General features: G+C 40.7%; 4 protein-coding genes across 5 annotated transcripts; 1 reads left to right on the top strand and 3 right to left on the bottom strand.

The window, feature by feature from the left end:
* The first annotated feature begins 26,705 nt into the window (after nucleotides 1-26,705).
* Nucleotides 26,706-29,451, top strand: LOC128737148 (neurotactin). The gene is made up of 2 exons (XM_053831713.1): nucleotides 26,706-27,732; nucleotides 27,890-29,451. The coding sequence occupies exons 1-2, from the start codon at nucleotides 26,706-26,708 to the stop codon at nucleotides 29,449-29,451; spliced, it is 2,589 nt and encodes an 862-aa protein (XP_053687688.1).
* A 5,583-nt stretch (nucleotides 29,452-35,034) lies between these two features.
* LOC128734970 (E3 ubiquitin-protein ligase RFWD3) lies at nucleotides 35,035-41,664 on the bottom strand. 2 transcript variants are annotated; one of them, XM_053829391.1, is made up of 3 exons: nucleotides 41,597-41,664; nucleotides 40,792-41,522; nucleotides 35,035-37,054 (listed from the first exon to the last, which is right to left on the bottom strand). In XM_053829391.1, exons 2-3 carry the CDS (start codon nucleotides 41,333-41,335, stop codon nucleotides 35,523-35,525), a joined length of 2,076 nt encoding a protein of 691 aa, XP_053685366.1. In that variant the 5' UTR covers nucleotides 41,336-41,522; nucleotides 41,597-41,664; the 3' UTR covers nucleotides 35,035-35,522. The 2 variants fall into 2 exon arrangements, with proteins under 2 accessions (XP_053685366.1, XP_053685365.1); XM_053829390.1 differs by having other exon boundaries at nucleotides 40,792-41,641.
* A 3,388-nt stretch (nucleotides 41,665-45,052) lies between these two features.
* On the bottom strand, nucleotides 45,053-46,537 carry LOC128736084 (uncharacterized protein K02A2.6-like). The gene has a single exon (XM_053830567.1). It carries the CDS (start codon nucleotides 46,535-46,537, stop codon nucleotides 45,053-45,055), a length of 1,485 nt encoding a protein of 494 aa, XP_053686542.1.
* Nucleotides 46,538-47,790: 1,253 nt separating this feature from the next.
* Nucleotides 47,791-49,652, bottom strand: LOC128736083 (uncharacterized protein K02A2.6-like). Its single transcript, XM_053830566.1, has 2 exons — nucleotides 49,567-49,652; nucleotides 47,791-49,492 (listed from the first exon to the last, which is right to left on the bottom strand). Exons 1-2 carry the CDS (start codon nucleotides 49,650-49,652, stop codon nucleotides 47,791-47,793), a joined length of 1,788 nt encoding a protein of 595 aa, XP_053686541.1.
* Between the last annotated feature and the right edge of the window lie 22,437 nt (nucleotides 49,653-72,089).

The following is a 72,089-nucleotide window of genomic DNA, read 5'->3' as shown; positions in this document are numbered from 1 at the left end:
TGTGATTTTCCAGTTTTAGTAATTCCTTCTATATTTTTCCTTTTTTTCGCATAACATTGTTGCAAGTTGTGACTGTGCTACAAATATTGGTGCTCATTTCTTTTTTTACCGTATTATTTCGGCACATTAAAATTAAATTAAATAGTCTCACTAAATACATATATTTATTTTATTAGAACAACCAGTTTTCGAAAATTGTAAAATTTCAATGGCGCGTTGGTTTTACCCATCTATCATATCAATATGCACGATAAAAATTAAATCGCATATGCTACAAACCAACGGAAATTGCTCAAAATTTATTAAATATTTTATTTTATTATCGTTGCTTTCAATAAAATCGATCAGGATAATCTGACAGTAAATCTTTAACTTTCTGTCGGTAAACCTAAGAAAACAATTAAAGCTAAACAGGATGATTTTTGCGAAGGGCTGCCCCACCGCAGTTATCAGCGCTTCCAACGCGAAATTTATTAATTTTCATATTTCATTCCAAAACTAGATTTCATTTCCAGTCGATTGGTCGAAAAAGAACGGAAATCCGACGAGAAATAACCGAGATATGGCCATTTCAGTGAAATCAGTTCTGGAAATGTTGCCAGTAATGTCTCACTTTTATGACCGTTTTAAAACATGCCCAAAACCATTCCAATATGGATGTCAAACATCAAAAATTTACGAGGGTTGAAAATCCTGAAGTTTGACTCCATATTGACATGATTTAGAATATTCTCAAAAACGACCACTTCCGCCGGAGTACCTAGAACCTGTTACAGGGTTGCCATGGCACGCTGCGGACCTGGGAATGCTTCCAGTGTCAATGGCTCATAAAACCTTAACGTTTGATGCTCATATTGACATGGTTTGCGTCATGTCCTAAACTGGACAGAGCAATAAATGTTACTAGTACTGATTTTACGAAAATGGCCGTAACTTGGTTGTTTCTCGTCGGATTTCCGTTCTTTTTTCACCAATCGACTGGAAATGAAATATAGTTTAGAGATAAAATAAGAATATGAATTAATTTCCATGACAGAAACAAATACAAGCAATGAAAAAAATCAGTTTTTGACATACCCCCAGATAACCCGGAATATCTCCGGTGTCCGTTGACTATGGTGAATCTTAAAATATTTTATAAAAACTAGAAAGATTTCCCCGTCGATTGCAATTGGTTTCATCTACAAATGTCGAATTTCGTGGAAGTTATGGCCGTTTGAATTTCATCAAAATTTTGCCTGTCCCGATCATTTGTCTAACCCCTGTATGTATCAAAGTGGAGGCGATATACGTGCGAAAATTTTGACTACTATTTGTAATTCTATTTTGCGCAGTTTTTATAACACGCAACTAATTACTCCTGAATATATGATATAGATATAATCAAATATTGCAATTGTTTATCCTGCTTTATAATTCGCAGTCATGAATTGTATATGAAGACACGCACGACTGCAAAACAACTTATTGTTCACTTCGATTTGACATACTCTAATCATTATACAATTCCAATGTGAAATTGACATGAAAACGATTTAATGTGAACTTTCTATTACGATTTTGTGTTATCTGGGACTTCTTATTTCTGAGGCTATATGACATGAACCAGAACGTACTAAACATAACACACATTTGAGTTTATGAAATTTTTGACTGCATTTAATTATTAATGCTTTAAAATCGATGTTTTCAACAAGTGAGGGTCCATTATACGGTTAACAATGCAAAAAATGTCGCCATTAGCGGACCCTCTCCATGCAAAATACACTAGAATTCCTTTGCAGCTTTTTACAAGCCATAATGGCGGACAGTTCGTAATTTTTGACCAGTATTTTTGACATTTCCCTAATACATCGCACGCTTTCTTTCCGCGCGTTCACGGTAAAACTAAAGGAATGTACGGAAAGAAAACGTGCGACGTATTAGGGAAATGTCAAAAATGCTATTCAAATATTACGAACACGTCCGCCGTTATGGCTCGTAAAAAGCTGGATAAAGGACCTGGTCGTTATTCTATTGTAAATCAACATAAAAAATAGGTAAAATATAGAGATTTGCAGCATAAATTACTATATTTACGCTTATTCGAAAATTATTAATATTGTAAGTGCCATCTGCCATCGGTTGGGTGTTTAGCGTAACGAGTCAAAATAATTTATAGAAAGGTCCACAAATGGTTAATTTACCCTATACCAGAATAATAATAATAAATTACTCTTGATATACAGATTGTGATCATTTGTAGGATACTTTGGAGGTCGTGCGACTGCCAATTTCGACTATACACTGAAAAAAATGTGTTTGAGTATTTAAAATATTTATAACTTGATTCCCGTAAGTCCTACAATTTTGGTATGTTCAGTAACTTTACGTAACTTTACAGGATAAACAACTTTTCTGAAGACACAACATTTCTGAAGTCATTATTTAAAAAGTTAGACTTTTTAACTTAGACTTTTTAATTATTTAAAAAGTTAGACGCCATCTATAGGAATAAAAATACAACTACTTAAAATTTACGAAAAGTTGCGAAATTTTATAACAAACAATGTTGCTAAAAACAATAAAGCTCTGCAAAGCACATGAAAGAAGTTATGAGGTTTTGTCCGAGCGCCGGGTCAATCTGCCCCACTGTGCAACGGCGGGGCACCGGCGAACATTTGCGACCTACGGCCGTTTCGCCCTGAATCATATATGAAGCGTTGAATATATGAATCATGCCAAACATACATTATGGCTCCTGTCCATTATGGCATTATTCATTTTGGCATACGTACGTATTGCTACCATCTTTATGGCTCTCGTCTCAACACCATTGTATTTGGACTTTTGGGTACCATAAATGTTTTTTATTATTGGGTAACATCCCTAAAGTCAGAAAATTCTATTCTCTTGATTTTTTTTTCACTGATAATGATTTTGACGAAGAAATTTGAAGCGTAGGATGTTGTAATAATGATGATGGTTTTTATAATGAAGACATCATCAAGATGATGATAAGAGGCGAACCAGCCGCAGGCTGAAAACCTCTCAAATATAGAAAAAAAGATGACGACAATGGTTTTGATGATGATAATGATTTTCATGACGATGTTGATTATAATATGAGAAAATGAGATAAAATATGAAATAGGAATTTTGAAACTTTAGAGAGGTGAATCAATAATTCAGCGCCAAATTTACAAAAGTGCCCATCTGCAAAATGTAAACAAACAGAGTGAGGGTTTCTTTTGCTATGCTAGGCCAGCAGAAAATAATTCTCACTTGGTTTGATTACATTTTGCAGATAGTCCCTTTCGGCAAGTTGGTAAATACCCAGAACCATCCTGCAGCGTTAAAACTATGACTTACTAACTTACTTTTTTATCCTGGTGCGGTGTCCCTCAGGATTGGACCTGCAAAATAATGTTCCGCCAATAAACTCGGTCCAAAGCTGTCCGTCTCCAATTTCTCGACTGTCTCACACTTTCCAGGTTAGGCTGCACTTGGTCTAACCATCCAGCATGCTCCGCAACTCTGCACCTGGTACCAACCAGATTTGAGGCAAAAACCATTTTTGCTAGGTTGTTGTTCGGCATTCTCATAACACGTCCCGCCCGCATTGTACCTTTACCCAGCTTTAGTAACTTTTAGTATCCAGGGTTCGCCGAAGAGCTGCGCCAACTCGTGGTTCATTCTTCTCCTCCTTCACCGTTCTAACATACACCGCCAAAGATGGTCCTAAGCACAGAACGTTAAAAAACGGCCAGTGCTTTCAATTCCCCTTCGAGCATTGTCCATGTTTCGTGCCCGTACAGGACTACCGGTCTTATTAGCGTTTTGTATCATGGTACGTTTGGTACGGGAGTGAAGTTTACCAGACCTTAGGGTCTTGTGGAGTTCGTGGTAAGCACGACTTCCGGCAAGAATACGCCTGGGTATTTCTCTGCTGCAGTTGTTATTCGAGGTCATCAACGACCCGAGGTATACAAATTCGTCCACCACCTCTAACTCGTCCCCGTCGACTACAACACTATTGTCAGATAAGCAATCGCGCTCGGTTCCTTCCACTAATAGGTACTTGGTTTTAGACGTATTCACCACTAATCCAACCTTCACTGCTTCACGTTACGGTTTGGTATACTATTCAGCAACCGCCTGGAACATCCTTCCAACAATGCCCTCGTCGGCAGCGAAACAGATAAATTAACTAGATTTATTGAAGATCCTACCTCGCATGTTAAAACCCGCACGTTTCATAACACCTTCTAGCGCGATGTTGAACAGAAGACAGGAAATACCATCGCCCTGTCAAAGTCCCCTGCGTGTTTCAAACGGGCTTGATAACGTGCCCGAAATCCTAACACAGCACCGAACACCATCCATCATGGCCTTAATCACTCTTATCAGCTTCCCGGGAAAACCGTTTTCGTCCATGAATGAGTAGGTAAACTTGAAATCTATGAAAAGGTGGTGCGTAAGAACTTAGTATTCGCGACACTTTTGGAGGATCTGTCACAGCACAAAGATTTGGTCCGTTGTTCATAACCCGTCCACAAAACCGCCTCGATAACTTCCAACGAATCTACTTGCTAGCGCTGAAAGTTAGACGGTGAAAGATGATGTAAGAAAGCACTTTATAGTCGGCGTTGAGAATGTTCTCACATTCCAACTTGTCGCCCTTATTGTACATTGGGCATATTATACTCTCTCCTTCCACTGCTCCGGCAGCTGTTCTGTTTCCCAGATCCTGACTATCAGCCAGGTAGCCAATCTATCCGGGTCCATCTAGATAAACTCCGCTGCGATGTCATTTTTGTCTTATTGTTCTTGAGCTGCTTGATGGTTTCGATCACTTTACCTAAAGTGGTCGGCCTAGTGGGGCCGGCACATCAACATCATCCGCCGTACTGATGTAGTCATTCTCCCAGCAGCCTTGGTATTCTGTCTCCGCGTCATTCAGATGCTCATTGTAGTGCTTCTTCCTCCTTTTGATCACCTCACGTTCATCCGACAAGATCCGTCCGTCTTTATCTCTACATGTTTCGTCGTGCGGCACAAAGCTTTTGCAGGATACGTTCAGTTTCTAGTAGAATTTACGCGTTTTCTGAGAACGATACAGCTGTTTCATGTCATCGCACTCCATTTCTTCTCGGCGGGGTTTCTTATCCCGGAAATACTGGGTTTGCTGTCTTCGTTTCTGACTATATCGTTGCACGTTTCCTCATTTTGGGTCCTCTGCTGCGGCATCGACGCCCGCGCTGCGTTCTACTCATCTAACATCCTCTGGCATTCCTCGTCGAGGTGATGGCTACTTTTCGCTATCCCAGCAATCCTCGAGAGGGGCTTCGTTTAGCTCACCCACACCCGGCAGCGCAGCCTCAAGGCATTGCTCGTACTCAGTAGCGACCTCTTGTAACTTGAGTCGTTCCAGATTGTACCGTGGCGGGCGACGGTACCGAATGTTGGTAACAACGGAAAGTCTTTGGAGTACTTTAACCGTCAGAGTCGATGTTCGCACTATGATAGGTTCTAACGTCGTTGATATCCGAGAAGTGCCTTCCTTCAATCAAAACGTGGTCAATTTGCGAGTCCCCTGTTGTGGTGATCCCCGGCTGAACCGACACGGGAGGCTGTGTCGGAAGTAGGTACTTCGTATGGCCATATTTTTCATTCTTAAGCGGGTGTACGCTGAACTTTCCAATAACCGGTCTGAATTCTTCCTCCTGGTCAACCTGAGCGTTAAGGTCTCCGATCGAAACAACTGAAAACTTCAATATCAATTCAAAACGAAATTCAGTGAACAAAAAGAATTACCTAAATTATTCGACGCAATGTTTTACAATTTATCGTTTTTATTTTCGCAAATGGCAATAATTAATAACATGATTTATTTTCCCTATTTTCTATTTCAGGAAGCAGCGAACCGACGATTATTCTGCGTACATTCCTAGAACAACGTAGAAACATAAAAGGTATGTATGAACAGCAGCCGACGTTTAATATGATTTTAAATGGAAAAACAATTATTTCAACCATGCTTTGTTCAACCGCACTGTCCCCCAAAATTACGAGCAGCTCGGCGGTCTGGAACTATATAATAACAAGATGTTTCGAAAAACAAAATTCAATTTCTAGCATATTTATTTACGCTACGCTAGTTTTTATCACTCCGGCCGAATCGCACGTGTCTATACGACGCATTTCCCAAATAGAAATTCTTCAATGCATTCCTGCCGGTTACAACAAAGAGAAGCGAACGGTGCTTAGAGCTTCAAATTCGAGCAATAAAGTAAGAAAAACAGAATAGAAAACTACATTGCTGATGAGCATTTATCCAACTTCAATGGGCCGAATATAGTAACTATTTTTACAAACGGTACAACAGCAGCAATCCTACCACAAGTTTATGATGAACGAGAACTCCTCAGTCATCATAAAATTTCTCACCTTAATAAACTCAGTGAGGCAAATTCAGTAGCATTATCTTCCCGTTGTAACACTTTATATTCGTTGTATACATCTGTAACGTAATGTCCGTTGTATTGCAACGCCTGGTGTTTGACAGTTTTATATAACAACATAAGACAAGTTTATGGTTGTAGTTTGAAAAAATGCTAGCGTTTAAAAATGAGTTTTATAACTTAAAAAACTATTCCCTTATCGATCCGGCACTGCAGTGGAATAATGCCTGTGTCAAAGAAAGCGCTAACACGAAACACGATACACGTCCCCCAGGGGCTATTAAAGCATAATTACAATGATTTATTCGCGGCACAAGCGAGTCGGCGATGGTTTTTAAAAACGCACACGCAACGACCATGCCGAGGAAGTTCTTGCCGCCCCGTGTGCTGTTCTGTCTCTACAATTTGTCCGCGGTTATTGCTATTTCTGTGCTTTCTTCTCCCGTCATACCGTGGCGTTGCTCCACATATGGTCGTGCTTTGTTATTAGAGAAATCTCCGCATGTGTGGTTCCAAGAGTTCCAAGTACTGGAATTCAACTGTCAGTATAAGTTGATTCGTAATAACTGTTGCAAAATTTTTTCCGCCTTACCATGGTGTGGTTCCACACGATCCACGCAGTCGTCATCATCTGCATATACATAGGTACATATTTACATGAACATACATTCCTACATGCGTTGAAGCAGAAAATGCAACCGTGTCATGTTTATGTTTTCAGCGTTTGTGCATATTTAACGAAATATAATTCCACACTAAAATGACTCATCGGAACCAGTGACTTGCCTCTAATTGTTACATGAGAACAACCCACCTAACTAGCCAGGTTGCTAAACCGAGCTAAATGTGTGTACCCATGGTAAATTAAATGTCTATTGAAACCCCCTATTATTGTTTTATTGGATATTGCTTCAACATGCTGTGCTAATTCTCGGGTAATTTCACATCCAAAATCAGTGTCATCCCCATAAAACAATCAAATCTAACTTTGCTGTATTTATTTTTATGTTTATTCCAATTAGAGACTATGAATAGGTCATAATTATGAATAATCATTAACGAGTAAAACCATGATTTTTTATTACCATCGAGTCAGAGTTTCATTTCCTCCATTAGCGTTCATATAATTCCGCGTATAGAGGTCAACTTACATGAGTTGAACGTGCCTTAATTTATTCTTGCATCGAACGTCATCTCGAGCTCTCCGCTCAATGCACTCCATCACGGAGAAGATTCTGTAGCATTATGTTGTCCAAATATGCACGAGACATTTTGTTGATACATAATGCCGGTTCGATGGTTACAATCTCCCGCATTAATTTTACCACGGCCCATAGCACTGACTCGACGATGCCGTGAACCATGCCATTCATGCAATTATCGTTTCAATTGGCCCTCTTGAATAGTCCGAATGCAACCAGGCGGGAACCCTCCGGAGAAAAACTCTGCCCTGGTAACACTGTAGACTTCTTGTACTCAATCACATAGAGGTGCATAAGAGAAAACCAGAATGTGTTGACTTTGACACTCGCCTCCAGCCGTGAATAGTGGATCAATTTGTATCTGTTTGGCCAAAACTAGTTTATTGTATGCTCCAACCTTCGTATCGTACAAGTTAGTCAAACTCTGTTGACAACGACAGTTTACCCAAACTAAAAAAACATTTTTTGTATTTCGCAAACCCCGCCGTGTAGTTGTAATTTATTATGAATGAAACTCGTCCGCCACGTTCTCACCGAGTACTGAATTGCACGAAGGATGTCACAAGACTAATGACCTTTATGCGCAGACAAAGTGCACACACCACTCTGCTTCCTTCCAGCCCGGCTCCCATCGCATCCTTCCATGCTTCCGCTCAATCCCCAATGAGCTTGCGGGGCTCAATTGATTCTGATTACCCGGGTAGTCAGTATCGTCTTAACCCGTTTTCTTTGAACCTTCACTTCCTTCTTAACGTCGTGTTTTCTTTCTATGCTGGATCACTCTACAGACAGTAACTTGTAGTTGTGTTCCGTAATGTTCCACATATGAACCTAACTGGTTTACATACATATTACGAAAACCACACGTATAAACTTGGTGTGAGCAAAAACTTTTTAAAGCAATTTTTAATCTAACCTACATACGATTTCAGTATTCTCTTTTTTTTTTTGTTTTCCTTCCTACCACATAGAGAACAAGAACTTTAGATGCGTAGGATTGAAAATGTTCGGGATCACTCGTTCCGACCATCATCGTGACCCTGAAAATGTGCTCTTAAAATGTTTCCGCCACACAAATCAAATGCTCTGTCCCTGTCCAAAAATATATCCATCCAAAGCAAGCAAGCTGTGTTCCCAGTAGCGGTAATAAACAGAGAACTAATTAATTAGGAGGAACTGCCGAATTGAGAGGAAGTTAGAAGCTTCTGTTGCGTTGAATAGCGATTTTTTTCTGATGAACAGAAATGCATCCAGAAATAGACTTGATGTGACGGCAAAAAATAATTCGGAACTGACATACAAAAAGTTACTTTATATGTACAGCTAATGGCAAATGTTGAAAACATAACAAAAAATGCCCTCCAGCCCACTAATTTTGTACAAAAATTTCGTGAAATGGGAATGCTAGTGGACAATGATCAGGCAAGCCGAGAACGATGTAATCAAAAGTATGTTATTATTTTTCAGAATAATAACTATTATGAACGCAGACTTTAGATTATTCACTTAAAACGTCCAACATACCTAACTTTTACTCATCTCCGCCGGTCCGACAGAACACAGGGATAAAATTAGAAATCTCCCCTGCCGATGGTTACCAGCCAATGGCTTTCACCCGTCCCCAAGAAAGGTACTCGTCTACAGCCCGGATGCCATTGGCTAAGCTGCGTCGTCGTGAGCCTCTGGATCTACCTTTTATACGCTGTCCTTGCGGATTTCAATCGAGTGCTTCTCTGCAGATTTCGTTCACTTCTTTCCTCAAGGTGTGTCCGATCCACTTCCAGCTATGCTCACGAATTTCTATTGCTATAGGCCGCTGATGACATCAGCGTTGGGGATCCCCATTGGATATCCAGTTGTCAGTCCACTAGGCACGAATAATATATCGCAGGCCGATTAATAAATACCTGCAGTTTTTGCGTTGTCTCGGCAGAGACGCACCACGTTTCGTAGACATACAACAGTACGAACTTATCGTTTGTGTTGAAAATTCGGGTTTTCGAGTGTAGAGTTGCTTGGAACGCCAAAAGTTTCGCAGATCTCCGAAGGTCCCACTGGGCTTCCTGATCCGTGTGCTTATGTCAGTCTTGGTACTAACGCCAGCCTTTGTCTGGTTACTAAGATATTAAAAAGCGTCCACTTGCTTAACCCGTTGTCCCGCTACTGTGAAGTTGGTGGGATTGTCAGTGTTCACTACTACAGACTTAGTTTTTGCTACATTGACTGTGAAACCTTGGGAGCTCTCGGAGAGGTCTAGCTTGCTCTGCATATCGTTTCGGCGTTGTGCGAGCAAGACAATGTCGTCGGCTAGGTCGAGGTCATTTAACAGCTCCATCATTAGAGGATTCCAAGGCAATCCTCGACTTGCTCTATTGTCAATTGCTCCGACTAATATCTCACCATAACGATGAGAAATAGCAGCGGTGATAAAATACAGTCCTATGTCACGCCAGTAGTAACCCTCATAGGGTCGAACAAGATATCGTTGTGCACAACCTTACATGAAAACGCCTAAGTGCACCCCAGGTGTTTTCGTGGTTGAGTCGGTCAAACGCTTTTTCGAAGTCAACGAACATCATCAGAAGAGAGTGCTAAAACTCGTTGATCTGCTCCAATATAATGCGGAGCGGTCTACACATAGTCGGCTGGGTACGGAATTCAAATTGTTACCGCCGGAGAGTAGCGTCGATCTTCATCAGAATCCGTTTGAGTATTACCTTACAGAGTACTTTGAGAGTAATACATAGCAACGTGATGCCATGCCAGTTACCGCATTCTCCTTTTTTAGCTCTTCTTTTTTTGGGGACTTTAACAAAATATGCCATGCCTCCAGTCCATCGAAAAAGTTGCCGTTTCCCATTTATTGCTGAAAAACTGGTGCAACATCTGGGCTGACAAACATGGGTCAGCTTTGAGCATCTCGGCTGAAATACAGTGTATCCCTGGCATTCTATTGGATTTCATACTCTTGATGGCTGTTTCAATTTCATCCGCCTCCGAGTTGACGCGATTAATTCGACGAACTGTTGATGTCATACGCTGCTGGTTTCATTGGTCTCTGACAGTTAAAACTCAGGAGAGTTGTTCAAAAGGTTCAGTACATCGCTTAAGCTGTTCTGTACGGTTAGTCAGTACAGTAGCTGACCGGATCTGTCTTTTAGCGGCATCTTTGTTTTCATCCTGGCACTACTAAGATGTCGAGAAATACCGTTCAACCAACGGATATCACAATTGGCGGCAGTGGTTTGCCCTTGTTCGGCTAGGGAGTTAGTCCAGGCCCTCTTGTCCCACCTACAATCTCGTTTAACAGCCCTCTCAAGTTCGGCGTATTGTTGACGGGCAGCTGTCTTACCCGTGCAAGTTCGCCCGCGCTCAATGCCGCTTTTCGCCTCCCTCCACTCGTCGATCTTCCTCCAAGTTTCATCCAAGATCCACTCCCTTTATCGAGGGTTTCATCACTGGTCGTGATGAGGACGTTCTTGATGCCAGTCCATTGCTCTTCGACGGTTCCACCAAATGGCAACTCCGAGGCTCGGGATTGAAGTTGTTCGGCAAATGCCCTTTTCACCTCAGGATTCTCCAGTCGGCGGACGTCGTAACAACACCCTACCTTCTCCTCCCGTCGTTGAGCACGTGCGACGCGGAAACGTATCGTAGCAATAACAAGGAGATGGTCGGATGCAATATCAGCGCGGCGTTGGTGGCGTACATCAAGAAGGCTCCTTCGTCATTTTCCGCTGATGCAGATCTGGTTTTCTGTTCGGCCGTCGCGGGAAACGCACGTGACTTCAAGTCCTGGTCTATGGGGGAAGAGCGAGCCACTAATGACCATGTTGTTATTAGCACAAGATTCTGTAAACAACTCTCCGTTTTCGCTCAACTCTTCTAGGTCATGGCGTCCCATGACCAAGTCACTCAAGTGGATTTGGTTGTCCCCCTTCGGGATTCTTTTTTCAACCACGCTGTTCAGCTGGCTGCAGAAACTCTCTTTCACCTGCAGGTAACCTGATAAGTTTGCGGGTACAGTAGGTGGTTAAGGTTCCTGAACCGCTGATGAGACTGCCATCTTAGAGTGGGCGGAAGCCGCTGTTCCCCCATCCCTGTCGGCGTATGACAACTAAGGTTGTGCACCCCAGCCGGCATCACGAGTTAGGGATAGGAATTAGTAGACAGATGTGACAGATTTGCATATGTTATACATAGCAAAGCCTACGCGATATATTCCATTTCCGAAATTTGGTCTTCTGTTCTTATTCGATACACGTCGTAACCTGTACTGTTAAAGTACAGAAAAATTGCGGGTCTAATACTATGGTCCTATTGACTCTAAGAGCATCTTTAAAAAGTATGCGGTAGAAAGTTTGTGTCACTTTTATCCTGTAAATAGGGTGCTGGATGGGTTCGTCTACGGCGGGTCTTCGTCTACTTTCCAGACATATAAACAAGAAACCAGCATGATAACCAATGTTGACGCGAATTACATTCAAACTAACCTGGTAGTGATATTTATGGATTTTCTCTTCGCCATCAAGGAAAAGACTATGTTGGAAAATTGTTATTTTTCACTATTTGCTCAAAAAGTAGAAGTCCTCTTGGTTTTTCTACCAGTTTTGAATATGACGAAAAGAATCTGCTGATCGAAATTTTGAGCTGTAATTCAAACTATTTTCACTTTTTTATAGTAGTTGAGTAGCTCTTGCACACGGCTCAAAGAATTCATGCATATATTTTTGTAAATAATTGCTATATGTCCATGATAAACGAAAGAAATCTTGCTTATAACGAAGTGAATTTTCGTATGACAAATTCCCGCTGGAGCATGACAAATTGTTCCACTGAGGAATGTAAGTTCCAAAATATTTTTTCAGGCTAAATGGTTATACATGTACAGGCAAGATGTGTCAGATTAATCTGGTGTAAAAAACTCGAGTACTTGCGGATTATTTCTTATAAAAACTCGCAATAAAGTATGGATCGTCTTTACGTATGACGAACAAGGTCCATAACCCTATCTCAGTAAGCATCATAGACGTCTCAAGCGAACAAATGTCACTAAATATCTACTGATTTTATTTTAAAGTAAACAGGCAGGTATAAAATCGTAGAACGATAGAGAATCAATAAAAAATAAATTTCATCTAGGCACGATAGCAAACGTACTTCCATTCAAGTTAGATTAGGTCTACCTACCAGTTGCACCTTCTATTAGTCTCTCATTTCGTTTGTTAAATCCATAAACCGTCCGTTTGTGGTATCATCATCATCAGTGCGTGTCGCTTACATTGCTAGACTCAGTCTTCAAGTCCGCGAGTGTTGACCTATCCTTGAGTTCTGTAGTCGCTTTCATTTCCCTTTTGGAGCAGCACGAACTATGTACCTACACATTTTACCCGGTGACATCATCTCCCGTTGCGCAACCGGCCATTAAGAGTTATGTGTGGTAAAGCAGAAAGAGAATCTAACGGACGAAAAAAACCTTCAAATGAAAGGGTTACAATAAAGAAAGGAAACAATTTTCTGTAATTTAATGTCCAAATACAAGGCCAAGATGGGTTATAACAGTCTAGGTCCGGTGCGAGAGTTCAACCGTAGTGCCGTGGCGATGTGTTTAGGCCTATAATTTATTAACGTTTCTCTGTCACATTTCTTTGGATGATAATATTGTCGCTTTACACGGAAGTAGAAAAGGCAGGCGAAATCTGCTCAGGTGGGCCGAAGAATTCCCTGTACACAAATGTTCTAATGACAAAAAGTTGGATGTTAGAAATGACTTCCTGGAATAAGAAAGCACTAATAAGAAGTAATAGAAAACTTCAAATAGACACACATCATTAGATAGACTTAAAGTAATATCTGGTTGAGTTAGTATGAAATTCCATGGTTTCCAAATGGTTTCTTGAAATAGTCTAATGAAACAAAAAAACTGTTCAGCTTGTCACTTCAATGCGCGCCCACAATCAGTAACACATTTGTTTATGTAAAAATAAATCGGTCAAGCAGGAAGCAAAGGGAATAACTACCAGAAATCATTTTGCTGTGTAGCAGTGTAGATACCAAGAAAACAATAATCCTTCATAAGTTTCGAATTTCACTGCTTCGAAACAAAGCATAATGTTTTTACGAGTCTCCGACGTAGGAAATATCAACGAAGGCCACTGAAGGTGAAAACAGTGCCGCCACTCACATACAAATACATACAATTGAGTGTATAATATGTACTGCTTCCAATTCTTGAATATCAAGTATCAGTGGGTAACGATCCCTTGAACAAGAAAACTAACTAATCCCTATCGGGAACAATTTTCCGCTAATGCGTCACATTGAACACAAAACATTGCACCTGTCGTAGCGATCAACCTTGAAGAAGGATGGCATAACTAATACTTAATAATAAAGTGCCTCAAGACTCTGGGAAGATACTCGAGAAGACCTTGTTACACACGCGGCTTCAGCGGAAATTATCATTATGTTGTCATTAAGCTCTCGCTACGAGCAACGACTTATGTATATCATACTAGGACGCGTGCCACTGCTGCGCTGCTGTTCGGCGAAACACTAGGTTCAGCAATCGGCGAGATGCTGAACCAGCATATAGGTATGAAGTAACATGATAGCACTTAGCATAGCGAATGAGGCATTGCGGTTTCACACTAAACGCCAGCTATACAGGATGATAGGTGCACCCGCTACGGCAAATGTGCCAATGTTGTCACTATGTATCGGCTGTCAGACGCTTTACGTCGTATGGTATTGCTTTCTCCCCTAGAATTGTTATTACGGCAAGGGGATGCCATAGATTAACCACTGAGACGTGTAATTGATGAAGATGGTTTTCGAAAATTATAAGATTTGCTCTAGTTAAAATCAAATATACTATTTGTAATCAACTTTTATAGCAACTTTCACACTGATTGGACCTGTAGTTTCATAGTTATTAAACATTTCATACCGCAAAAATATAATCTAACAAATATTTGAATGATCGTTTATTGATTTTTTCTTTTAACAATAGATTAATTTGCAATTAAACTTTATATTTCATTTTTGTTAAATTAAACGATGTTATGTGAGAAAATTTGTTCGAAATGTTACATCTATTAGTCAGTGGTTTAACCACAGAGAACAGACATTCATCTTAATCTCACAACGTGTGTAAAAGCTCGGCCGCTATTTTGAAAGTATGTAGTAATGCTCCCGTTTGTGGCGCTCACATCACTAAGAGGATTGATTTTGATTTTTAATGTCTGTCAATGCATATCAAAGTATTCACGTTTTCGCCAAGGCGTCGCTACAGCAACTAGCATGTTGTTTATGAAATCTATCTAGCCAAAAATAAAAGTAAACAATATTTATCAAAAATAGTTGCTTGAGTTATTCGTTTTTAATCCTTCTGTGAACGTATGTTTGCGTAAATAAACCAAGTTTATTGCATTTTGGTTCAAAGTGATTCTGTGCGGCTTTCCGCAGCCGTTCGCCTATACGAAAATTTTCATAGCGGTAAGGATTTCTGGAAGGTGATCTAAGTTGAGAAGATGAGAATGGTACGTTAAATTATTGAAAAACTCCAAATATGATACCTACTTGCGGTAATTAGCAAATTAAATAAAATCTTGAGATGTCGTTTGCTTTCTATTCTCGATTTTTAGCCAGGTTCAATAAATAACATAAACAAAGTTACAGCCGTTGCTACAGTAACTTACATCAGAGTAGCCAGTATTCCGTATATGCAGAATATAACAAGACAATGTATTAAATTTGGCAACGAGGATATTGGACAACTGGTGCACCTCAAGAGAGATCTAACGACATCTCTTATTGAAAAGTTTACACACCATTTACATGATATTTTATATGAGCATGAATGTCTGTTCTCTGTGGTTTAACTCTTATGCTATCCGATTCTGCTCAGCAAACAGACGTCATAGTTCCTAGACAAGTAGTGGCGCTGGTATGCCTATTGTATTCAAGATGAATTATCTTGCACAAATGATACTACGCGACTAGATGCGAATTGTCGATAATTCTACTTAGATATCTATGCAGCTTCCATGATGATCAGCCTGTGCAGTATCTAGTGCAGTTATATATTGTATCGAAACAGCTGATGGTTGATTGCTGTCAAATCTCGGATTACTGTCAAATCCGGCCAAAACTGCACGGAACAGTCCTTTTTAACACACCGAGTCTGGTTCTATAAATAAGTAAAGCTTTCTGTACGAATAATCTTCTGCAGAATTCCTAAAAACAATTTCTATGCGAGGAACATTGGAAACTCTTTTTTTATTTGTTCGGGAAATATGATGCAACGTGTCCTTCACCACATATACGAACTTCATCAAGAGGGTCGTGTTTTGGCCATCTTGTTTTGTTTATTGCAGTGATTTGTAGTCACTATCTTCCTATAAGTCCGGATCGCTTTTTTGCTCAATATACATACGGTGGCCATTCCTGTAACTGATGCCACGTTATCAGTTGATTTGCATGAAACAGCCATGGCGAGAACAGTCAAATAACTGCGCTTGATGCTTTGTTCGTACTACGAGCTCACCCCGTAGCTAAGAAGTCGGACATAGTGAAGCACTTCGTTTCCGTTTAATAGAGCCAATCTGGTATTTACAACATCCTCTCCCGCGAGAAAGCCGAAAGCGTTAAACGGAAGCCTGGTTAAGGATGCGCGACAGTACTGCGCGACCGTAGCGTGCAACAGAACCTGAAAATGAAGACTGAGAGCAAGGTGGCCTCATCGTTCCGCGCCTAGGGCCGGAAGGTCGGAGCTACCGACTAAACGGTGAAGAAGTACTTGGCCAAAATGGACATTTTTATATGGATGCGCCAGTCGAGGCTGTCTGTATCTGAGTAGCAGGTAATCGCCCAGAAAACGGCTGAAGGTGCTGGTGAAAAATATCTTTCCAGCGAAGCACGATGACGCTGACGCTGGGTGGCAGAGGACCAAGTGCTTCACATCCCCCACCAAAAAGGCAAGTGATGACGCCAAGTATATCTTACGCCCCAAGTTCCCGAAGAAGATCATTCAGTGGCTGGCGATGAGTGAGAAAAGAATGTTCAAGCCACTGTTCTTTCGCTCGGATTTTACGGTGAACAAGAAGATACGAACATACAGTATGAAGTACCTAGCGGAGATTGTCGTCTTCACCAAGAAGTAGTTATCGCGTAAAGGATGTGGTCTTTCGGTCGGAACTGGCCTCTGTCCAATATGCTAAGAGATTACTTGAGAAGATGAACCGGCTAAAGATAAACGTTGTACCGACGATCACCAACTCTTTCAATGTCCCCCAATTGCAACCAACAGGAAATTTTTGGGTGAAGCTCAAACAGAGCGTTTACTTCAATAGTTTTGTTGCCAAAACAGAGATCGCCAGGGCCCCGAAAGAGTTGGATAATATACCGACGTAGTATCTTTTGATCGGCCATAGCGAAGGTGAACCGTTTTAACACCATTTGACAGGACATCGAAGCATTGTTATAAAAAGCTTAATGAACGTAGAAATTATGGATAATTTGTTTCAATGAATTATGTTTGTATTTATTTTTTATAGGCATCGGAAATTAGTCGATTTTTCCTATACATATGTTGAGTGCTGCGAAATATTGAATACGAAAAAATGATTAACCTGCAGAGAGCACTAATTTAGGAAACGAGGGGGCGTCAAATTGGGCTTTCGGCAAGGGTGCCACAATGTCACGTTACGGCTCAGTGTTTCATAAGGTATTAGACAATGCAATAGTAGGACCGACTTCCTGTGATACTTTTACCTACAGTTTGTTTAGAGCCAGCTTGTTCTCCAACACCTTGACTCAACACCAACAACCTGACTCAAAGCTACTCAATCGGACGAAGTTCCGGTACGTTTGGTACAAAAACAAACTTGTTATCGCTGCGCCAGAGTTATCTTTGTGTGCGTCGAAAATCAAATACATACCTCCCGCAGACAGTGACTATTGCCGGAGATGAATTGGAAGTAGTTGATGAGTTCGTATATTAGAGATCACTGGGAACCGCCGACAATAATATGAGTAAGGAGATTCAACGATACATTCAAGCTGAAAGTCGAACCTACATCTCCCTCCGCAAGGCGCTTCGATTAAGGCGCATACGCCACCGCACTAAGCAGACGTTGTACAAAACACTGATCAGACCGATAGTCCTCTACTGCCTTCAGACAGTAACTTTGTTTACGAAAGACAGTGCACTTGCTGTATTTGAACGAGAGGTGTTGTGGACTATTTTTGGTGGAATACAAAGGGATGGCGGAGAGTGGCGAACCACCAGCTGCAGACACTACTTGGAGAGATTTCCATCGTACACTTAGTGAAAGTTAAGAGACTAAGATGGGCCGGCCACGTCGCAAGTATACCGGACGATTGTGCAGGGAAATCCGTTCTCTTCAAGAATACTGGGCGGCACCAGGAATAAAGGGGCCCAACGTGCTAGATGGCTCGGCCAAGTTGAAACCGAGTTGCGTGTGTCGAGACGCTTAGTACCGAAACCGAGTACACCCCAGGTCTATGCTGTTACCCTGTTAGAAGACGAAGAAGAATCTCTGTGCCAGTCTAACACTAGCCGCGCATAGAGATGCTTTGCCAAAGGCGGCCGAAACACTGCCTTACCTCTGTGTGACCTCAGGAAGGACAGCAAGGGTTTCTGGAGGCACCCATCCCGGTAGATTTGCCCGTTGATGGTACCCATCCTGATGTACAGCTGGCTCATCGTACAGCACTCATAGATGCCAACCAAACCCAGAACTGTTTGACGAATTTGGCCACCTTCTTCTTCCTTACCACCTCAGGAACAGCCAACCGAGGTGTGGCTACGTAAAACTCCAGCCTCGGCAACGCTTCATGCCCGGCTTGATATAAATCTCGCCATCCATGACGAAAATTTCTTCAACCGCTCTCGGTACAGTTTCTTGGCACGGGTTTCAGCCTTTTTGTTTTTTTAGTGCCAGTTCCGGACCTTAAAAACGTAGAGACTGGCACGTTTTATCGTTTTTCGGATAAACCGGATGAAAATATCCATCTTGTTCGCTGCGTTCGCGAGACGGAAGTTTCGGCTTACCCTTGAACAGTCTCAACATCTTTCCTGACGTTCACCAAGTCATCTGTTTTCGGTGTTCTGATGCTACCTAGCCGCCGCTGGGTTACCTGAATGACTTAAATGACTTTACCAACCGAGACACCATCAAATGATGGGTTCCCGGATGTTTCTGAACCATCTCTGGCACGCAATCGAAGCATTTTCTACGACAGCGTACGTGACTTTTTGGCAGATCTGCTTTTACTCCGATGCCATCTCGATAACCTCTCAACAGTTTGCAATAAAATTCTGCCAACGTAAACATTACACTCTTAGCTAGGTTCAGTCAATTTTTTTTAATTTTTACCCAAACGTAAAAAGTTACAAACTAATCAATGTGCCTTATTGTTTGCGAGTATATACAGGCTTCAATTTCTCTAATATTGAATGAAAACAACCGGATTTAGGGTGACACTAAAAACCTAAGAAACTATCGAGTTTCAGGACTTAAGGGTTGTTGGATTTAGGTAGGTTTTTTAAGTACCTAAATTACTCAGCTCGTTTAAAAATCCAAAATCCTCATGTCCTCTCCGCGGTACCTTTCTCTCGACTTAGCCTAATGGCAGATACGCTACAATAATGGTATCCTTTAAAATAGCTAACAATTAAAGAGCCAAGCTTGAATCATCAATATAACGCAAATGCAAAATGAACCCATGTTTAACCTCAAATATGTGTAGCTAAAGATGCTGGGACATAATTTAAATAAACTATTCTGTACTTTGTCATGCCCACGCGACTCGTACCGACGCTGCATATATAGCGCAGTATCATGAGTATGTGTAAGTTTCATCCCATCCCATCTCATCCCATCCCGTCACAGGAGGAGAACATTCTTTTCCTGCCAAGTGCGGGGGAGGAATTTCAAGGAGAACAACAAGAAAGTAGACGAAATTGCTGAGAAGAAACGCGCATAAATTACCGGCCCAGCGGTGGCGGCGGTACCTACCAACTAGGCCTGACTATCATCGGTCCACTTCCTTCTCAGGCCAAACCTCTTCTGGTCTAGTCTGGTTTGGCTCTAATCGATTGAGTTATGGTTGCTCCCCGGCGACAGTAATGTAGCGTGCTGTTGGGACATTCACGATGCCGGAACGGAATTCTCATTATACCGACGACTGTTTGATTTGTGATATGTAACGTTTCGTCTGGGCTGGAGGTTACACGAAAAGCATTGGGTTTGGTCGATAGCTGTAATGCTTTCGGGTGCAAAGAGGAAGTAAGGATTCTTTATACTTCTAATTGCTTTTGATGGTGTGCAAGCTAAGGAAATGTTGTAATTTCTCACATACTAGCGTGATAGTTTAACAAAGTGAACTTGAACTATCGAAAATTGTTTTACTTGTGAAAAATAAAGAGATAATTGGTTTTTATTTAAAGCTTAATATTAAAAGTTTGAAAACGATTGAACTTTGCTAACCGTAATTAATAGTTCTAAACATCATAACACAAGAAATAGTTTCATTTTTTTCTTATCAATGCTTCACTTTCTGCCTCCATTACCTGATTTGAATTCAACATGTTTTTATTTGAGTAGCATCCATCGCAACATCTGAGGAGTACACAAAGCTTTTTGTTCGTTTTTATAAAAAAATTAACATTATTATATCATAGCATCGTCAGACGCAAAAAAAACTCTTTAAGGCGACTATACAGTTTTGACGCAATCTTCACGATTCGAGCGTGCAGTCAAACGTTAGCTATTAGCTGATAGTCCCAACCCACTGAAGTGGAAAATGTGTTTAACGAATATAATTGCACAGCACGACGAGCAAACTACCACTTGTTATGAACTTCCACTTGAACTGTGTTTAAACTTTAAACAAAACTTTGCTAAGCAAAAAGCAGCGTTTAGTATTTCATAAATATTTATGCTGCACGACCTGTTGGCTGCGGTGCTTTCTCGTACTTATCGGCTCGAACAAGTCCGGCTTAGAATCGAGCAGGACAGCTTCCCACAAACAAATCTCCATTTTTGACCATTGCCACAGCAAAAGTTTCTCATGTATAACGATTAGTCAAGTCTCAAGCGGGACAGACGATTGTAATCTAATTGAATTTGCCCCCTCAACAAGCGCGACTATGGCGATGAAAGGAGAATCGTTTTTGGAGCCGAAATTGAATCATAATGGACCGCGTTGATGACGCTTGCTCCCTAGGGTGCAGACGCCTTGTAGCCTTGCGTTTGACCGGTCAACTGCTCCAGCGCTGTTATCGACACTCGGTCAGCTGGTTTTCATTGATTCATAAAAACGGTTCTAACTATGTATTTTTGATGACTAAGAGCTTTTGAATGATAAATCGGATTTTTATTCAATCAATGCTTGGCTGCATTCTCATGATATAAATATGCGGGCCTATCTAATAGAATTAGCTGCCTATCTCCTGACCCACAGTTTCGTACGTCGATAAAATCCAGAAGTAACGGCGAGTATTGATTATATCCAATATCAATGGTATTCATAATTATTGATTAACATTTTTCACCCAATTCAACTCTGTAGACATAGAATAATCCTAATGGGCTCTTCTTCGTTCTCCGCTGCTAATGAGTCTAAACATATTACAACAGTGTTTTAAAAATAAACTTCATACGAATGTCTCACGAGTCACGATGATACTATCATGTCATCACGTGGTAACCCGTCATCGCTTTTAACACTATGTTCTAAACTATTTGAACTATCTCCGGCAATCAGAACATACAACTCAAATTAGAAAGTGCAGACAAGGGCAGAGCACAGGGAAACCAAATGCACACGCGTTCACGGAGTGCATCTATGTGTCAAATTTAGAGCAGCCTTTTCCTTGTATCGCATTCCGAGGCAAGAAGAGCCATCATGTTCTGCTCGGTACCAATGGATGAAACAAGCACGAATCGCCCCAAACTTTTCCTGTAGCCCACATACTCCCACACAGTGCGCTAATAAGCGGTGTGAGGTGTGAATGGATCATCTTCCTAAATAGGAAAGGTAACTTTTTCCACACTTTCAATCTTGGTAGGTATGTCTGTTATATGGCTATTAGCTATGTTCCGTAGATATAGAAGAACGGATATGTCTATTCTACCCATCTGCGGCTGGTCTGGTAGTTATTTATTTATGGGAATAGAGGAACTATGACTGTGCGACTGAAAACTTCATGCGCCTCAAGTGGTTCCACGGGATGCACACTGAAATCCCGGGGTCTGCCTGCCATAACAAACCGAGTAAGCTCCGCCGAGTGCGGCATACATTGCATTTCACTGGATTCTGGCACGTTTCCCTTTGTGGTGCACTCAAACCTTTTGAGAAGCGGTTGGCTGATGTACATGCTGCTTTCACCCGATGACGCTGCGAACGGTCATGTTATGTTTAGTTCACACTTTTCCGAAAGGTGCGATATATGTATTTACAATAGGCAACGAAAATAAACAAACAGGAATGTAGCATTTACTTTATGGTGGAAAATGCAGTCGCAGGCCGAAGATATTGTGGACTGTCTGGGGCGGTGGGTGTAAGTTGACCAGTAATTTTTATTCGAAAGGATGTTACTATGTAATCTTTTTACTGATTAGCAGTTACATAGGATTCCATCTGCTGGAAGCTGGATTTTTTCATTTTCAAGGAATTAGAAATAGATTCTATATTATACAAGGATATGGCGCTTTCACCGCACCTTAAATGGTCTGTCTCACCTCATGTCAGTGGTTTTCATTTTGTCATCTCTTTTATTGCTATCATGAGAAGCACCTTCAATCACCTGCAGCAGCTATGAACGATAACGTTATCGAGCTCCGTCACAAATGCACGATTTTTTGCTCCAAAAGCATAGATTTCATTCAGTTGTAAATCAGAAGGGGAAACGTAAGAGCGACAAAAGCTTCATTTTCATAATTTTGTTGGCATTTATATGTGGGAAGCGTTTCTAGTTTGTGTCGATGTGCATTCTATGAGGCGTTTTTACCGATCTCTACAGGATTTTGATGCCCCGTGGTGAGCCGCAATCGTATATTACTTCCAATCACGCATAGAATGCATCTTTCTCACCACTAGGTCATCCTTGGTATGGACCGCACTTGTCGTTAAAATTGAAGAAATGACCTTTAATGCTCAATAAACACGTTCTCTCACCAGTTACTGAAATTTTTATTCTGACCAGCAATACTAATGTGCCACCCAGTTGACCTCAAGCTTTTTGGTTGAGTTTTCGTTAGGTATGATCGTTTTGATAACGGGAACTCAGCTAAAATAATTTACATGATCCAAATTAAATTGAATACACTCCATTCGATTCTACGGATATCTTTACACAAAATAATTGTTTAGTTTTCTCAAAGTCCATGTCTTCCAATATAGTTAGAATAAATATAGTTAAAAATAGGGGAAAATCAGCAAAATAGAACACTTTCCGATGACAAATAGGAAAGAGTTAGCCAACACGTAAATCGCGTGTTGCGATTAACATAAAACAACTTATATTTTATCAGTTGGCCGGCCGTCTCTGAATTGCGTCCATGTTTTGGCTCGTTTTTGCCCATAGTGCATTGGCTGCACAACTGCTCTAATAAAGCTTAGCCTTGCAACCGCTGATATGCTACACCTCACGTCACACCTCACCTTTCAGCCTCACGATGCATTTTCTACACCGCTACGATGCGTAATTTGCCGGGCTCAAACTTATCATGCAGTACTCTGCCTCCAAACCAGAGCTGCCATAAATACAGATAATTGTGCATGCATAAATTTGGAACCCTACCGTTTTCTCCAGTGTATTTTATTTTCTCGATATAATCTTTTAAATAACATAAATAGTTTATGGAGTACTTTAAAATTCAAAAACATTAGTAGGGCCAGAAATCACAGCAAATGAAATATTGCTGGGTTCCAAATTTATGCATGCACAAGTATCTGTATTTTTGGCAGCTCTGCTCCAAACACGAAATTTAACCTTTTGCGAATGTTTTCGTCAGCAGCCGGAGTGGTTCGTGCTGTTTCAGGCAGTCGTCTCCATTCAACTAGACCTACAATTTCCCAGTTGTCACAGAAGTCGCAAATCTCTTTCGGCCTGGTCGAGCCATTTTGCACTTTGAGACCCCCCCCCCCCTCCCCCCCCTGTTCCTGGAGCCGGTGACGCTATTGAAGAAAACTGTTTTCGTCGCACTGTCGTCCGCCATCCTTTCTATGTGTCTGGCTCACCGTTGCCTACCGACTTGATGACTCGCCAGATGTACGATCGGAATTTCTCCAAGCAGTAGCTCCTGTAGCTCGTGATTCATACGCCTCCGCCACTGTCTGCTCTCAGTTTGTACTCCGCTAAATATCGTCCGCACTACCTTCCGCTCAAACACGCCAAAAGCGCGTATGTCCTCCGTGAGCAGTGTCACAACTTCAAGTCTGTAAAGAACTACTTGTCTAAAGAGGGTTTTGTACATTGTCAGCTTTGTACGGCGGCTGGTCGTAGCATTTTGCGACAAGCAAAGTAGGCCCGATTCAAGCAGGAGAATGCGCCGCTGTATCTCCTTAGTAGTGTTGTTGTCCGTGGTCACCAGCCTTCCCAAATACACGACCTCATCTACTACTTCTAGTTCGTAGCCGTCATCGGTTACCGTCCGTGGGAGGCACGCGTTTAATTTCTTTGAGCCTCTTCCGTTTATGGATTTGGTCTTCCACGCATTTATTTTTAGTCCAATCCTCCTAGACTCCACTTTCAGTTTGGTGGGTTTTCCCTTGGGGAAAATCGTGCCTCTCGTTTCGATACCCGCTCGTCGGATCACCCCCTCAAGAGCGATGCTGTACAGCATGCAGGATAAGCCGTCCCCTTGTCACAATCTTCGCCGCGTCTCGAAGGGAGTTAAAAGTGTCTCCGCGATGCGCACGAAACACATCACTAAATGCAACGTAGCTCTGATCAGTAGCATCAGTCCGGAAAACCGTGTTCGTGCATTATCTGCCATAGCTGCTCTCGATCGCCCGTATCGTATGCTGCTTTTAAATCAATAAAGACGTAATGCGTGGACCTGTTGTACTCCTGACATTTCCTGACAAGATCTGTCGGATGGTAAAAATATGGTCCGCGTTATGTTGCGATTATTGTAGTAGTCGTGCTGATCAACCTTTTTGTAGATGAGACAAACTACTCCTTCCATCCATTTCTCCGGTAGCTTCTCCCTCTTCCAAATTGCAGTGTTGAGCCGTAGCCAGCGTTTCTCGGCCATTTTTACAAAGTTCTGCCGGTTGGCGGTTCTTACCACCGGTTTTGTTGGTCTTCACCAACCCGATTTCTCTACTCCATTTCTACCATCACGAGTCGCGTCGCTCATAACATGGAGTTCAAACGGTACTTGGTGATAAACCAGTCATTCAACCTTCAGCCTCCATGCTGTTTGTTCCGTAAAAGTAGGATACCATATCCGGCTAAGACATTACGACGCTATCGTGTTAGTTAGTAGGAAATCATCTACCCCTCTTACAGTTGTTTCAACGGCATTGAACGAGTTGTTCTTACGGCATTGAACGATCATCAGCTCATCAGCTTATGTTCGTCAACACGAATGGCACCATGGAGGATCCTCCACAGCTCACTTTATATTCTTCCGCCTGTTTCTGCTGTTCTGGCGACCAAGTTTACTTTCGTATTCCGCTGCCATGCCATCTGTCGTCAACCACTGGAAGATGAATTGCAAAATCTTACCGGTGCAAGCCTTCGCGTCGTTCTACAACACTGCGCGAATCTTACACACGGCGCGGTAGTGGTCAGAATCGATAATTGGTCACCGAAAAGACCGTACCATCAATGGCATCCGAAAAATCTCGTTCGTCAATCAAACCATGATCGATCTGAGAGCTACACTCTTACGTCAATTGACTGCCATGGCACTCGTAAATCAGCGTCGATCTGGTCGGACCATCTAGCACATTGAACCCGTTATTCTTGGTGTCGGTGCACTCCTTAAAGAGAACAGATTTCGTCGCACTATCCGGCATTCTCGCGACGTGGCCGGCCTATTGTAACCACCCATTTTTTTCCAAGTGTACAATGGATCTCTGTAAGAAGTCTATGAGCCTGCTATAGTTAGCACTTTGTGACGATCTACTCTTTGTGTGCGGCTGCCACAGTCTCTGTTTTTTCTACGATAGCAAAGCAAAGCAAAGTCATGGGTATTTTAAAAAAATTTAAAAATTTGGCTCTTCTTTATCGACAGACTTCGCAGTCGGTTATTAGACTACAAAACAATTACGAGGCTAGTGCAACGATCCTACTGACTCTGTAGCAGCACCGCCCAGTCGAGATTCGAATATACGACGACTGGTTTGTAGGGCCAGCATCGTACCCCGAAGCTAACTGGGCGGGCACAGTTTCTACAATAGCCTTGTTTTTAATTCATTGGACAGCCGGATACAGATTTTACATGCAGAGTCGTAACGGGGCATTGTGGTGCCCTTGGATGGTGCTGCTTACATGCCAAGAGGTTCACTATCTTTGGTGTTTGAAGTTTGGTGACAAGAAAATTGCACGTTTATTACGTTTGAAAAGTCATTTCATCAATCTTTTGAGTTCACTAACCAATGTTTTGAGAGGAATTTTTTGATATGCAGAGTATAAACTAAGTCCGAGCACGTGGACCTTAAAACTCTAATATTAACGTATATAGTCAATCCAACAGGTGCCCGGATATCTGGATTTAAATCTCTAAAACCTTCGTGACCGATTGATAATATACTTTTGCGACAATACTAGATTCTCTTGTCAACTAATGTAATGCGTCGCATAATATTTGACAAAATTAGTTTCATTGGGCAGTCTATAATTAATTTCATTCTTTGTTACTAGTTAGAGTAACTCAACCAAATGCATGATGAAAGAATCAAATACCTGACATTGTAGCTGAAATATGATAAACAAATCGTAGACATGAACTAACGATTGCTTTTTCTATTGTTTTAGATTTTGCGCAAAAATAACAGTTAGAGCATCACTCTAATCATGGGCGAAACAGACGAGAAAGATACAGCGCCACCTACGGCAACGGAGAAGCAAACTAACGATACAGCTGCCCCAGTAACCGACATCCAGGAACCGGAACCCGATCCAAAGGAAACGGAAAAACTGCTCGGCAACAGCGAGGAAAAAACCGACAACAAAGAAACGGAAAAACCGGCTGAAGAGAAAAAGAAGAGCAGTGAAAATGTCAACAGTGCCGGCGAAGAAATTATCAACATTCCCGAGGAAACCGGCAATGAAACTGCTAAGCCAGAGGACGATAAAGCGAAATCCGATAAACCGAACAAGGTGCAAGCTGAAGAACGAGAAGTTAAGCCGAAAAAAGTTCCCGCTGGTGCCTTCAAATTGCCAGGATTTTTCAATAAGAACAAAGGAAAGGAAACTGATGGAGCGGACAATGAACTGCTCGAGAAGCAAGATGCCGAAAAAGAAGTAAAACCAACGGAAGCGGAAGAGAAGCCAAAACGCGCCGGCTTTTTTGCCAATTTGCGTCTGAGGAATCCATTTGCCAAGAAGCCAGCAGAACCTGCAGAAAACGACGAAGCGAAAACCAAGCCAGAAGAAGAGGAAAATGATGAAGTCACGGCAGAAGCTACCGATAAAAAATCAGATGAGGAGGAAGCTGCAGTTGAGAAAAAGGAAGAAGAAGCAGCTGCACAAGCCCCCAAAAAGGGTCTCCTAGATGCGCTAAAAGTTCCTCTGGCCAGCATAATTCCGAAACGATTCAAATCAGGAACCGGTGAAGCTGAGGATGACCTGGAACTGGGCAAAAGACCAAAGAATCAAGCCGGTCTAGCATCGATGGAAACTTTAGATGATTCACTGAAAGATACAGAACAAAAGGATACAGTCGACAAAGCTGCTGTGGTTACCGCTGCAAACGGAACAGATTCGGAAGCGCTAGTTAAGCCTGAAGAGAAAAAGGATACCGAAAAGGAAGAAGCCGATGAACAGACGCCCTCGAAGTACCCCTGCTTGGAGCGAATTCGAAACTACAGGTGTTCCATCGGTAAGTGCATTATTGTTTCCCTATTTTTCAGTACATTCATTATCATTCCACGTAAACGTAAAGTTTTTAAGCGAAATTTGGAGTTAAATACTTGCACCTTTACTCCTTTACCTTTCACACAGTTAAGAATCTCTATCGTTTTTTCCCTTTCTTTCAGATGATATTGCCATAATCACCGGAATAGTGGTGTTTCTATTGCTACTAGGCTTGATTGTTAGTTTTACATTCATCGGTAAGGGTGAACCGATAACAGCCCCAGTCCGCGATGGAAAGTACATCGAAACGGTCACGTCGTGTGGAAAAGTAGAAGGAATTCTCGAAGATGGTGCTTTCGCATTCCGCGGGATACCGTACGCTGTACCACCAGTTGGACCTCTTCGTTGGAAGGCTGCTCAACCGATCGAAAACATCAACTACTGTTGGAACGGAACACTAAAGGCACATAACTCGACACCCGTCTGTTGGCAATTTTATGCCGATGGAAAAGTTGACGGTTCTGAAGATTGCCTAACCCTGGATGTAATCACACCGCATGTACGCTACGACAATCCGCTGCCAGTAGTGGTACTTGTTGGTGCTGAATCATTCACCGGAGACTCGCCTGGCAAACTGCGTCCTTCTACCCGATATGCTCGCGCTCGTGATGTTATATTTGTACGCCCGAACTTCCGACTTAATGTTTTTGGATTTCTCGCACTAGAACAATTGACCAAAACTGCTCACCCACCTACCTCAGGAAACTACGGCCTTTCAGATATAATCGCAGCATTAAAATGGGTTCAGTTAAATATCGCTCATTTTGGTGGTGATCCAAAATCGGTAACACTGTTCGGACATCGCGCTGGCGGAACAATCGTTGCAGCACTCGCCTCATCCAATAAAACTACTAAGCTCTTCGCACGATCGTGGATCTCTTCCGCTGCTGCAATCTTCCCTGGAAAACCCCTCTCTGACTCGGAGAAAGCTAATGCCGCCTATCTTGGGCGTATCAAATGTACAAATGCTACTTGTCTTCGAGAGAAGGAAGATGAGGATGTTCTTGATGCCGTTCCAGATACATGGAGAAGAGTGTTCCCAGATCTTCCTTCAAAGGACGAAAACACTACCGCAAACCACGAGTGGCTTTCTCTTGATGGACGAATACTTCAACAACATCCGGCCGATGTTTGGAGTTCGGAGACTGGCAAACTTAGATACGTGATCGGCACAACCTCTCACGAGAGCCATACAGATAAGTTACGTCTTAAATATACCGAATGGACACCAGAATTGGTTACCAAACACGTTAATGAAAGCAAAATAGGCGAGCTTAATCTTACCAAAGAAGCTCTTGAACGATACAATGCTACTTATCAAGGACTAGTAGCGATGATTTCCGACATTCGAACGGTGTGTCCTTTATTGACGATTGCCCAGAAATTGTTAACTTCTCAATTCTATGTTGTAACACAAACTGGAGGTGAACTAAATATCGCAGATGTTGACTCTGATGTACAGGCTATCCTGGGTCGCTACGAACCGAAAACGCCGGAACAGAGACGCTACGTCTCCGCTATTCAGCAACTATTCTATCACTACGTCTCGCATGGAGAAATCAAATCCGAGCTCCGACGAAAATTGCTCGATATTGGCCAAGATGCATTACCAACCTACAACACTGAAAACTGCGATTTCTGGATCAAGAATGACGTTGTCCCGCGATACGCCCGGCTAGATTAAAACTGAATGTGTTATACTGTGTAATCTTTAGGCAGAAACAAGTTAAGAAAGAACCAGTTATTTGTATTAGCTCGCTTTTTGAATAGTGACCAAACAAATTATCGCATGGAAAATTCAGCAAATCAGGCCAAATTGGACCGTTTTCTGCTTCCTTCACAAATGGTAGCTTTTGATACAAAATTTTTTTTTACATTCGCCTAATTTTTAAGGCGAACCTCTTTATCGTCGATTTTCCAGTATTATCTAAAGTTCGTTTCAGAACATTTTTGACCAAAAATATTGTGTAGATTTCATCCATCATCCTTTCGTGAATGAACTTAGAACAAGTTTATCCATTTTTGAACAAAAAAAAAATGACATTTACATTATTCCTTTGAAAGAAGGAAAGTAGCAGTTTATTACATTCAGCTAAAATATAAACTACCCACGCGTGTTTTAACGATAGTTAGCTCCCTTATTTGAAGTACATTCAATGCTAATCTAATGAAATGGCTGTAAAAAGTTATAGCTTTTATTAAAAAAAAACAAACAAACTATGAAAACGTTTCAAAATCGTAATATATTAAACTAATCTCATTAATTTATAGCAAAAATGACGATTATCTATGCAGTATAGATGATCTTTTAGGATTGAAAGAACAACTAGTATGAGAAAAAAGGGAAAAAAGAGAATAAAGTAAAACAATGGACAAAATAGAATGTATGAAAACGACAACACTAAAATAAGGAATCTAGTGTGTAATGCATATTGTTGTAATTTATACCTCTATGTAATATGTAATTATTATGTACTATTTTTGCTTTTTTAGTTCCATGACAATTTAGTGATCGTTTAAATAAGGCAACTTTAATTTGTCCCTCCTGATGACTAGTGGATCCTTTAAGACAATAGTGTTAAACGAGTGCGAGTTTAAATGATTCATCACAAGAGTAAGTTTTACACAAACATGTGAGTAATATGTTTTAGCAATCTAATCAATTGAATCTATGCAAAAAATAAGTTTTTATTTAAAGTACAACTGATCGCAGCTTTTTTAAGCTCAAATGCTTTTCATTTTGTAAAAAATACTCAGCTCAACAATACCCAATACATATATACCGAAACAGAAATAAACTCTTTCCAGCATAATCTGTACGGCAGTATACATATACATGACAAGCGTCAGATTCGCATTTAGCTATATACAGTAATACAATCGCAATGTGTAAAGAGCTCGAGAAAAAAGGCGAGAAATATACATTTGTCTTTTGGGATTGTAAAAAAAGTGTTGTCATTGCTATCCGAAAACAAACCCGGTAAAAATCCGTTAAAATAAAATAACATTTAGCATCTGACTAACTATGCTAATTTTAATTCAACAGGTGTACTTTTAGACGCCCCAAAATGGCACTACGTCGTGACACCCCGGGTTTACCCCTCAAACGATAGCCTGCACTCTTAAATTAAGGCCAAACAAAGACAAAAAATTAGACAAACTGAAACTCCGATGATTTGGTAGCCTCGTATAAGCCTTTAAAAATCCAGCAACGTTGCCAAAGATGCAAACAAAATGCTTGACTGCGTGATTATCAGAATATTAATAACTTATAGTATGTTTCGCTTTTATTTAATGTTAAGCGTTAATCGATTGTTAACATCTAAATTTAGGATAGACCAACATTGTGGTTTGTCTTGACCTTTACAATAGACCCCCTCCGTCGCTTAAAAAGTTATTCGAATCTCCCAGCTTGGGTAGAAAGAAACAGTACACAACTTCTTAAGCGTTACTTCAATTACCTTTCTACCCTTACCTAATTTTCCGTTCTTGCCCTATTCTGTTTGGACACCATCAACATCTTTGTTTTATTACTTTCTTCTACCATCCCCTCCGTCGATTGTAAAAACTACCGTTATAAAAAAAATATATTTAGGATGTTTTCTTCAAAAATAAGGTATTGTTTCTCGTTCTGCTCAATTTTAATAACAATGAGTTTAGCAAACATAATATTTAATGGATTTCAAATGCTGGAAAGCATGGCCGAAAACCGACCTGCGTGGACTTATTTAAGGTGAAATTAGTCGTAATCGATGACAGAAAGCCATCAAAAAGCAGTTTTTTAACAGGCCCGTCATGCGTCATACTTTCGTAGCAATGGATTCTATTCTCAGTCACCTCACTGGTCGACTACTGGACTGCTCGATTGCTAACTAGTCGACTGGACTGCCCGACTGAACTGGTGGACTAAACAACTCGATTTGATTGCTCGACTGTACTGCTAAATTGAGCTGCTCGACTGGACTGTTCGACTCAAGTGCTCGATTAGAAAGATCGCCTTCACTGCTCGACTGGACTACTCGACTCGACTGCTCGACTGGACTGTTCGATTCAACTACTCAACTCAACTGCTCGACTGGACACCTTGACTGGACAGCTCGGTTCAATTGCTCGACTGAACTAGTCGTTTGAACTGTTTGACTGAACTGTTCGATTCTACTGCTCGATTCAACTGCTTGACTGGACTGCTCGATTTAACTTCTCGATTAAACTACTTGACTGGACTACCAGACTCAACTGCTAGATTCAACTGTTCGACTTAGCTACTCGACCCGACTGCTCGACTTATTCGATCCAGCAGCTCGACTGGATTGTTCGGATTAACTGCTTGACTGGACTGCTCGACTACATTGTTTGACTGGACAGCTTGATCCAACTGCTCGATTTCACTGTTCGACTTAACTACTCAACTCAATTGCTCGACCTAACTACTCGACTCGACTGCTCGACTAGACTACTTCACTAAACTGTTCGATTTGATTGCTCGACTGGACTGCTCGATTCAACTGATCGACTCGACTGCTCGACTGAACTGCTTGACTGATCTACTCGATCTGACTCAACTGCTCGATTTGGCCATTGAAATCGGCCGCCCGACTTACTACTCGGCCCTACTGCTCGACTTGACAGCTCTGACAAGACTGCTTGACTGAGCAGCTTGATTCAACTGCTCGACTAGACTACTCGACCCGACTGCTCGACACGAATGCTGCACTGGACTGCTTGACTGAATAGCTTGATTCAACTGCTCGATTTCACTGCTCAACTCAACTGCTCGACTTTACCACTCGATCCAACTGTTCGACTCAACTGTTCGACTGCTTGATTAAACTTTTCGATTCGACGGCTCGACTCAACTCCTCGATTCGACTATTCAAATCGGCTGCTCGACTCTACTGCTTAACTTGACTCGACTCGATGCAACTGCTCGACTTGACTGCTCGATTGAACTGCTCGACTTGATTGCTTGACTGAACAGCTTGATTCAACTGCTCGAGTGGGCTACTCGAATTGACTGCTTACCCAAGAAACATTTATACACTGCATAAACATTTTAGCAGCCGTATTTGAATATGCATCGAATAAAATTTATGTAAACAACTGAACAATACTTATTCAGCCGAAATTGGAGAACTAATACAACCTATTTTGTTCGAGGCGGAAAAACACTTGTTAAGCCGTTATATCGCCTCTGTGCGCCTTGTTTCCAGCTTTGCGCAAATTGGCTATTAAAAAACGCGCAAAAGCCTTTATTAAGCTACATTACAGTTTCAAAGCAGCTATTAGCAAGCCCGAAGCTTGACTTAGATGTTTAAGAGCTGAAAAAAGGTTTTTATTTCTAATACTAAACCATAGTTCAGCCACAGGTTGAATAAATTCAGCTGAAAAACGTTTGATCAGCCTGGAATTGTTACTTGGGTAGCTGCTTTCAAAGCTGCAATGGAGCTTAATAGAGGCTTTTGCGTGTTTTTAAATAACCAATTTGCGCAATACTGTCAATTCTATTTTTAGAACGAGAAATAGTTTTGCAATGCTTTTTCAGTCGCTTATCTCCTTTATGCAGCCAAAAAATGATCTATTTTTAAATTTCAAAAATGGAACGCGTCATGTTTATTTTGCTTTGGCGTCATAACAGCATTTTAATTCAGCTTCGTTGTTTGTTGGGTAACTCGACTGTTCGACTCGACTGCTTGACCCAACTGTTTGATTTGACTGCTCGACTCGCTCAACTCGATTGCTTGTCGCGAAATCATATGGTGTTAAATGAGATCGGACCAAGTCGCAAAATTTTAAAAAATGAGTTAATGACAGCAAACGATCAAGAATTTTCTAAGCAACATTTTATTCTAATCGGACTGCATAAATGTTGCAAACAGCTAGAGTGATAAGATGATTTCGAACGCAGCAAACTTTGAATGTGTTTTTCTCGAAGTCAGAATTTTGTCACTCGGTTCTGTCTGACTTAGCACTGACCATATGAATCGGTTCGCGGCAGACAATGGACAGTTCAGAGCCGCTCGCACAAAAGAGCCATTTTGCCCACCACAGTGTAGATGTTTTTATTCAGTTAATGCCACTGTACACCCAATTCTATGACTGTTTCTTGTAGCATTTTTTCTCAGCTTTCCAATGGTGTCCTCAAAACGATTCGGTTAGGGGGCTCTTGGCGAAAACGGCGATTTATTGATAAAATCCAATATGGCTACCAAATCCAAGATGGCCGCCAAAAACTTTTTACTCCATTTGAAAGCCCTGTTCTTCTTTACAAAATCGGGCAATTTGTTAGCTATTACACTGTAAATATATGAAATATCACACGATATAGATCTGAAGGTATGCTGAAAATTCAACTTTTTTTGAAACTGTTAGGTCCCTTGGCAAATGAGGGGTCCACTATTTCGAAGTATTAAAAATGTAATTCAAATTTTTTAACCATTTTCAACCAATCAAGTGTAAAAGTTCCATTATTTGAAGACCTCGTGTCAGTAGTGGCCCCGTTTCAACGAGAATTACTTTAATGAATCTTTCAATGATAGATTTGGCACTATCCAAGTAAATATCATCTAAAGATAATAGGAAAGCTTAATGATAATAGATGGCGTTTCTGTGATAGTGATTGTCGATAGTGTGAAAGTGCTCATCAGTCATCATATAATGTGCGAATGCATGGCTTTATTCAACAAAAGGCGCAAACTTATTGATAAAGGACTTTTGGAGCCTTTCGAAAATATGTTCTCTTCATAAAATAGCACAATTTATTCGCAACATTCTACCATGTGGGGATAATGGCTTTAATCAAGATAACAATTTCTAAATTATAGGGTGTAGTTGTTTATAAACGCCCACAGCAAAAGAGGATAGGGTGATTTATGTATTTTGGACAAGCGTTACACCTCCTCTATTTTGGACATTTTCCATGTGATTTTGCCGTAAAGGTCCAAAATAGAGTACGCGTGACGCCTGTCCAAAATATATAAATCACCCTACAATGCAATAGATCAAAGAACTGGTTGCAGTGGTCCAATGTCACCAATATCGGAAGCCATGGACCACCTGTGCTACCATAGGACGGAGAGGGTTAACCGTTATAATCGATTTTTTTTTGTCTTTCGTTTAAAATTAGTGGAGTCAAATCAAATGATGTGATAATTTCAAAACGAAACATTCGCATACAACATAAAGCATAAAAGTTTAATTCAAGGAAACTACCATAAACAAAATTGCTTAAATGTAGATCAGGGAAATTTCTTATTTCTTTGCAGGGATGCTTATTATTACATTTTCGACTATTATGGTAAGGAACCCTACTCCTTTATCGCCTGAAATAGAGCTTTGTAACTATGAAACTGTAATGTTAATTACAGATGCTAGATTGTCAGATGCCTACAACGCAAAAAGATTCTAACGATAAGTGATTGTAACATTAATAGAAAAAATGAGCAAACAACTACGACATGATGTCGTATTGAAATTCAGAGTGTTACATTGTTCTGTTTTTTTCCTCAACCGGCAGTCATCTGTAATCAGTATACTTAAAATCATGTCCGTATGGCTTTATTTGTACGAAGGCTGTAGTTAAAAAAATACGTACTCACTCAACTAACCTAGTAACATGTCTTTTCGTTATGATACCTTTGGAAATTACATATTTGGACAAACGAAACGGAAAAGGTTTTAGAATCTACTTGCTAGCTCAAAATTTTGCATCGCGCACAAAAACGCAAAAGGAAAACATTCGAACACTTGTACTATGTGCTACTCGGAGTAAGCCCTGTAGATACGACACTTGCTATCGCTGAGTGCCGCTAGGAAGGTCTGGTTGCACGCATAGATTGGACACAGATCCCAAAGCACATCGGAAACGGGCAAAGTCTGAAGGCGATTTCCTTTGCCAGAGACTGTACTCCATGTAGCTAGTTGGCGGTCGTCCTGCAGATAGGCAGCTACAAGTGTGTTGTTTTCCTCCAAGCTCACCTGAGCACTGCGGATCATGTTCGGCTCTACAACCGATCCTGTAATAACTTGAACAATATGCAAAGCGCAAATGGATTCCAGTTTCACAAGGCTAGCGATAATGTAGCGAGCCCTCTGATGACGACTGCTAGGGCGTGTTGTTATCATTATGTAACCAGTCTTTTCACAGTAATTCATGGCGGTGAACGGACCGTCTACGTTCAAACGGACAGATTCAACCCGCTGAGCAGCTGTATATTCAAAGAACCAACAAGACGTCAATTTACATACAAGAAATCCTCCAAACGGAATTGAACTTGTTGGTGAAACAGGACAGATATTGATGATTGGGGAGCAGTCGCCTTCGGTGCGAAACTCTTCTACATATTGGTTATTGTTACGAATATCGTATACGTACACCATTCCTGATTGTGTGCCTAGGTACAGGAACTTACTCCGTTCACGATCGAAGGCACATGACCACACGTTCGCATCAGAAGGAGTGAAGGTAATTACAGATCGATTATTGAATGAAAACAGCTTCACCCACCGTTCGCTGGTAGCTGCTGTAAACAATTCGTCTTCAACGTCTATACTAATATCGCGGATCATTCTGCTAGAGACGTGCAATACCGACGAATACTGAAATGCTGGTATGTCGATAAATTTTATCGAGTATCCCGGGAAAAGGTTTTGAGTAGATTTTTGAGAAACTAATAGGTGCTGTCGTTTAGTACCGTAAACCATTACGCGACAACCAGGATCTCGACATAAATCTATGGTTTTATCCAACGCCATCTTATAGTTTCGAAACGACTTATTGATATTCGCAATTTCCCCCATCAAAGAAGCATCATTAGCGCGGTAGTCTCCGAAGCCTCGTTGTTCATAAAGCTTCAATTTAGCCCTTAGCTCACTAGCCACGGTTCGTTGAACCTCTAACTCCATCCGCGCTACCTGCAGTTCACCAGCCAACTTACTCACCTTGAGCTTTTCTTCGTCAACCTGCTGTTTCAACCGAAGTTCCTCTGAATTGTCGACTGCTTTTACTGCTTTTGCGTAGAGATGTCTAATATCGCGCAGATGGGCTTTAGTTTTACAAGTTGCGCAGCTACGACTTTGCATTGGGTTGTCGTGCAACCAACGCTTTATACACATATACCCGAACAGGTGTCCACACTTCAGCGACACCAGTCGATGCTCCCCGGTCAGGGTCCAACTGTCCAGGCAAATCGAGCAAATGGTTCCGTCGTCATCGTCATCATACTGCGCAGCAGGTACACTGGCTGGAGGTGGTGTTGCCTTCGAGGGAGTGTTAGTACGTCGTCGTTTTCCTGTGCAATAACAAAAGCAGAAACGATTAGAATGACACGATCGTAACTATAGTTAGGCGTTTCTACACCAGCTGACTTTTGAAGGATACGTGTTGGCCAAAAAGTAATTCTATATTCTATCGCAGATCGCAGTATTGATAAAAATGTCAAGACAATGCTTTTTGAAAGCACATCCCTTTTTTAATGCAATTTTTTAATGCTCTAACATCCCTTTTTTAATGCAATTTCTATGCCTAAATTACCTAAAATTTGAATAATGCAGCAATTGTGAAGTACATATATCTCATCCTGATACATATAAACATCGTGGGATATTAGGTTATCACTGCCTATTAGTTCGCAAATGTTTGGACACGTGTAACTCGTGTCTCCACTATGTATACTTTCACCCACCCCTTTTTCCAGTAATATCTCAAATTTATTGTTGTGCCGCTGTAAGAACTGTGATCGCATGGCGCATTTTCTGTACTAAAACCGTTGTTTTTATCCAATATGTGTTTTCTATTGACAAGCAAAACTTAACAACAATATCACACATTTAAGGCCAGGGGCTTGACATTTTGCAAATGTTTATCACGCAAATTTGTAATTTGTTAGAAGAAGACAAGTTTAAATATCCTAATTGCCCGCGCTCTGTTTACCAGTTTTATCCATTTCTTAGAATTTGTAGTTCCACTAAAAGTTTCATCAGGCCACAATCACACTTCTTCTGGTGATTGGCGACGATATCGGATTTTGAAAATTTTTGCGTGACTTGAGCACTAGTCAACTTTAAGTAACTGGTAAATGTTAGCTGGCTTGAGGATCTTGCTCAAAACATAACATATTTGTGACAACTTACGGTTGAACGGAAAAATACAATACAAAAACAATAACAATAAATAATCTGGGTACCTATTTACCACTGGTTTACATTCGTCAATTTGCTTGCGAATAGTTGATATATAGCACCGATTATTGTGACAGGTTGATGATTGCCCTTCAACTAACATACTACTAACGAGTTAAAATCACGACATTAAATTTTGACAGTTAAAATATCATCAATTAGTTAACGTTCTCTGCACATTAACAGTTCTTTTTGACTCACTGTTTATCAGTTTCATTGACATCACTACTTGCAAGCGTCAAATATTTTGTCGCGATCGCGATCTGTACAGATTATGACAAACCTCATGTCAGATCATGTTCATTGCATGATTGCGTTGAGAAATATAACAGATACTCACAGATTTGCTCAAAATCGCTTATTTTCAAATCCTGCCCAAACCCTATTTTCAGATCAGACAGTCGCTAATTCTTCCTCACTTTGAAATTTGCTGTATCACCTATCACGTCACATACACGTCAACGCTTTTTCATGCAATACATCAGTTTTGAATAAATTCTTGCAGTATTTGGATACAATCGGGTGAAAGATAGGGTTGGTCGCTCACTTTTTTTAAAACTGTTAACTTTAAGGACATCAAATTGGACTAAATTTATCGCGGTCCTAAGAAATCTTGTTGAAATGTGGAGACTTATCACCTTTTCTGGCGCACTTCGCTAACACAGACATCAAATTGGTCTAAGTTTATAGCGGTCTGCGGTTTTAAGAAATTTTGTTAGGATGAGAAGACTTTTTCTGACGTACTTCCCAAGCACAGATATCAAATTGGTATAAGTCTGAACGTCGTAAAACATCTTCGACCTGTTGGGACGAGGGTGATTTGTCAATTTTTGACGTAGGACTACGTCTTACGGCAAGTTTTGAGATAGAGTGACATTCCAAAAAATCGAAAAATGCGAGCGTCACGAAAAATGAAAGGTTTTGAGCGCTAATAGCTCAGCGGTTTTCCGATCGATTTTCAATATTCTTACACCAATCGATCGGAAAATCTTCTAAGAATTGACCCAAATGAGGAAAAGTATGGATTCTTGATGCTGAACTATTGAAAAATTGAAAATAATGAACCTATGTTTTACCAGAATTCTCGCTTCGTGATTGGTTGGAAGATTCTTTGCAATGATCTAAACCTATACCAATTTGATATCTGTGCTTGGGAAGCGAACCAAAACAAGTGACAAAGTTTCCTCATTTCAACAAGATTTCTTAACTCTGCGGGTAAACCTAGACCATTTTGATGTCCTTGCTTGGGAAGTACGCCAGAAAGAGTGACAAAGCCCCCTCGTGCTAACAGATTTCTTACGAACGCGATTAAACCTAGTCCAATTTGATGTCTGTGTTAGGGAAGTGTGCCAGAAAAAAATGACAAGTTCGTTGTCCCAATAGATCGCAAATTCTTTACTGCGAGACGATTAAACCTCGGCGAATTTGATATCTGTGTTGGAAAAATGTGCCACAGCTGTAGTGTTCGGTTATAATACGACTCTGTATGAATACGCATACTTGCCGTTTCATTAGAAGTGTAGTGAAAAGATGGCTGTTGATAAAATAGGATTGAATTGGTAAAATCCCTTCAACGATGGGTAATAAAAACAATCTTTAATTTCAGTAAGGTAGCAGGAAAGCAATAGTTTGTGTTCTGGATTTTGTTAAATTGTTTTCAAATGCATAATCTTTTGAGAATTGAACGTATGCAGTGTTACTACTTTGATAAATGTTACATATAACGCATGTAGCATGTATATATATATATTGCATATAGCATGTATACATGAAGAATCGAATGATTACAAACATGAATACATGCTACTATCACTACAAAGAGACTTACGTAGTCCTGCGTCACCTATATATGCGGTCGTGTCTTGTACACAACCCCTCTGATTTTTTTCTAAAAATAAAGTGATCGAAATCTGTCTGTGAAGCAAGGCGATTACGAAGATAATGTATGGGGATATTTAATCTTGAAACTTTCCGTTAATTTTCATTTATTCGTGATTGAAAAGGAAAAAAACATGATAAATTACATAATTGCTACATCTGTTATGAATCGATCGGTATTTAAACCATGAAAATCCATCTACAGTTGGCAAACCTATTAGCGTTAAAAATCTTCCATATTTTTGTGACGGTAACTAGAACCTAAATTAAGGAATGACACCCAGGGGTAAGACGTAGTCAAACGTCAAAAGAAAGTTAAATTTTGAAAGCAGATTGTTTCACCTAGGCATTGCTCTGCCTTGGTTTCAAGAGAAAACACGTTAAGACTCTAGCACTAGAGGCACTTATTCAAATATTTAAGTAAGTGATGATAAAAGCAAAGATAACGGCACGATTTTACCTTTTGCTTTGCCTCAGTTATGTAATCGTTGCCATATGTTTGACAGCAATTTTACTGAAATCTAACCTCTGATAAGCAAATGTTCACGAAACGCAGGACTATCTGTTGCTTAGGCAAACATATTACAACGATTGGTCTATTTGCCTTTTTGGTATTAAGCATGTATTTGGGGTTAAAGACGTGAAAACATGAGTTAATGGGACTATATTTACTCGATCATACCAATCTTGTTAAAATTTCATCGAAATATATAAAGCTAAATTGGTTGACCGAACATCATATGCCTTAATTTAATTTAAATTCGAACTTACGGACCACCCGCCTATTAAACGGATTCTGTAGCCTTTGAACTAAGCAATCCAATTTTTTTCGATTTTGATTGTACGAATTATGATACTGTTGCTTTCATTGATATTTATAGACCAATTGGACCATCAGACCTACCATTTTGTTGAGCTTCCGAATGCAATAGCTACTAACTGCAAATTTTGAAAAAAAAGTCATACTCACTGTTCCTCGGGGAGTCACCAACAATACGTCCTGCGGATGGTCCAGCTAAGCCATCCTGTCTGAGCTCTGCTCGCAGCGTATCCTCGATCAGAACTATCGGTCCTTCCATTGTGGCAGCCATCATTGCCGTTGGTGTGCTTACACGGTCACCTTCGTCCCTACCGTCACCTCCATCACTTCCGCCGCCATGATCTTCATCGACAACTTCAACAGTGGCCTGCGCTTCCGGAACTGGATCTACCAGTAAATTGTTATTCAGTATAATGACTGGAGAAAGAAACCCTGGTTGCTGAATCCGTCGCAGATCAATTTCCATATTAATTGTTGGCTGTTCAAATACTAAGGCAGCATCATCTTGATCTAAATCTACAGGTGGTTCGGAACCCGAATACGCTGGCTCATACACCGCACGTTGATCGCCTTCTTCAGTGTTTGAATCTAAATCTGGTGATTCCCGGATCGCAGCCAATACACGCCGCACATCTTCTTCGAATATATTCGATGATCCAGAGGTATTCTGGTCGGATTCTATTTCAACATCCATAGCTTTTACCAAACAGCAATTATCAACAAACAAACGCAAAGTTTATCCCGTACCAGATAATTACTTTCTCCATCCGTATAAAATCTCATTCAACTAATTATAACACTGTACCACATAAAGCTTTTGATGCGTTTCTTTATGTTTTGGAGTCACAACGCCAATCAGCTGCTAAGGCAGTATAAACACACTGTCAATCAAAAATTATACAGAAAACACTGCAGTTATTGCGAACACAAAGCAATACCTAAATGGAAAACTCACTCTCCTTGACTATAAAATTGTCAGGATTTACGTTTTAGAATCCTTGCTAAAAATACAACGCACATAAAACTCTACTGACTCCAACTCCGAGAAGCACTTCCAATTTAATTGATTTGGCTTTACGAACAGCTGAATGCTATGCTGTGTGTGATACGTAAACAAAGTTTGACTGCACGGTTTTTGCTGTTGAAAGATTACAGCAAAAGCAAAGTTTAGCCAAGCCTCTGCCAAGCGACCATATAAATTAGAGTGACTTATACAATATAGTCACTCTAATATAAATATTGCGGAGATTATTAAATAATGGAATGATGGAAAGGGCGAATGTCGCAAATGTAAACAAAACGAGTGAGAGTTGATTTTTGCTGGGCCAGCATAGGAAAATCAACTCTCACTCGGTTTGTTTACGCTTGCGACATTCGCCCTTTTGTTAGTTCTATCTTCAAATGGTAGAGAACACGCTTAAAAAATTTACCTCACGAATGAATAAGATTAACTCATAAATGAGTGAGTTTTAACTCAAAAGTGAGTAAAATCCGATTCACTTTAACAAAAAGAGGAACAGCCCAAAAATTTGAGTAATTTGGCAATTTCTCAATTCTGAGTAGTTTAGGCCGACCTCATAACTGAGTTATATTTAATCAAATTTGTGTAAGAACTACTCAGTTTTGGGTGACATGGCACTCATTTTTGAGTAAACATTGCATATTCTTGAAATTCTGCTTTGAACTCATAAAAGGAGTAAGAGTTACTCAAAATAGTGTTTAAAAGTTACGCATGTTTTGAGCTGTTTCACTTTTTGTGAAAGTGGGTCAAATTTTTTAAGCGTGAAAGGATGAATGTAAACAGTCACATTATTCAAAGATATTTCACAACGTATACGATATTGCAAACGTATCAGCTGTTTCGCAATATCTAATTTATTATTGAATAACAAGCTCAAATGACGTCCCAAAGGACAAACCAGTAGCACTTAAAAGAGTAGATGTGGAATAACTGCTGTGTTGCTAGTATCCGGTGCTGAATAAAGCTGATCAAAGCTGCATAAACCCAGTAAACCATTTGGTTTGTATATCTCGATTGCAACTGAGATATACGATATCATATCTGAACGAAAAAGTTATATTTCACGCCATATAAGAACATATACCGTGGACCCCCGTTCGTTTGACCATTTTTAATCTGAACACTTTTTAATTTGAACCCCGTTGGTTTGCACGACGTGCAAATTAAAAATGGTTCAAACGTCATTCTCAACATGACATCATTTGTTTATGCAGACAATGCACATAAACACGATTTGTTTGTACTGACCTAGCGTGTTTAATCGGTTTCACATGTCGTTTTCCTAACGATTAAGATAGAAATCCGATCAGAAAATACTATATTCGCACTTGCAACTGCCAACTAAAACAAACCACCAAAACAATAACAAAGAGCAGGGCGGCCAGTTCACACAGGTTTCAGCATATTTCGGGTTACCAGTTGTTCAAATTAAAAAGTAACCCCGTTAGTTTGCATGAGGAATCGTTCAAACGAACGAGGGTCCACTGTATGTACCAAAGTGTAGGCGATATGCGTGCGAAAATTTTGACAATTATTTGTAATTCTATTTTGGTAGTTTTTATAACACGCAACTAAATACTCCTCAATATATGATTAAGATTGTTGTAATGGATCGCCGATGGTTTTATACAACAAACAAATTAAAACTTTATTAACCGAATTAAAATTACAGAGATTGAATGCGGCGTGGTTTTCACTAAATGCGAGTCGTGTATCTTCTGGTATGCAATTCTAATGTTGCTATCGGCTGACAGCCGTAGACGTCATTCGCTCTGACAGGGTGTGTCAGACGATGAGTCGACAACATCCAGGTGGTGTGCAGTTGGTTCGTAGGGTGGTCCTCCCAACACCTCCCCCTCTTAGAAGAGATGGTACGGCTCATACCTCACGGGTGGTCTTCTTGCTCTCGAAGACTGGCGAAGCTGGCTCTGTTGCTGCTGAGTAGTAGCTCTTGGAGTTTGCACAGGTGCTTGGTGAGGAACCGTTGACTGTGGTTCATTATGCAAATCTAACTGCGACGGTTCGGCTGACTCTGGTTCTGCTGGTTCGGTTGTTGTAGATTCACGTAGACCGCAGGATTCCAGAAGTACGGTTAACGGAATTTGCGTAGACTGCTGTTGTACTCGTGTTGCCGGCTGTTCTGACTCATACCGCTTTTTCAGTTGATTCGCATGAGACCTCACAAGATCCCGCTTACCAGGTAGCCACACATTGTAGATAACTCGTCCAATCCGTTCTAGAATTTGACCGGGTTCCCATGACCAGGTATTGTTTCGGTAAACCTTCTTCCAAACCAGATCTTTGACATCGTAGTTTCGTGCTTTCGTGCCATGTTTCCGGTTGAATTGATCTTCCTGCTTGGATTCAGCTTGCTTGTGGTACGAAGTTACCCAAGTAACAACGGTAGCTGAATTGCAAGAGCAATGACTGTTTACGGGTTGGTTAAACGCGATCAAAGCTGCTTAAAGTAAGCACTTAAATGGTGTTTGAATAAGCGATGTTTAAGCTACCTTAAGGTTTTCAAACCAGTTCTCTCCCAAAAGCTGATAAACAAGCTTAATAGCAGATTTTTCTGCTAAACAATCTGCTTCCAAACAGCCATAAACGTCAAACCGTTTTACGGCTGCTTAAAGGTGTTAAAGTGTAGAGTGGAAGCTTTCATTGGGCTCACAGCTTTCAAACTACTTTAAGGCTGCTTAAGGGTGTTAAAGTGGCTTTACAAACTTCCACCAAGTTTTCTTTCGGCTCACAGCATACATAATGTCAGATCATAGAATTTCGCAATTCGGCTGACAGCAAAAGTTTGTCAGTTATCGACATTATCGACTGCTGCACGCTAGGCGGGCTAGGCTTCAGATGTAAAGATATTCTCACTGTCTGTTCTGTAGATACAAATGGGGCGGATCATATGGTGAGTGCTGATCGATCAAAAGATGGCGGGTTCAATTCCCGGAAAAAAGACATGCATTTTTAATTATTTAGCTCACTTATACGAATTAAAGTTATTCGAAACTAAAAATATCGCGTTGACGGGAGAAATAAAAATTACGCGTTCCATTTTTTTAAATTTAAAAATAGATTTTTTTTGGCTGCATAAAGGTTGATGAAGCGTTGATTAAGCGACTGGAAAAGTAGATTGCAAAACTATTTCTCGTTCTAAAAATAGAATTGACAGCATTGCGCAAATTGGCTATTTAAAAGTGCAAACAAGTTTCTATTAAGCTTCATCGCAGCTTCGAAAGCAGCTATTAATTAGCCTGAAGCTTGATAAAATCACCAGATTTAGATGTTTAAGAGCTGAAAAAAGGTTTTCATTTCTAAACGTAAACCATAGATCAGCCACAGGTTGAATAAAATCAGCTATAAAAGCGTTTGATCAGCGTGAAATTGTTACTTGGGTAGCGGTTTCAGTAGATCCATTCCTGTTCGTAGTTTCCTGTCCAGTAGTAGTTCCGCAGGTGACTTCCCTTCAGGTGCGCTACGACATGGAGTGGAACGGTAACACAGTAGGAAAGTATCGATTGCTTCGTCGAGGGCCTCTCCCCCCGCCGTGATTTTGCGAAGTCCTCGCTTGAATGTGTCGACGAATCTCTCGGCGAGTCCGTTCGACTGTGGATGGTATGGTGGCGTCTTCAGATGCAGGATGCCACGGTTGTTGCAGAAAACTTCGAATTGTTCACTGGTGAACTGCGTACCGTTGTCTGTCACCAATGTCTCCGGAAATCCGTTTCTGGCGAAGATCTTCCGAAACATGGCCACAGTTGCAGATGTTGTGATACGCTTGGTAGAGATGATTTCTGGCCATTTGCTGAAAGCATCAACAACAATCAAATAGTAATTGCCGTCAACAGGTCCAGCATAATCTGCATGTATCCGCTGCCAAGGCTTTTCTGGTGCTGGCCAAGATTCCAGGTTGGTTTTACTGTTGGTCTTGGCTGCTCTCGAACATTCCACGCACGAACGAACACGTTGACTGATCTGCTCGTCGATTCCAGGCCAATAGACGTAGTTACGTGCTACGGACCGCATCCTTTCTACTCCTGGGTGTCCCTTGTGTAGAAGGCGTAGAACTCGATCTTGGAATTTCGTTGGAATCACTAGTCGTTCCCCGTAGATGAGACAATCGGAAACAACTGAGAGACTGTCACGCCGCTGATAGAACTGCTGTAACTGTGGAACTTTCACTGACTGCTTGACGATGTCTTCCATGGTTTCTTCCAGTTCGATCGATGCGATGACGTAGTCTTCGTTTGGACGGACGTGGGTGTTGATCAGACGGGACAGGATATCTGCATAGCCGAAACTATCCGTACTGACATATTTGGTGCTGAAGTCGTACAGCAACAACGTTAACGCCCATCGCTGGAGTCTGTTGGCTGTATACACCGGGACGCCCTTTTTCGAACCAAAGATAGCTAGCAATGGCTTGTGGTCCGTTTCCAAAACGAAATGTCGTCCGAAGATCATCCGATGGAACCGTGTTACTGCGAAGATCAACGCCAACCCTTCCTTCTCGATTTGACTGTAGTTGGACTCGGCTGGTGTGAGGCTTCTTGACGCATACGATATCGGCTTCACTGATCCGTCTGGCAGCTTGTGGGCAATTCGCGCTCCAATTCCGTAGTTTGACGCATCCGCTGACACTATGAGTTCCATGGTTGGATTGTAGTGGGTGAGCGCTAACGGTGACTGTAGAATTTCACGGAATCGGTTGAATGATCGCTGACATGAATCCGACCAAATCCACTTTGCGCCAGATTTCAAGAGTTGATCCATCGGGAACCGTAACTTTCGCATTTCCGGAATGTACTTTGCGTAATAATTTACGGCACCAAGATATGAACGGAGTGACGGAACATCTTGAGGCGGCGGCATGGTAGCGATAGCTGAAGCAGTGGCGACTCGTGGTGGTTTAGCTTACCTGTTCAACCAGCGAAAAATACAAATTAATACGCAGTTTTTTTATTATCGAAATTCTATATTTTATTCATAAAACAAACATTAGGGGTATTTACGTAGCGCTTGCTATGTTGCGTAAACGGTGTACTTCGTGTATATGCTGCCGCAATTCGCATAGCAGTTCCGGTTTCTATGGAAGCGGTAGAGTAGCGGCAGCATAAATACGCAATACTCCGCATACGCAACATAACAAGCGCTACGTGAATACCCCTATTATTTAAATAACAACGGAATACGGCGGTTTACTTTACCAGCAAACTCGTTTCTGAATTTTAACTACGAACCTAAGACTTTCCGTTCAATAGGTAAATGAACCAAATTCAAGAATAACCACCACACGCACCACAAGCAATATGCGTAAGTTGTTCAATGCTAAAGATGAACGAGTTAATGAGCAAATTTTGCGAATAATGCATGCCATCCCCTTCGTACCAATACATTGTTCCTGGTGCTAATCTCTAAAGCAACGTTCAAGCGTTGTATTGAACGTTTTGCTTATTAGCTTCGTGACTAGATAAAATGGAATCAAAGCGCAGGCCATAGGGATATGTGGTAGTAAGTTGTTCAATGCTGAAGATGAACGAGTAATGAAACAATAATGCGCCCGCGCTTTCGAGTAAAAGCTGTTTCACATTCTCTCTTTATCTCCTTCGTACCCAGAATCAACACCAGGAATAATGTGTTGGTATATGCTTGTGCATTGAGATCAAAGCAACGTTCAAACGTCGTGTTGAACGGTTTGCTCAGCAGCTTCGTAAACTAAACTAATAATTTACCGAATTATTCGTATTGCATATGCGTCGGTTCAAACGAAATCATGAACTAGTGATGAAAAAAAATTTTGTCGGGTTGAATTTTGTTGCCTGTCCTATGAACAGGTTGAACATGCGGACGAGTCGCCACTGAGCTGAAGTTTTTCCCGGATCGGGTCTGATGCCATCACCATCCAAGATTTGCCCTAAATATTCCACTACTTCCATGTTGAACCTGCACTTTTCAATTCGCACTGTAAATCCGTATTCTTCGAGACGTTGAAGCACTTGTTTCAGATTCAGATCATGTTCTTGTTTCGTACGTCCTCCCACTAGCACATCATCCAAATAACCACAGGTTCTTCCGATGCCACTCACCACTGCGTCCATGATCTGCTGGAAAGCACCCGGAGCTGACTAGATTCCAGACGTGAGGCGAGTATAGCGAAATAGACCCTTGTGGGTGTTGACTGTCAGGAGAGGTTGATCTCGGGGGTCCACTTCCACTTGGAGATAGGAATCGGATAGGTCAATATGACTGAAGACCTTACATCCGGCCATCTTGGTAAAGATGTCTTCTGGTAGCGGAAGCGGACACTGGTTCGACTCCAACACATCGTTGAGACCTGTCGAAAAATCGGCACATATGCGGACTCTACCGTTCGGTTTCCGCACAACGACGATCGGTGCTGCCCAATCTGAGTGATCGACTGGTTGGAGGATTCCCAATGTTTGCAACCGTTGAAGTTCGTCTTCTACCGCACCTTGAACACTGTACGCAACTGGACGCTTTGCACGGTAGACTGGTTTGGGATCTCCCTTCAGCGTCAGTCGAACTTTTGTCTTCGTGCAGAGTCCCATTTCACTTGAGAAAACTTTCGGAAACTGGGCTTGCAGAAAATCATCCGTGCGGGGCTGTCGGTTGGTGACTTTGTTACAGAACGAACTGATAGGAACGTCCCATAATCCGAAAAGCTCAAGCCAGTCGGATCCCAGAATGTTCAGATCGAGATTGGGTGAAGCTACACGACACAAGCATCTTTTCGATTTGCCGCCGATGTTTACATCACACCAAAACTCCCGGGCCAGATCAATTGATCCTCCAGTAGCAGATTTGGCGTTGCAGGAGGGTGTTGTTCCTTGAGGTTGTCCGATTTGCCGCCAACATTCGTCGGAAATTATCGTAATATCCGACGCTGAGTCGATCTGCAACCGAACTGCAATCTTGTTGATTTCGATTTCGGAAAACTTCCTCTGCTGACTGATGTTCTTCACTGACACTATCTTCACATCTTTGTTCTTCCCGCCGTACTTCTTCTTTTTCTTCTTGCTACTGCCACTGTTGTTGACGGACGAAAAACAGGCACAATATCCTTCTTTATGACCTTTTTTCTTGCACTCGCGACACTGATGTTCCCGAAATGGGCAATCTGCAGAAAAATGCATTCCCCCACACGACCAACATGGGGTTTTGGGATGATTGTTATTTACTGTCCCCCCGCCACCTTGTTTATTGTATGGTTTTGGAGGCCGCTCTTTATGAACGGCATTCACAGCACTGAGCGATTGCTGCTTTTCCACAAGACTGTTGTCTTGCTTCAGGTTCAGTAACGTTTTACAATCTTCCACTACTTTTTCCAGAGAGATGTCTTCGGTCTCATTTAGTTTGTTTATCAACCTCATGCGAATATCTGAGTCACGGGGTGATTTCAAACCGCACACAAAAATGAGACATTTGAACTGTTCCTCTGATAGGTCTCGCAACTTAAAATCCACACACGCTTTATTTACTTTGCACGAATACGACACAAGATCATCGGCATCGTCCTTTGTCGTCTGAAGGCACAAATAACGGCGGGGAAACACCGAAACTGGAGATCCGAAAATCGTTCTTAATTTTGCAACTGTTTCACTGAACGTTAGCTCCTTCGACAGTTTAGGTAAGATAAAACTGGTAAACCGCTCATATGCTGGTGGATTCAGTTTTCTCATAAGTAACCGGACTTTTGCTGCATCATCCAGTTTTTCCGCGTCTTTGTCGAACAAATCCTCATATCGCGCATACCAAGAGTCGAATGTACAGCCCTGCTCCGGGTCGTAGACGAACTCGGTGATGTTACTATAGAAAGCGAATCCAAAATGGTTTCATCCTTTGACATCCTCTGAATGGCCAGCTGGGTAGCTGAAACCTGCTGAGTGAGTTGCGCCATCAACTGTTGCTGCTGCTGCAGAATTTGCATCAGCATCTGGTTAGCGTTCGCCTGTACTGGATCCTGCATTGAGCTAACCTCAACTTTTCACTTTTCCCACGCGGAATTTATTCGACCGACAAAACTGGTTGTATCGCGACGGAAAAACTAATTTTCGCGTAACCGACACTGAAACTCCTCGTCGCCACTTTGTTGTAATGGATCGCCGATGGTTTTATACAACAAACAAATTAAAACTTTATTAACCGAATTAAAATTACAGAGATTGAATGCGGCGTGGTTTTCACTAAATGCGAGTCGTGTATCTTCTGGTATGCAATTCTAATGTTGCTATCGGCTGACAGCGGTAGACGTCATTCGCTCTGACAGGGTGTGTCAGACGATGAGTCGACAACATCCAGGTGGTGTGCAGTTGGTTCGTAGGGTGGTCCTCCCAACAAAGATATAATCAAATAATGCAATCATCTATACTGCTTTATAATTCACTGGCATGAATTGTATATGAAGACACGCACGACTGCAAAACAACTTATTGTTCACTTCGATTTGACATACTCTAATCATTATACAATTCCAATGTGAAATTGGCATGAAAACGATTTAATGTGAACTTTCTATTACGATTTTGTGTTATCTGGGAAGTAAGCACTAAATGGTGTTTAAATAAGCGATTTTTAAGCTACTTTAAGTTTTTGAAACCAGTTCTCTCCCAAAAGCTAATAAACAAGTTTAATAGTGAATTTTTCTTCTAAAAAATCTGCTTCGAAACAGCCATAAACATCAAACCGTTTTACAGCTGCTTAAAGGTGTTGTTAAAGTGTAGAGTGGAAGCTTTCATTAGGCTCACAGCTTTCAAACTACTTTAAGGCTGCTTAAGGGTGTTAAAGTGGCTTTACAAACTTCTAGGGTAACCAACCTATTTTGGACCCCATCAGCAGTACATAATTTGGACACTTCCATTTGATTTTGCTGTAAGTGTCCAAATTATGTACAGCTGCTGATGGGGTCCAAAATACGTTGGTTACCCTACCAAGTTTTCTTTCGGCTCACAGCACACATACTGTCAGAGCATAGAATTTCGCAATTCGGCTGACAGCAAAAATTTGCAAGTTATCGACATTATCGACTGCTTCACGCTAGGCGGGCTAGACTTCAGGTGTAAAGATATTCTCACTGTCTGTTCTGCAGATGCAAATGGGGCGGATCACACGGTGAGTGCTTATGGATCAAAAGATGGCGGGTTCAATTCCCGGAAAAAAGACATGCATTTTTAAGTATAGCTAGCTTTAATCACAGACAAACAGACGAGACACTCGCTTTATTTCCATCGTCCAATCAAAAACCACTCATTTTTCAAAAAAGCATGTTTCGCAACATGGCCACATCGCGGCGCGCGAGTGGTGCTTTAAGTTTTCAGTATAAAACCATTCAAATGTAAAAATCCTACAGTATAAAACCCTGCAAATGCAAGCTACTCCGCAACATGCATAACAGAGCGTGCTATTGTGCAAGCAAAATGTATAGGACGATGGTTTAAAAAGGATTTTCTTCTATGTGTCTTGTCAGTTCGTCAGTGCTTTAATTATACGAATTAAAGTTATTCGAAATTAAAAATATCGCGTTCGAAACATTTCACAGGCTGCGCCCAATTTTTAAATTTAAAAATGGATTTTTTTTTTGGCTGCATAAAGGTTGATAAAGCGTTGATTAAGCTACCGGAAAAGCAGATTGCAAAACTATTTCTCGTTCTAAAAATAGAATTGATAGCATTGCGCAAATTGGCTGTTTAAGAGCGCAAAAAAGTTTCTCTTAAGCTTCATTGCAGCTTCGAAAGCAGCTATTAATTAATATTTTTTGAAACGATGGTTCTACAATTGATGAAGGGACGGTAGGGAAAGAAATGAAAATTTTTTTTTTTTTTTTTTTTGAGGGAGGGGAAGAGCGGAAAGGAAGGGGGTATTGGTAGCTATGCTTGACAAGTAGTCATTTTGACTCCTACCTTTTGTCCAATACTGGAAGGTGCATGAGTCGAACCAAGCTGTAATCTGAGATTACAACCGGATTCGAACCCACAACACCCGCCAGGGCATGTGGTTCGCTGGTACTTGTACCTTTGAACCATAGAGGCGCTGGACAAAAGGAGACCGCAAAATCCACTTCTCAAGGATAGCGACGCGTTAGGTTGGGTTATCGACACATATTGTGCCGCTTCCTACATCAATTGCAGATTACCACCGAGCGAGAAGTTTTAATCTAACTACTGTTTACTTTCAGGACGACGACACTATGCCGGCCCTTACGACTTGCAAGGTACTGCACGTGACGTTGTTCGTCTGTCAGCTTGTGTTAGCCGCGTTTCTCAGCGCGGGTTTTCGAGGGAAGGCCCCGTTCCTATGTAATAGACTAATCTCAAGTTTTTAGTCTTGACCTTGAAATGCGGTCATACATATATATTAATATTTTTTGAAACGATGGTTCTACAATTGATGAAGGGACGGTAGGGAAAGAAATGAAAATTTTTTTTTTGGTGAAGGAGGGGAAGAGCGGAAAGGAAGGGGGGGGGGGTATTGGTAGCTATGCTTGACAAGTAGTCATTTTGACTCCTACCTTTTGTCCAATACTGGAAGGTGCATGAGTCGAACCAAGCTGTAATCTGAGATTACAACCGGAAAGGTAGGAGTCAAAATGACTACTTGTCAAGCATAGCTACCAATACCCCCCCCCTTCCTTTCCGCTCTTCCCCTCCTTCACCAAAAAAAAAATTTTCATTTCTTTCCCTACCGTCCCTTCATCAATTGTAGAACCATCGTTTCAAAAAATATTAATATATATGTATGACCGAATTTCAAGGTCAAGACTAAAAACTTGAGATTAGTCTATTACATAGGAACGGGGCCTTCCCTCGAAAACCCGCGCTGAGAAACGCGGCTAACACAAGCTGACAGACGAACAACGTCACGTGCAGTACCTTGCAAGTCGTAAGGGCCGGCATAGTGTCGTCGTCCTGAAAGTAAACAGTAGTTAGATTAAAACTTCTCGCTCGGTGGTAATCTGCAATTGATGTAGGAAGCGGCACAATATATGTCGATAACCCAACCTAACGCGTCGCTATCCTTGAGAAGTGGATTTTGCGGTCTCCTTTTGTCCAGCGCCTCTATGGTTCAAAGGTACAAGTACCAGCGAACCACATGCACTGGCGGGTGTTGTGGGTTCGAATCCGGTTGTAATCTCAGATTACAGCTTGGTTCGACTCATGCACCTTCCAGTATTGGACAAAAGGTAGGAGTCAAAATCACTACTTGTCAAGCATAGCTACCAATACCCCCTTCCTTTCCGCTCTTCCCCTCCTTCAAAAAAAAAAAAAATTTCATTTCTTTCCCTACCGTCCCTTTATCAATTGTAGAACCATCGTTTCAAAAAATATTAATATATATGTATGACCGCATTTCAAGGTCAAGACTAAAGACTTGAGATTAGTCTAGCTATTAATTAGCCTGAAGCTTGATAAAATCACTAGATTTAGATGTTTAAGAGCTGAAAAAGGTTTTTATTTCTAAACCTAAACCATAGATCAGCCACAGGTCGAATAAAATCAGCTATAAAAGCGTTTGATCAGCCTGAAATTGTTACTTGGGAAAATTCGGGATATAAGTGCCGCAATACTTTGGCTGCATATTTTCCTCACCGTGATTCATTGGTCACACTGGCGTGCTATGAAATAGAACTGTCATTGCCACTCAATGTGATATATACAGGTGTGGCAATGTTGGTTTAGTGGTATTAGTGCAATGAAGCAATTTCATCATGGTGTGGGTGAAATCGTAAATCGACCAATCACGATGACGCGTGACGTCAAACTACAAAAACAAACCCCGTTGTCCGACGCGGTTTGTTTTTGTAGTTTGACGTCGTTTTCTGATTTTTCGCTACTAATACCATCAAAGGCCTTCATCTGCCACACCTTTTTAAACCTCATTGATTGCCACTGTGCTCGTGCTGTGACATTTAAATTTAACATCGCACAGGAGATAAACGAAATTCAACGAAACGTTCGACGCAATTTCGTCAGTATTCGTTAGACGTTGTCCGAGAGTAGGTTTTGTACAGAATTGGAGCGTTTTTATTGTAAGAATTTGTAAATAAGTGGTGATAAATTTGATCAGAAGACACATATAAAATCCACTTTGCAGAAAAATCAACTAAAGTGTATTATTAAAAATTCTGTTTTCTGCGTAAAAGTGATAAAATTAACTTGAAGGTGACGCCTGTTTAGTGCGTTTCTGTGTAATCCAAGTGAAAACAAGAATTGGTTACCGGCAAAAAAAATTCATAGCCATTGTGGCGCTTAGCTCATTGTAAGCATTTCAATAGCGTTACGTTAGTGTCGGGAAGGCCGGCCAACAGGAAGTTCTAATCAATTACAAAGCAACAGCGGTCAGTGCGGGTTTACCATGTCCAGCAACATCCAGATAAAGGCTGACGACAGGCCGTCGACCGGCGTTACGACGCCTCCGAGAGCGGCTATGAATGCTCCTTCAAGCCCGTCCCACTTGCAGCTTCCTTCACCCATAATTACGCGTCGTACTAGAACTGCTTCCACGTGAGTACTGCTGTCCTGTGTATTCGTTTTAAGAAATTAGGATGATCAAACAATGCCCTGTGAGCTTTTGTCTACCGTTTACAGCAATCATTTTTTGATAAAGAGAATGATGAAATATTTTTTTAATTTTCTTTACATCAAGGGGTCCATTAAATTTTTTAAATTGTTTGTACTAATAAAGAATTTATATGGATTTTTAAATTATATGAATGCAATAATTTCGGCCGTCATGGCTTTTTCATACAACAAGTTTTACCTAGTAATAAATAGACAATAGTAATAGTAATAGTAATAAATAGAGAATAGTTTTACATCTGTTTCTGCGTCTGAGCATATGAAATAAAAGTATAATGTTATGATGTTCTTGACTATTGCACCATTAGAATAATTAAAACCTCTAATTTGCGTTGTGAATTTGCACATCCATATTTTATTAGAAACTCTTTTATTAATCAAGATCATTGAAATTGAATATACAGATGAGCAATGCAAAGTGCAATGCATTATTCTATTTTGACTATTTTAATTCATACTATGTTATATGCACAGTTTGTTAGATATTTCTGTATGTCTCCAAAACAAGAGGATAGAAAAATAATTGAAGAAGATTTATATTTATTAAAAACTGCTACTCCGGTAATTAATAATTTTGAATCTGCCTTTTAACTGCACTGAACTATGACCAATGTGGTCAATGTTCAACGAGTGATCTAAGGTTCTTAACAGGGATGGTTCGATCACTTTGACTCAATTTTGATTCATTTGACAGTACCGTCTCAGCAGAGCCAGATATGACAATGTTATGTATGGGACATTTGTAGAACTAGTTCTAATCTACAACTTTTCTGAAAGAAGTTTTACTCTATCATTTGTAATTACGGTGCTACAATGCTAGTAACTCATCAGTGACAAAATGAACGTTCATTTAGTCACTAATAAGATACTAGCATTGTAGCGCCGTAACTACAAAAGGTACAGCAAAACTTTATTCAGCCAAATTATAGATAATAACCTGTTCTACAAATGTCTCATATATAACTTTGTCATATTTGACCCCGTTTAGACGGTACTGTCAAATGAATCAAAATTGAGTCAAAGTGATCGAACCATCCCTGGTTCTTAACAACAAATATATCGCCTAAATGTATAAATTTGTTTCCGTGCTTTTCGAACTCGTTTTTTACTGTGTCAATGTCGCCGAATGAGTCAAACACAATAAATTTCCCTCGTGCTCCGATATTCACGTTTAAAAGTGTCGCATTGGTAATAATAAAATATTTACACTGCTGTTGCTGCTGCTGCTGCCATTACGAAAGTCTTTGCAAGCTATCACATCGTTTGGAATTGTTTTATCTTGTTATTGCAGTTCGTACGCTCCAAAGAAGCGTTTAAATATACACAGATGTCTACTGTACCAAACAGTAAAAGATACATTCAATTTAAAGACGAGGCAGCTTGTATCAATTACTGCTGATTTTGCTTTTATTCAACAAATGGCTTTGGCAGACAGAGAACGCCACACTGGTCATCCGTACTTGTATTTCACAATTTATTTGAAAGAATGATCAATCCTTTAAGAGAAAACCAGTCTTTTCTGTTAAGAAAGGATATTATGTACATAATTTGAATAATTTTGAATCACATGCTTTCAAGTTTTTGTCAAATAGTGATTTTAATTTCAAACTTTAACAAATTAAAATTTTATTAAGTCACACAGATATATAATCCATCATTATGTTTTCTATCTTTTTATGCTGGAATTTTAGGGGTATGCGTGACGCATCTCAAAAGTAGCAGAAAAGAAAGAGTACTAAATATTATATATATACAAAAGAAACTCTAAATTTTAACACGAGTTTTTGTCAGTATGAACACATTTTCTTTCACGTTTCCTTCCAAGTAGATAAGGGTCTTCTCGGTAAAAATATAAAAGAAAATTCATCGACAAGCAGTCAAAACAGATTCGAGATAACAATGCATGCTTTCAGGTTCAGCCTGCTGTTGCTTTATGCATTGTTTACTTGATAAACATAAACGTAAATATAGGAATATCTTAGTGAATCGACATAGTTAAAATTTACGATAAAAGAAAAGATTTCATCGTAAAATTTATTGTGTGAAAAAGTCTAAGTAGAGTTAAAAGAATAAAAAAAAATACGAACTACCATTGCCTATCAGAAGAAGCAAGACATATGTGGACATGTGAAGGTGCCAAAAAATATTGGTCTACGTTGATTTATAACCGATACAAGTTAACCACGTCCCTAGTCAATCGATTTCATGAACAAACAAAAAACTCGTCTCGTCGAAAGACGTCACAAGCAAACCGTTCGTCGAGCACCACCGTATAACGTAGCGCCTCCCAAAGCCAGGGATATTAGTAAATCGTTTTTCCATTACTCGCCTTACTGCTGTATAACGACTGGCAATCTATAATTAAAACGGGCACTGCTCTCCTATCAACGAGTGGGCAGCGACATGAGTAGAACGGAAAAATAACCTGAAATACCCAGCTGTTCGCGCGACTGGCGTCAAACCCAGCGCTGGGCAGCTGGCTGGGTCCGTGAATCCTTCCATTATATTGTCTCCTGGTTCCATTTTTGTTCGCAGCGGTGCTCCATGCTGGAGCAGCAATATCTGACAATATCCTTTTGCCGTGGGACGTTAATAAGTTTTATGTTTTGTCACTTGATTTGTAGTGCTATTTGCCGGTGATATTGTTCTTAAGTGATTTATTTGGCATGAGAAATGATGTGATTAATAGACGTGCTCTGCTTCCTGCGGTCTTTTGTCACTTGTTGATTCTACAGCCAGCTGGTTTTCGTTTACCCTAATGTTGAGAATGTAAAAATGGGTGAGTGGATTGAATTTATCAGAAAAAATAATTGGCCGCAACTCAACTGGAACAATTATTGATCCTATATCTGTGTCCCATACTCTAGCAGCTACGGGTAGGATGGCAATACTATGCCTCAAAAACTCTACTCCAGTGATCTAACTCGGATAGCGAGAATCAAAGGCTTTGGTTCGGTTGCTTAACGTCAATCGCTGCAGTGCGTATTCGGGGATCAGTCCGCCAGCTCCTGCTTTGGCTAGCAACAGTAAATTATACTAATGTTGACGATGTCGTTAATTTCTTTTACCAGCAATGTTTGAACATTGATGATGATGATTTAGCAGCCGAGACCCGGGGTGGCTCTTGCCGTATCAAGAATTCCTCTCCATTGTACTCGGACCTGGGCTACTTTTCGTCAATTCGTTGCGCGTCTCGACACACGCAAGTCGGCTTCAACCTGGTCGAGCCATCTAGCACGTTGGGCCCCTTTATTTCTGGTGCCGGTGGGGTTCTTGAAGAGTACGGATTTCATTACACAGTCGTCCGGCATCCTTGCGAACTGGCCGGCCCACCCTAGTCTCCCAACTCTTGCCAGGTATACGATGGGAATCTCTCCAAGCAGTGTTTGTAGCTCGTGATTCATACGCCTCCGCCACTCTTCGCTTTTCATTTGTACTTCGCCAAAAATAGTCCGCAACATCTTTCGTCCAAATACGGCAGGTGCACGTATGTCTTCCGTAAGCAAAGTTACTGTCTCAAGTCCGTAGAAGCGCCGGCCACTGCGGGGGCAGCCCCTCGTAGAGATCACCTCCATCAAGGTTTATTTATTTTCCTGGATCTACTGACCTCTATTATTTTCCTTCAGTTGGGTCACCCCTGCGAAATGGTACTTTTTACGAAAAGATTTTCCGTGAAATGGTACATCACGCGTAAAGTTTTTCGCGAAATGGTATTCTGCGAAACTCTATTCCGCGTTATGGTCAACCGAGAATTTATCAGGCTAAGCAATGGGGGGAGATGTTTTCTACTTTACTGTGAGGAAAATTTGTATATTGAAACACCCATGAACTCCCCAGAAACTTGCAAAGCTCGAGATTATGACAAAGGTCATCCGAGATTCACGATTTATGTACAACACAGTTTAATTTGTGGCAATACGAAGTTTGTCGGGTCTGCTAGTAAATAAATAAAAATGTGTATCCTATATCCGAGAATGCATTCTTCGATTTTGTATTTATCATTTTCAATGCCTTTTAAGATTACTCAGAAAAGTTTTAAAGTATTAAAAGTTAATCGACCCATTTCCGAGAGTCCACTGATTCTGAAATTGCAATATTTTTTATGCAGAAAACGAATGTAGTTTTCTAATCTTTGAGAAAGATTTTATGAAACATTGAAACGTTGGTAGCATGAATTAAATAAGTCGTATCTGTAATGTCGGAAAGATATACGTACCTGGTGCCTCATTATGTTATCAAACAAGCAACAGAAACTCAACCTTGTGCTAAACAGATAAAGGCTATTTTTGTTGTTTGAAAACACTTCTAATCAGTCTAGATGGCCATCATTGAGCTTTGAGGCTTTTAGTCGTCAGGATTTCATTGTCGGAATCGATGAAACCCAAACATATTTTATCGGCGGCCTTTAAAACAGGTCATGGACATGAAGCATCAAGCAAAATGGTATTAGTTGGTTTCTGTGAGTGTGTTTACCTGACCACCAAATAAATTATTACCGACTATCAACTCCCCCCAATGATTTGAAAAATCGCGCAGCCAAATAGAGATTGATTGAATCCGCTGCTGCTGCCGCTGCTGCTTCCCACTGGGAATTTGTATACATTCATCGGGTCTCGGGTCATTTGTTCTTTTAGCTGATTATAACCTATATATACACTGTGGTCTTTTTTTGCGAGGTTTTTTTCAAAGACTGTTTTTTATGATTTTTCACGCTTCACTACAAATGTGAGCAGTTTCTCACACAGGATCATCGGGCAACCCCCACGTAAAAAAAACCTTTGTTCATAGCTTTGGCAAACAGATTCGAAATGTAAACATCATCCGAAAACCCAATCAATAGTCGATTTCATTTGCGGTCGGTTGAATTGTATACAACCAGTGATAAAATTAGATCATGCTTATTGTGGCCCTCTTATGTGCTAGATGAGTTGTATGATACAGTTTCGCGCCGGAAGAGTGTAAGCTTCCATTGAAAAAGATGATGCAAGAAAGGAATTGTCACTCGAAACAAGTGCACAAGCACGTGACAACCCACCCGAGCGGATGATATCGCTGTCGCTTATATTGTTATTAAATTGGTTTGAACGCCTTCGGAAGGATTGAATAGGGTTTACTCATAAACGTATGTAGGTAGGTAGATATATTGAACGCTTCAATACAGACAGCTACCGTCTGTCTTTCGTTTTCGTTTTCGTTCGCCATGGCTAGCTGCCGGCAGCATCTACTCTACTGGCTGATCAGGTGTGGTTGATTGCTCTACTGGATTGGTGCCATATTTTAACGTAATGTATTTTCACTTGAATTATTCCTTACGAGTGACTTATGCCCAATGCAATTAAGAGAAAGGTTAGAAAGCAGACTTCTCTCGGGTGGGCCATGCATTGCGAGAAAAATAGGGCATACAAAAAAGAAAGAATATTCCCTCTTTCCTTCTTCTAAAGTGCACCCCAACATAGAAATTAACGATGTAGTTTAACGTCAAAAGAAAAAAAAAACAAATAGAATGAAAATAATATAGTGTTCCTATAAAATGCCAAAAACGAATCGGGAAATGTCAAATTCGAAATATCACTCCCACTATATATCCGGAGTGATTCGCGATTGGGGCGCAACTAGCCAATTGTAAACAAATCGTTTGTTACACCATCAGCCTTAAAAAGACTGATAATATCCAAAGCAAGAATCCTTTCTTCTATTTTAATCGTTAGAATGATTTAAAACAAGTTTTTAGTGATGGGCGATAGAAGTGTTTAATCAAAACAAAAGACAATTTGCAGTTTAGCTCCTTTCATTGTTATGAAGTAACAGGCTTATTTGCAAATCGTTTTGTAAACAGGCGATAGTAAAGAGCGAAACTGCGTTGTTTTCAAAACACAGGCGCATTGTAAACAGACGAAAATAAATAAAAAAATCAAAACAAGGCGAAACAGGGCTGGGCGAGTCTGATTGTCAAAATGCTTTGAGGCTCATTCCAAGGGGTATAGTTTAAGACTTAGAATTTGAACTTGAATGCACAAATTTTTTTGCAGTATTGTTGCGAAATTATAAGATTGATTTATTCTACACCAATTTATGTCTTTAAACTCGAGTTTTGTAACTTTTATTTAAATTATGACTTGAAAATGTATTTGCAAATTATTACTGTGATATTCCTCATTGTTTACACCTTGCTAGTTGCGCCCTTATCGCGAATCACTCCGGATATGTTCCATTCTCTTGCATAAATGAACCAGTATTTGCTTTTTGCTATTTACATCTCTGATAACCAACATAGATTTATGCCCAAGCGCTCCACGACTACCAATCTCTTGACTCTTACTTCCTACATGATAAATAGTTTCGGTGGTCGGTCGCAAACAGATGTCATATTATACACTGATCATTCCGCAGCTTTCGACAAATTGAACCACCAAATCGCCATTGCCAAACTGGATAGGCCTTGCATAGGTGGTCTGTTGCTGCGTTGGTTCCGTTCATACCAATCCGATCGCCACTTAAACGTGAACATTGAGGACAGTCTCTCAGGATCGTTCACTACTCATTCTGAAATACCACAAGGCAACCATTTTAATATGTCATAACTACTTTCTCCAGACTGTAAGTAATCTACTATTATTTATTTGAAGAACGACAAAACCACCTGTTCTTCCAGAATTGCTGTTGAAGGAGTCGGGTCGGGCGGTCGCGCTTTTGTTGTAGGAGTGTAGTATTGTAAATTTTTGCGAAATCTTGAAGATTTTTGCGAAATCTTGAAGTTTTATCGGTTGTGCAAGTGTCGGAGATTATGAGATGGTGTCCTCTTTAGTGAATATTATTTGTGAAGTGTTTAATTCGAAGGGAAAAAAATTGGAGTTAGCTCCAATTGCTTGCATTTCTCGAAGCGTTTTATTTCATGCCAGTGTGTGTGTGTGTCTAGCAAGAATAAAATCATTTTGTCGCAACGGTTCGGGTTCTCAAAGCGGTTTGCGCTGCCGACCAGTTTATACGCTAAACGCCAGGATTGTGTGTCGTGTTCTGGATTTTGGATTTTGGAGAGGAAGAGCGCATCGGTAGTCGAAGATCAACGGTTGGAAGGGAGAGGATTCAACTTCCCCTGCGGTTGTTCGGACGTAGCCAGGTATATAATGTGATTATATAGCCACCTACGATGTGTGCAACAACATATGCTAATGCTAATGCTAATGCTAACGACAAAACCACCTGTTCTTCCACTAGAACTAGGCTATAGGCCGAAAAAATAAATGCAATCGCTTAATGGGCCCAAAAAACACTCCCGTGCCCTACTTCCAAACAGCACATTGGATTCATTATGCGCATCGGCAAGAACTTTAACGATGTTTACTGCTTGAAATCCCTTTATTGTGCATTTAGCCGCTCCAATCTTGGATATTATGCTCCAGTTTGGAATTCCTGTACTGTCAAAATGGAGTTAGCCGAATCGAATCAGTGCAGCGGAGATTCTTTCGTTTTGCTCTTTGGAGACTTCCGTGGAAAAATCCTTGCAGCTGCCAAGCTACGAACAACGCCATACGGTCATCGACCAAGACCCCCACGCAGTTTACACATAAAAGCTCCATTCGACCGGATCGATCATTGCATCCTTCTGCGGAAATTGCATCGTTTGGGAGCCTCAGAGCAGCTATTGGCTTGGCTTGAATCATATTTACGCGATAGAGTCTTGCAAGTCAAGTTAGAATCTACTGTTTCATCTGTGTTTACAAATAAGTCTGGTGTTCCTCAAGGAAGCAATATGGGGCCCTTGCTGTTCATATTGTTTTTTAACGATGTAGTTATGGTACTAGAAACTGGATGCGCACTTATCTACGCTGACGATCTTAAACTGTTTCTTACCGTGCGCTCCATCGACGACTGCCGTCGGCTCCAAAAATTGTTAGATGGCTTCGTGAATTGGTGTAAGATCAACTACTTGATAGTGAGCACAGCAAAATGTGAGGTTATAACGTTTCATCGCACTCAAAACTCTATCATCTTTGACTACAATATAAATGGAAATACTCTCCGGAGGGTAGAGCAAGTTAGCGACCTCGGCATCTTACTCGACTCCAAACTTATGTTTAACGCTCACCGTTCTGCTATTATTTCCAAAGCATCCCGACAGCTAGGATTTACCTCCAAAATCGGAAGAGATTTTAAGGACCCTCACTGCTTGAAATCTTTATACTGTGCACTAGTCCGTCCTTTGCTTGAAAACGCCTGCGTGATTTGGCAACCACATCAGCTCACCTGGATTCTAAGAATCGAACGCATCCAAAGACGATTTATCCGTATTGCCATCAGAGAGTTGCCTTGGAGAGACCCAGAGAATCTCCCTCCTTATCGTGAACGTTGTCTTCTGCTCGGTTTGGACACACTAGAACGGCGCAGAAAAGTTCAGCAGGCAACGTTTGCAGCAAAAATTTTGAACAACGACATTGATTCGCCGACGCTGCTTTCAAAAGTGAATTTCCGAGCATCTCAAAGATCTCTGCGAACTACGGCCTTGTTGCACACGGAATTTCACCGAACCACGTTTGGGTACCACGAACCAGTGACGTCATGCATCCGGATGTTCACTCGGGTTGAAGAACTGCACGAATTTGGAGAGCCTACTCGAATTTTTGTTCAAAAATTGTCAAGAACTGCTGCTTTGTAAGAGTTTGTGTGACCTTCATTAAGACATTGTCAGATGAATGTATCAAATAAAATAAATAAATAAAATAAATAAATAAATAAATATTCGTCGTGATGTGAATAGAGCAATAATTGTCTCCGATTTATTGACCTCGCGAGTGGATTGCCCGTATATATTGGAAAACGTTGATATTCACGTCCGGAGTCGTTCATTGCACAATGGCCACACACTGAATTTTTTTATCAATAGCACTTCTTTTTTAGGTTAGGTTAACATTTGGGCCACAAGGCCAATAATAAATGAGCTCTATCTAGATTTTTTTTTAGAAAAATTAAGTTAAATGTTAGTGTTAAATTATAAAGTAGTGAGACCGTGCATAGTTGTATCGTCTGTGCTTGGGAAATTGAGAAATTGTGGTGGAAATATTTCCAAATATTCAACTTAATTCTCAAAAGCAAGATAAATCAGTTTCCTCTTTACTACGCACACGTTAATCAGCAGTTGTCACTGACAATGATCGAAAAGGAAGACACTTTTCAAATACCGTGGACCCCCGCTAATTTTAACGATTCTTCACGCAAACCAACGGGATTAGTTTTTAGTTTAAACAACTGGTTCAAAATATCCTTGAAAATTGCATGAATGAGCTGCCTTGCTCTTTGTTATTGTTTTGTTATTCGGATCGAATTTCGATCAAAATTGTTAGGAAAACGAAATGTGAAACAGATCAAACACGCTAGATCAGTGCAAACATATCGCGTTTATGTGCATTGTCTTCATAAACCAATGATATCATATTGATTATGACATTTGAACCATTTTTAGTTTGCAAGTCGTGCCTATTAGCGGAGGTGTTCAGATTAAAACCGGTCCAACGAACGAGGGTCTACGGTACCCTATGCACGGTGTTCAAAATACCGTTAAAATAAAGTAGGCCATTTAAACGGCAAATGCCAGTTGGTTTGTATTGCCATCCTACACATCTAAGCCAATTAAAAAAAATCGTTCGACGAATTTTTGAGTAATGCCCTTTTGAAGTTTTTGAAGGGCAGATTGCTCATGTAAAGTCAATAAAAATCTTCAATGACACCTTAAATTACGCCAGATCTAGTTTTTAGATCAATCGGAATTAGATCAACTACCTAGCACCACGTTGGTTATATCTGGACAAGCACCGGGGACTTCCGGAAACACCCAGACAAGTGGGCAGTTTCGTCCAAGAACAAAAACTTATCTTGCGACACCTTAGATTACACTACAATTCAATAACTAGATCAATAGAAGCCAAATCTGCTATCTAAAGAAAATCATAATAACTCTTAAACTACTCTCAGCCCCGTTATTAGGTAGGCTAGAGGGAAATCTCTATACATGATAAGCAGACTGAAAAATAATTGACTGGGCAGGTGGGACTTGAACCCACTATTCCCAATCTTGCGCTGAGTGCGTTCCCAATTACACCACCGACCAGTTTATCATCAGGTGGGCTGATATCCAGTTTACTTTTCTTTTTTCCAATTTGTTCGTTCTTCACATATTTGATCTATTACGTTAATTTAAGCACTAGAAAGTTAAAAGCGTACGTTTTTCTACATTGAAAAAGCTAAGCAAAGCCTAGGTGCTACATTCCGTTATCGAAACTTGACCTTCTGTTTTTATACGACAGACTTCACAGCCAGCTGTTAGAATACAGGACAATTGCAGTGCCGGTTGCTTCGATCCTATTGATTCCAACAGCCTCTCCCAGCCGAGCTTCGAACATACGACGACTGGCTTATTGGGCCAGCATCATACCTCGAGACCAACTGGGAGGGTGTCTACATTGATAAAGAGTTCAAAAACCAACCTCGTCATTTTGATGCTGTCCAATCCTGTTTTGTCCCGTCCCAATGTGCTTTTTTCTACCCGAATTCTTATTCCCGAGCCGCAACCCGATTAATTATTTACTTAATTGGCTTCCCTCGTAAGACATAGCCTGATAAATAAAATTTCTCCAATTTACTCGATTGTTGGCTACCGGTATCCAATTTCTTGGACACCTTTTACTCTCCGTCAGATCTCGCACTATCTTGTCAACTATCTTGATCGCTGCGCCCTCGGTCGTCTTGTTCCTACAGCATTTGAACGCAGGATAGTTGTGCGGCATTCTTGCAATATGCCTTGCCCATCGTGTCCATCCAGCTTTACCCACCTTTTAAAACTGGGCTCTCCATAGAGCTGTGCGAATTCATACTTCATCCTCCACCGCTATACTCCGTTGTCTTGTACGCCACCGAAGATCATTTTTAGTAGCATTTTTACTCGTTATTCAAGGCACTCATAGCTCCTCCTCGAGTATTGTTCACGTTTCAAGTCCATAGAGAACCACCGGTCTAATGAGCATCTTGTACAGCACTTTGATAGCACATGCCATCTTCCCAGATGATTTATTGTTTTTTAGCTGCATGATAGCCTCCTTATCCTCCTTGTCGCACCGTCGAAATTGCTCTCCTCGCCGCCATGGTTCTCTGCCTAGGCACCATTCACGTGTTCATCAAAGCGCTACTTCCAGCTTTCGGTAACCTCACGATAATCCGTCAAAATACTGCCGTTCTGCTCCAAGCTCACTCCGGCTCGCGGCACGGGATCCGTTCAGTTTCTGGTAAAACTTTTGCGTTTCCTGAGAACGATGTTCCCCTCAGCTACAACCCTCTTCCTTCCATCGTCAAACCAGACGTTCCAGTGTTTCTGTGCCTCGGATGATGGAGCTCTCCGCTATAGCTACTTGATGATGTATTGATGATGGTCCAACAGTCCTCGATAGGGGCTTCGTCCAGCTCGTTATCCCCCGCAACGCGACTTCGAGTAAATGCGCGTAGTTCACGGTGACGTCTGGTTACAAGATTTAACCAAGGCAGGCGTCGATACCGTGGCAAAATCAAGTCCGAGGCCCATTTCGTTTGTCCGCGGGTGTACGCTCCAATCCCCGCTCCTCCTGACCGACCTGTGCGTTGAAATCCCCGATGACGATCATGCTTTGGGCAGCGGTCGTATTCACGATCCAATTGTGCGTGGAATTCCTCCTAGTCGTCATCGGTACTTTTCAGGTGAGATTGAGATGCACGTTGATAATGCTTATGTTGAAGAACCGACCATTGGTTCTCAACTTGCACATTCGAGGATTGATCATCCAATCACCCGTTTCCGTGTTTCGCCCATCACTATGAAAGCTGTATTCAGCTCGTTCTCAACTCAGTAGAGAATGACTAATTATGCTTGTTCATTCCTTTGTATCATTCCACGAACGACAAAAAGTAATGCTCGTCGTTATTTCGATGTCGTTCAATCCTGTTGTACCATGTTCTGTTTTGTCCGTTTTCTTAACCCTGAGCTTCAACCGCTAATCCTCTGCGTCGAAAGAGCAAAGACGCGTTATACTTATTTGCTCTCTTGTAGATTATCAGGCCTACGTACGAAGATTGTTCCACAATAGCTAGTTCGTATATTCTTGCGTCTTCTGTGCTTCGGAAGTGGAAAAATTCGTAGAGAACATAGAAAATGGATAATTTATACCTTCTCACTTATCATTTTTCACTATTTAGCGCTTGAAATATGAGCTTGCCTTTCACGCAAATCAATTCGCAAGTAAATTTCTGATCGATTCATGCGAGAATCTTGTTAATCCGTTAAGAAATGAATGGGATCAGTTTTCCACTTTTAGATTTTTATTTTACACACTAACCTTCCTGTCAGACGTAGTCTTACGGTAAAAATATTTATTTTACGATGTTTGGTTTGCCAGTTTTTAAACGATGTCCAAGAAAATCAGGAAACATCTATTGTCTGGGCTGTCTGGGAATATTGAAATATTTTTATACGGTTTTCGTTCATGAACTGTGTCATTGAATGTTCTGGACTCTTTTCGAAAAATCCTCGAAATAGTCTTTGCAATACTACAATATACAGAAAGTAATGAAATGTTTTAATATGGTTTTCGTCCATAAACTGTGTCATTAAATGTTCCGGATTCTTTACAAAAATTCCCGAAATAATCTTTCCAATACTACAATATATAGAAAGTGATAAATGCTTTCTCAAGCTCTTAAGCATTCTATTAATATTCATTGCTATTATGTTCACATTTATCGACATCATCAATATGATTGCTTACGCATGTCGAAAGTTTTCTCTAAGCTTCCCCGTTGTTTCATATCCGCTGTAAAATGATGACAGTAAATGGACAGCTAATTCTTATCCTTGATAACGAATTACAAATGCTTTCCAGCGGGAGGTTCCTTTCTATGTATTCGTGACGGAAATAATTTAATGAAATTATCCGCCTTCGCTCGACGGGAAAAGGAAAATCGGTAGCCTGTCAAAGGCAACCAAATTTAATTGCATTCAAGCCAAAAAAGTATAAATAATACAATTTACCTTGCGTTGTGCGCACTTCCGACCTTCCCAGGAGCAGCAGAGCTGTCTTTCGGTTCAAGTTTCGCAAACAGAAACTTACCAAGTGCTTCTGTACACGCTGATATAAATCTAGCCAACAAACATGTAAACAAACTAGCGGCCAGTTTTGAGTTCATTTTAGCTAGAACGCAAACATTGATTCAAAGGAAAAAATCACACTGAACCTAAAAAAACTATGATTCTTTTTAAGTTTTTAACAAAATCGTGTTTAATGACTTCGAAAAAATTCTGAATCATGTTCCGAGTCGATGTATAAATTCCTAAGAATTAGCGTGTACGATGTTTTATAGAAAATTGCTGGCGCCGCGTAATAGCATTCGGCCCGCACAACGCCTCCGTCAAAATCGCAGGATTTACTTTCCTATTTGGTGTCTGCCTACGTTGTTGGCAACTGCTGAAGCAGACAGCCGCCGGAGCTGAAGCGTAACGGTGCTGTGGCGATTTGGGGTATTGATTTGATACGATAGTGAAACTGCGATTTTGTCAAAGAAATAGCCGTAGCAATTTTTCGCAATTATTCTCGTAAGAAGCCGAATAAATGCACCGCAATCATTGAAGGCAGCTTTCAACTAAGAGATAATTTTTTCCCTATTTTATTTATCCACAGTTAAAAGTCAGCAGTACATTTGCATAGGTGGCATTTTTGTTTACATTCACATCCCACCTGAAGTAACTGTTTTCTGTGAAAATACCCTCTGGCATTGTGAATTGTGATACCACACTGTTTACATTTGGGAGGAAATCAGTTCCTCTCATAATATAGGTACTTCACGTAAATGTAAATAACTAGACAGAAAATGTCGATTACAGTATGCGACTGTCGTACTGAAACAGTTCGTCCGTTTATTGACTGGCTCTCTGGATCTAGAGAGGAACCAAGTTTGGGAAAAATAAAATTCTTTAGGCTTCATACGAACCCTAGTTCTAAATTATCTCGATATCTGTTTTGTTTAAATACAGAGATTAAGTTTATGTTTCATTACAAAAAACGTAGTATTTTTATCTTAATGGGATCTTAATACAACGCAGGGTCCAAGGGTGCCAGGTATAAAGGCCCAGCTCATCAAAACCATTAAAACTCTATTAAACACTAATCAGATTAGTCTGCAACAGTTGTCGTGTCTCGCGTGCTCTGGAACAACAAATGTTGGGATCATTGGTGTGCTATTTTTGGCGGGCATGGCTCAGCGCTATCACGAGTGTCCTTTAATAGCATCACAAAAATATCAAATTAACGAACGGAACATCCGAACTCGAACGATATAGATATGTAATGCAGGTACATATGACAGCGCGTTGTATATTGGAACATACATACCTATATGACGCACCATCAGGAATTCGTTTCGATTTTTCGAATCTGTTACGAAATATTTCATTCGACTCACATAAATTCGCCACAGCTGTATGATTTATGTTGGTTCGTTTTCGATTTGAACCGATCAGAAAAGTTGTTGAGAGTTAAACTCCAACAATATTCACATTGTGCCAGCTATACGACTTTATTCAGCTACTCTTGTGATGGTGCTCTAATCTTAAAGCCATATATCTTCCTTAGAGTGCTATTAGAACATCCAACTACAAACGATCATAGGGGATGTTTTATCATCGGTAGCTTTCCTCACCTCACTGTCAAGTGAATTCAAGACTGTGAATAGCAATTCCACATCAGAAAGCAATTCAACACGTGTCGTTCTGTGCTTGATGTGTCAATAATAATACATTTCAAAAAGCAATTGCTTTACATTTATTTTCCGGTTCACAGCTATTTTCTTCAACATGAGTTGCGACAATACAACCAAGCAATATCTGACACAAGTGGTTGTTTGCTGTATATCCTGATTATGCGGTACGGTTGAGTGAACTTGATAATTCCCAGGTGTTAGAGAAAATGTGACTTTCGAAATTGTATCGTAAGTCTTACATTTAAATGTTTCTAGAACGATCTTATTTACGACCATTCATTTCCATTTCTGAGAATAATGTAATTTTGTGACACCCTGCTAATGCTTCTAATGTTTGGCACAGCAACATTTGAAGGGTTTAATTTGTTTTGTTCCACAGCTTCTGTGTGATGGCTGTGTGAGAAGTGATCCATGACGTGGCTCCACGGAAGGTCAGAAATTACATCTTTCACATATTGTATAATTATTCTTCGTTGCGAATAATGGAGACCTGAGACAAAAGTGTGAAACAATACTATATATAAACACAACAGACACACAGTTAAAGATGAACTCACGGCAACATGAACTTGAATGTATAAAAATAGCTACATATATAATAAGTATATGAAAACAGTTCTGCATGCAATTCCATCTACCTCCTTCTGCGGCACAACTGTTTCATTCAGAACGTTCTGCCGATGGATTGCATATGCAACCTGCAGCTATTCTCAGCCAGGATGTCATTCCGTGAACAGTAAATAGAACTGCATACATACGAGCAGGACAACGAAGCAGAGTCACCATAACCGGTGAAACGGGCCATGATGTTTTCCTGTCTGCTTGTCAACTCGGTCGTGCAGCGGGCACTGTCGAGCAACTCTTAGGAAATGAGTGGTTTTTATCGCCATCACCAATTGCTACTTCTCATGCCACTTTTTTATCACAGACTTGCAGACATGTCACTTCCAGCTAAAATCCTACGATAGCTTGAGTCTTGAATCTATCCATAAAAGCATAAATATTCATTGCACTATTTGAAATAAGTGTATTTTTTAATTTCATGTTCCCGATAATTTTGAAGGTTAATTATGAAGCGTTCCGTAGGCGATGATTAGTGGCACAAAAGTTTGTGAACTTGATTGATCGCTACGGCAAGTGATAATTACACCTTCATAATGAAATAGTTATCATTAATTAGCAGTATGAATGTACAACCCTCGTTGAATTATTTTGGTCGCGTTTGATAGTCGCTTGACATTGATCCATCGCTCTTTGAGATGAACCAAAATAGACTTCTTTCCATAGTATTATTCTGATCATCGGAATTATTCTGATCACACATTTTTTAATTTACAAGATTCAGCAAATTTTGCTCATTTTGTAGATCTATGCGTACATTTTGATTTTAAGTTTGCCAACCAAGCTGGAAGATCAACTAAAACGCACTTCATATGTTGGTTTCAAAAATTGAGAAAACTTTTGACAATTAAGAAATCTCACTTACAGCTTTCCTTGATATTGAGGGAGCATTTGGCAACAAGTCCCACAATAAATCGGGATTTAGACAGGTCCATTTCCAAATGGATAAGCGCTATACCAGCCAACTGAAGGTTGCCCTCAAGTGTGTGGCCCAAAACTATCCAAATATGAACTTAAAAAAGGCTTGAGAAATTACAACGTACGGTACGCTCTTCAATAACTGGAGCAACAACCAGTACATTCTCCAAAGCCCTAAGATCCTCTTTTATAACTTATACCGTTGCACCAAGTTGTACGAAACTTGAAACAGAAAAGGTTGCTCTTAGGATTCGGCGTGTTAAACATTTTCAAGATAAACATCTCAATGGACACCTACGAATCCTCCGAGTTTTTACACTGAATAATCTAGTAATCATAAATTAAGACTGGGTGGAAACTAGGACTAACTTCAATATACCATTCAAAGTAATCGAAGCCGATATCAGCACAAGGGAAGTAGGCGGTCCTAAAACTCGTTCAGTATAACTCTTGTTTTATATCTAAAATTGGCAATTCTACAGGAACTGGGGTTATTGGACCAAGAATCGACAGATGGACTTAGAATCTGCCATTACGCCATGCAACTTACTCAGTTTGAATAAAGCAGATTAGAGCTCGCTGACTGGTCTTTAAACCGGACACTATTCGAGCAGATCATCATTTAAAAAATGGTCACAGTGGTTCATGGCTGCATTGAAAGAAAAAACAATCAACTGCCACCAACAGAATAAAAGCGTTTGGGCGAACGCCTATGGACAGTCAGGGAGCCTGAATCGTGAGGAATTTGAAAAGCCGGAAGACACCACAACGACAAAAAGAGCAGCCATCGTTTCCCAGCAGAATCTCACCGCTCTTCGTCTGAGATCTCGCAAGTAAACTGGTAGTGTCATCTACAACCATGCTCAGAGAAGGACAGTCGACTTGTAAGAAGACGGTGACTCCTTATCGCGACCATAATCCAAACAAGATGGCCGAAACACGATTCCGAAAGCTGCACACGCAACCTACGTCAATTCAGATGTCAAAAAGCTTCCTGGGCAGGAGTTTTATACGGCAACCACAAGGAAAATGCTGGCAGACCTTTTCAAGCATATGAAACTATCAAAGTCTGCTAGTAAATACCTGGTTTGGTAGACCTGTGGCATGAAAAGCCGCCTGTTCATTGCAACCGAGACCTTCAACCAGAAAATTAACTAGGAGGTTAATTTAGTTTTTTTTTTCTAAAATGAAATCTGCAACGAGTGACATGTCTGTTAATCTGTGTATTTAACTTTTCTACTACGAACGATTCTTTGCTATCACTATCTCGATTCAAATTGATCGGAGGGTGTTGCTATCGCTGTATCGTCACGGATACATTCTGGTTCTTCAACTTCACATTAAAGTTTATAGTCTAGTGATGCAAGATAGTCACAGTGTTCTTTTAGAAAATAATGTTCTAAGTCAAGACTTCTAATAAAATGTCGAAAGTTAAGACTTCTGAAATCAGTCGTAACATATTCCTATGTACAGTTCATAGTGCAGTTTATTTAAACTTTTGCCTTCGAACTAGACAACTAACA

This window comes from Sabethes cyaneus, chromosome 2 (genome assembly GCF_943734655.1).
Source record: "Sabethes cyaneus chromosome 2, idSabCyanKW18_F2, whole genome shotgun sequence".
Classification (NCBI taxonomy): domain Eukaryota; kingdom Metazoa; phylum Arthropoda; class Insecta; order Diptera; family Culicidae; genus Sabethes; species Sabethes cyaneus.
This window is presented reverse-complemented; position numbering and strand designations above follow the sequence as displayed.

Coding starts and splice junctions, on each gene's coding strand:
- LOC128736083 (XM_053830566.1), bottom strand. CDS start 49,652: ATGCAGGATCCAGTACAGGCGAACGCTAACCAGATGCTGATGCAAATT. Junction 49,493..49,566: donor TTGATGGCGCAACTCACTCA/GCAGGTTTCAGC, acceptor CGCTTTCTATAG/TAACATCACCGAGTTCGTCT.
- LOC128734970 (XM_053829391.1), bottom strand. CDS start 41,335: ATGGATGTTGAAATAGAATCCGACCAGAATACCTCTGGATCATCGAAT. Junction 37,055..40,791: donor TGGTGACTCCCCGAGGAACA/GTGAGTATGACT, acceptor GTTATTGCACAG/GAAAACGACGACGTACTAAC.
- LOC128736084 (XM_053830567.1), bottom strand. CDS start 46,537: ATGCCGCCGCCTCAAGATGTTCCGTCACTCCGTTCATATCTTGGTGCC.
- LOC128737148 (XM_053831713.1), top strand. CDS start 26,706: ATGGGCGAAACAGACGAGAAAGATACAGCGCCACCTACGGCAACGGAG. Junction 27,733..27,889: donor AAACTACAGGTGTTCCATCG/GTAAGTGCATTA, acceptor CCTTTCTTTCAG/ATGATATTGCCATAATCACC.